We start from the raw sequence: 60,948 nt of genomic DNA, 5'->3' as shown, positions 1-60,948 counted from the left end.
GTCCCTTAGAAAAGGAAACTCAGGGTCCCGGCTCCATGGGGGGCCCATTAGCCCCACCCTGGTCTGCTGCACCTCCCTAGACCCGGCTCTCCGCCCTCCTCAGGCTGAGCTGCTCCACTTCCTTATTACACTTCACATCTTGCACAGTTTAGCGCTTGAGCGGTTAGGTTCTGCCCTATTCCCATAGTCTTCCCTCTCGACAATGGTGGAAAGTGTGCATTTTCCTATGTACCCGGATTGGGCACGCTCTCTCTCTCCCTACAGCTCCTCTGTACACATCCTCTCACGCCCCACGAGTACAGCCGTTTCCAGAGTTGCACGCGACCTCCTTGGCAAAAACCTCGCCCCCTCCCCTCTCCTCCCCTCCCTTCCTTTCCCCTAGTCTGGGTCTCCGGCTGCAGCCCCGCCCTCATCCCGCCCCCTCCCAGAGGCTGGGCCGGTGCCTCGAGCCCATTGGCCGCTGGGGCTGGCTGGTCCCGGGCCGGGCTGTGATTGCGGCTCGCTGGTGTCAGTCCCCGAGCGAGCGCCGGGGGCGGGGCGGGGAGGGGCGGCCGGCCGGCAGCCGCAGGTGGGGCTGCTCGCTGCCAGGGACCAAGCCGGGAGCCCCGCGCCCTGCGCCCCGCGCGCCCAGGATGCCCCGCGGGGACTCGGAGCAGGTGCGCTACTGCGCGCGCCTCTCCTACCTCTGGCTCAAGTTTTCGCTCGTCATTTACTCCACAGTGTTCTGGGTGAGTGACCCCAGTAGGGCCGGGGATGGAGGTGGGGGCACCCTCCCTCGACCGCCCCCACGCCGAGCCCGGGGTTGCGTCCAGACGTGGCTGCTCCTCGCCTCCCCTCTCCCTGGAAGCGGGGAGATTCTGGCTCAGCCTGCATTTCAGCCCCCTGGTCGGGATCCTTAGAGCCGGCTGGCTACGACGGAGGAGCACCTCCTAGCTCACCTGTGCGCAGTTGACCAGCCGTTTGGTCCTCCGCGTCCCTGCGGGTAGGCCTGGCTCCCGCGTGCGCCTCGACCACCCCCACCCGCCTGCCCCTGCCGGGCATTACTGAGTTTCCCTCCCCATCAGCCTGTGCAGGAGGCTTTGTGGCCCTGGACTCCCGGCCAGGTCCCCACTATTTACCTGCTGATGCCCCCGAGCAAGGTGCTTCCTGCTGCTCTTGGTTCCCTCCAAGTGGAGGGAGGATGTGCCAGGAGGATGTGCGTGCCTTGCCCGCCGCCGGTTGGGAGGGGTCCACCAGAGGACATCTGGGGAGGTCTCGGCCACTCTTAGGAGCTCAGTAACAATTTCCACGCCCACTGAGCTTCCCTCCCCTTCTACTGTCTTGATGGGGGCAGGATGGTAGTCCTCGGACATGAACCGGACTTCGAATCCTGCTGATACCACTTTCGAGCTGAGTGGTTTTGGGGAAGTTCCTTCAACTCATGACCGCACTTGTAAATGGAGACTAATTATATTCAACATCTAGGATGGCTGTGGAGCTTCAATGAAGTAGGCCGAGCCAGTGCTTACTTAGCACCGGGACCAGGGAAGAGCTCAAGGAGTGCAAGTCCTTTTTTTAATTGTGGGCAAGGAAACTGGGTCCTCCTAGTAAACTGTCCCCAAGAGACTGGGTTTCTTTATGGAGAGTTCAGATGAGGCTGGTCCCCACGTGGAAATGAAGACATCTGTCCACAGTCCGATTCCAGGCCTGCCAGTGTAGACGAGGCCCTTGCCTCCCGTGTGCCACAGGGCAGACTTTCCCAGAAAGGGGAGAGGAAGTCACTGACACCCATCGCCCCCAAACTCATGCGCACGCCTGTCTCCCCCTCGGCCTCTCCCTGGCTCTATTCTACCGGCAGGAACTGTCAGATCTGCCACCAGGCCTGGCTTTCCCTGTGGCCCCTCTGCAGATGTGACCTGGCCTGGTGGTCAAGAGATCCGGATTCCAGTCTTGTTCTGCCCCTGACTCACTGGGAGGTCTTAAGCCAGTCACGTTCTGTTGGGAGCCTCAGAGCTGTTAAGCGACTTGCCCATCTAGAAAACTAGGTGAGCCCAGCTCCCAATCCAAGTCTCGAACACTACGTAATGTGGGAGAGGGAGGAGCAGTATGTTTGGGGGCCAGAGGATGAGCACAGACATGTGGGTGGGAACCCCAGGGAGGCAGCAGGGTGAACGTGGGATTGAGACAGGGGTGATTTGGCTTCTCATTCAGTGTTGCATCAGAGTCAAGTAGAGAGTGTTAAAAACACTACCGATGCCCGGGCATGGGTATTTATTTTAACTTACCGCATTTAAGCTCTCCAGGTAATGTTAGTGTGGACTCAGGGTTGAAAACTGCTGGGCTAGATGGTCTCACGGGCCCCTCGATTCTGATTCTGGGATGCTTTGCCTGCCCCTTGCTTGTCTGGCCTCAGGAGCTCTTCTCTCAGAAGTTCCGAGTTGAGAGAGGGAAGGCTAAAATTGGTGGGTGTGGAGGTGGGGAAATAGGGAAGGCCAGGAGTCAGAAGGTGGGGGTTTCTGGCCTCACCCCTTCTCTCCATATGTAATCACCGACCAGCCTCTTAACCTCCTTCTGCCTCCATTTTCCCATCTGTAAACTGGATGACTGATACTGTGTTCCACACCTCCTTGGGCTGTTTTTAGGATCAGTGATGTGAGGAGAGACTGACATGTGGGCAAGCCAAGTGCTGTACAAAAGAAAGTTATACCATTAAACTAAGCTTGCCCTGGCTGGTGGAGTGTCATCTCATGGGTTGATTCCTGGTCAGGGCACATACCTAGGTTGCAGGTTCAAATCCTGGTCTGGGCGTATTTAGAAGGCAACCGATCAATGTATCTCTCTCACATTGATGTTTCTCTCTCTCCCCCTTTCTAAAATCAATAATAAAAACAAACTAATCTTGAATTGTCAAGGCCTTGTTCTGCCATTGTCCCCTGCAGCCCAGAGAGAAGACCACCTTATGGCCCTGGCTTTGCTTCTTCTCTTGGGTCAGGGTTGGTCTCAGAACTCGGAATCCTTCCCCTCCAGCCAGCTGAGCTCACCTTACCAAGTCCTTGACTTCCCATCCCTGGAATTATTTCTGCTTGAAAATCTCCCCACCCATGCCAAGAACTCAGCCACCTGCCAGCTCTGCCCGGGCAGCTCCAGGGGCCAGAGTTTGACTGCAGGGCGGGAGCCCGGTGTGAGTAAGTAATTTGTGCGAGACTGGGTTTGCTGTTAATTGCACATCATTACAGGAAAGCCCATTATGCCTGGTTCCATCCCTGGGGAGGAGGAGTGGTGGTGCCAAGGGTTATTTGCTTTATAAGCCCAAAGTGCTAACACTTTCGTCTCAGCCTTTAGGTCTGGAAGGAGCCATAATGTTTACCATAACCATGCACCTTCTGTAAGACTTTGCTTTAAAACTTATTCTCAAGTAAAGGCATTGTACAACATTTATAAGTACAAAAGAGTAGTTATCAGTGACAAATCTCCCTCCTACCCCTCTCCCCTGACCTGCACTGTCCAGGGGGGACATCTATTATCAGCCTCTGGTGATTCTTTTCTGAGCTAATATTCTGCCATAGGATGCCCTAGACCTAGACACATACATGCGCATATACTATATTCTTGTTTTTCCACAAGCGCCCAGTTCTGCCCCTTACCTCTTTATTTACATTTAAATCCATGTAAAATCTGAAGCTCGGCTAAGGGTTGCCTCATTCTGTTTGAGGGCCACATAGAATTCACTGTAGGCGATGCCAAAATTTATTCAATCGGTCTCCAGCTGGGGAACTCCGGTTGTTTCCGATGTCTAGTTTCTGTAAACTGAGCTGCAGTGAGCATCTTCAAATGTCTGTGGGTTAATTTCCAGACATTTGCTTTGCACATGTCTGTGGGTTAATTTCCAGAAGTGGAATTGCTGGGTTAAAGGTTATGTGAATGTGTAATATACATACAGGAAAGCACCAATCAGAAGTGTCTGCTGCCCTACCTGCTTTGGCTCAGTGGATAGAGCATCGGCCTGTGGACTGAAGAGTCCCAGGTTTGATTCCGGTCAAGGGCACCTGCCCGGGTTGCGGGCTCAATCCTCAGTGTGGGGTATGCAGGAGGCAGCTCATCAATGATTCTCTTTCAATTGATGTTTCTCTTTCTCTCTTCCTCTCTGAAATCAATAAAAATATATTGAAAAAAATAAGTGTATGCAGCTTGATGGATTTTTACAAAGTGAACGCACCTGTATAACGAGCTCCCAGGACAACCAGCAGAATGGACAGCAGAAGCCAGAGCACACCTTGTTCCCACTTCTGATCCCCACCCCTCCCTTCCAGTGGTAATCACCACTGGAATGTCCAATAGCATCGGACAGCTTGGCCTGGTTTTGTATGTGCTTACAAGGTTGACAAGTGTTAACTTGCTCCACATAGAGATTTTACCAACTGTAACGTTCTTTGCTGTAAACGGACTCACTTTTTAAACTTAAGTTTGTTTTTAAAAGAAGGGTTTATACACTACTACCAATGGGAAAATAATATTCCCTCATCAAATATAGTAGGTAACGGTTACAGTAAGTACACCAACATTGTTAAATCCTAGCTAGATATTATGGGTGCGGTAGGCTGTGAGCCTGAGGCCTGCCCTCTTTGTTCAAAAAGCAGTTTGGCAAGTGTTTCAGAGGCTTAAAGACCAGCTGGCACCAAAGCTGAGATTTGCTCCTTTATGCGATGGGGAGGATCGGAAGGGAAGTGAGCAATGAGAACTTTTCTGTCCAGGAGTCAATATGAGTCCAACCTTGAACCACTTACAGTGATCTCCTGCCACTCTTGGGGGGCCCTCTCGCTTTCACAGGGGGACCTTAGGGCCCAGAGGACATATTTCATAGTCGCTCAGCGAAGTTGGCATGAACCCCCGGGTGTCCACCCCCCGGTTCATTGCTCCTTCTGGTAGGTTGCTGCGGGTTCTCCATGAGCAATGACCTCACCCAGAGGCGCTTGGAACCAACTCTTCCCATCATGCAGGGTGAATCATTCTGACACATGTGCCCTCAGCCCATTGGGGACACACCTCTATTTTTAGCACTCGCCGCAGGGTAGTCCAGAGATCCGTTTACATGCCTGTTTCTCCTTGCTGGACTGTGGGCTCCTGGAGGTCAGGGTGTGGCTCATTCATATCTTCCTCCAAATGCTGGTCTCGGGGCTGGGCACCCAGTAGGTGCTCAGAGAAGGCCTGTTGCATGGAGGTGGTCGAGTCCAAATCTGTGTCTTTTTAAGTAAGGATTTGAGATGGCGGTGCCTGCATTAGAGGCCGAGCGGGGTGTGTAGCCAGCTGTGGTTAGATGTTGCTGGGGTCTTGAATTTGCGAAGTGGGCAGGGCTGATCATGGAGGAACTGTCACTCTGGGAGCATTAGTAGTAATATTAGTAGTAATATTAGGAAGAGAAGAACTTAGGGGGGTGAGTGGGAAGGAAGTGGATGTGGGTAAGTAGTGAAGGTAATGTGTCAGAGGCGATATTAACTTTGCTTTGCTTTGTCCAAGCATGGACCCTGTTATCATAGCTTGGCCTGTGTTTTCTTATATATTCCTATAGTCTAACAAATGGGGAGGAGTGCGGACTCTGGACCAGGCTGCCTGGGTTCAAATCCCAATTCTGGTCCTTATAGGTTGAGTGACTTAGGCAGTAGCTTCCATGTACCTCACTTGCCCTCTTTGTAAAACTGAGTGATATTAAAATCTACCTGAGAGTTGCTGCGATCATTACATGGATTAATAAGTAAGAAATGCTAAGAACCATGCCTGGCACATGAGAAACACTGTATCAGCTCCTTAGGGGCTAGCCTTTCTTCTACTTTCCTCTTCATTTGAGGGGCTCAGGAGCCATAGACTGAGGATGAGAAGGGCCCTTAAAGGCACCTCTAGTGTGACCTTTAAAATTTTTTAAAAAATATATTGATTTCAGAGAGAAAGGGAGAGGGAGAGATAGAAACATCAATGATGACAGAGCATCATTGACTGGCTGCTTCCTGCATGCCCCACATGGGGATCAAGCCCACAACCTGGGCATGTGCCCCAATGGGGAATCGAACTGTGACCTCCTAGTTCAGTGGTCGGCAAACGGTGGCTCGAGAGCCACATGCGGCTCTTGGGCCCCTTGAGTGTGGCCACGAAGTTTCAATCGCACTGTCTGTGCGCGCCCACACGTGGTATGTTGTGGACGAGCCACACTCAAGGGGCCGCAGTTTGACGATCACTGGCCTAGTTCATAGTTGACACTCAGCCACGCCGGCCAGGTGTGACCTTTTTCTTTTATTGAGGAAACAGAGGCTGGAAAGAGGAAGTGAGCCGCTTGAGACACCACAGCACGTTAGCGGCAGACCAGGACCAGGGCCAGGGGGTCTGACTCCAGTTTCTTCACTGGGTCCCCACGGCCTTTCCCAGCCACCGCTTCTGCTGAAAGAAGTGGTCCTCTCTGGGCTCAGGGCGCAGGGGGTAAGAGGACAGCACTCTGGGGGGAGCCAGGTACTTGGACGCCAATTAAGTACTAAATGAAGCCAAGCGGAAAAGCAAGTAGATTCAGTTTCCAGCAGGTATTTCTAACTTTTGAAAAGAGCTGTATTGTTTTTGTGAAAATACGGGCACATAGTTCTAAGAAATTTCAAGCAATTCACGTAAGTACATGGGGAGGGAACCGCTGCTACATGTTGGCAAACACCCATGGGGACATCTCCTTGTACGTATAGGTACGTATTTTATTTCCTTAAATTAAAAAAAGGAAGTGTGCTTGATTCGTTAGGCAGGTCTATTTTCCTCTTGTTCTAGGCAAGCATTTCAAAGAGAAACGAGTAAAACCCAAGCAGAAAGGAGGCAGCCTTTGTACTGGAGGAGTGGTCCCCACGCCTGATGGGCTGTCAGAGAAGATCTGGAAGCAAAGGGCCTGGGCTCACCCCGCCCTCAGCCCGGCTACGAGGCCTTTACCGTCCAGAGGGCCAGAAGCAGGCCTGGGAGAGTGTGGAGAATGTTCCAACGCACTCATCTTCCAGATGAGCAAAGCGAGCCCCAGAAAGTCTTTTTGCTCCCAGCCCAGGCTTCAGAGCGTGACCCCTCACAGAAGGAAGGGATTGTTAGGTTGTGGGGCTGGCTTGGGGCCTCGCTGCCTTTGGTTGTTTGTTCCTGAGAAGCTGGAGTTACGACCTGCCTCCCTCCTCCCCCTGCTGCCCTGTGCCTCTTCTCTCTGTGACTCACAGTGCCAACCTGGGGTGGGGCTCAGTAAACAGATAAGGAACTGATAATGAAATTTCTGTACCAGCTGGCTCCACGTGCAGGGAGCGGTGTCTTCTGGGTAAGCCCAGGACACCGGATTGAAAAGAGAAACCTTTCCCAGAATGAACCTTTGGATCTGAGTGGGTTTGAATCCACATCTTCGTGGAAGGGAGGAGAGTCCAGTCTTGACCTGCCGTTCTTTTCAGGGTGGGGACGATTTGTTTGCATATTCAGTTAAGTTCTTTCTTCCTTTCTTTCTCTTTAAAAAATTTTATTTTTATTTATTGATTGGGCGGGCATCAACTTGTTCCACTCATTCATGCACTCATTGGTTGATTCTTCTTCTTCTTTTTTTTTTTTTTTTTTCAGAGAGTAAGGGAGAGGGAGAGAGAGATAGAAACATCAATGATGAGGATCATTGATTGGCTGCCTCCTGCACACCCCCCACTGGGGAATCAAGCCCACAACCTGGGCATGTGCCCTGACCTGGAATCCAACTGTGACGTCCTGGTTCATAGGTCAATGCTCAACCACTGAGCCATACCGGCCGGGCGTTTGGTTGATTCTTGTATATGCCCTGACCAGGGATTAAACCCATAACCTTCTTCTTCTTCTTCTTTTTTTATTGTTGTTAATCCTCACCGAGGATATTTTTTGCATTGATTTTTAGAGAGAGAGGAACATCAGTGTGAGAGAGACACATCAATTGGTTGCCTCCTGCATGTGCCCCGACCAAGGCCAGGGATCCAGCCTGCAACCGAGGTATGTGCCCTTGACCAGAATTGAACCCGGGACCCTTCAGTCTGTAAACCCAAAACCTTGGTGTATCAGGATAACACTAACCAACTGAGCTATCCAGCCAGGGCCACAAATGCTTTCTTGACATCTACGTGTGTGCCAGGCACTGTGATAATTATTGGGAAACAAACAAGAAAGGCTTAGTTCAGACCTTGAAGGCACGCAAACCAGTAAAGAAACAAGCTCGGGATAGGTGCTAAAGAGGAAGTTAGGGAGAAGCGGGATGAGGTGGGAGCTCCTGCTTTAGGTGGGTGGTCAAGGGAAGCCTTCGGGAGGAGCTGAGGCTCCAGGAGTGAGCTCAAGGGGTGAGAAGGAGCCAGCCATAAAAAGGCCTGTGCAGAGCATCTCAGAGGGAGTGGTGGGGTGTGGACCAGGTCTGACTGGCTGCGGGACCATGGACAAGTCACAGACAACGCCCGGTGCCTCTGTTTCCTTGTCTGTGGGATGGCACTAACCGTTGTCCCTCCCACAGGGGCCAGGCTTGGATGGGGAGATGCCTCCAGGGCCCTCTTAGCAGAGTCTTGTGTGGTCAGCGTCAGCACAGGTGCTGGGAGGCTCTGCGTCCCTGAGCAGGAGCCAGGAGCTCACTGGCTGTGGTGAGGGGGTTGGGGTGGGGTGGGGGGCCGTGGCACGGGAAGAGCCACCATCTTGTACTAGTCCTGCCACTTTGCTTTACCTCATTGGATCCTCAGAACAGCCCTGTGAGCTGGGTAGACAGGGGCTGTGACTGGCACAACCAACCATTTGCATCCATCCCTGAGACAAGAGTTGTTCCCTGTGGAAACAGTGCCTGTTGTGTTTAATTTTTTGAAAGGGGGCTTTCCCACCAATGAGGGTGCTTGCATCTTGGCCTGCAGGGAAGTTAATATTTGCCCAGAGGGTGGAAGGAAAACAGCCTTGGCCTGGTCAGGGCTCAGAGCCCGCCCCCTTCCTGCAGGAGACCCCTCCCAGGATGCAGCGTGGCCTTGGACCAGTCACACAGCCTCCCAGGCTGTTTCCGGTCCTGGGGACGGGCTGTGCTGGGTGCAGTGCAGGGGGACTGCGGAGGTGCTTGGGGTCTGGCGGTTGGTCCTGTACACCCATTGTGTGCCGGGTGCTGTGGGCCCTGAGGGGGCTTGGCAGTGGGTGGAGGCTAGCCCCTGTCCCACCCTGTCACAGGTTGGGGTGAAGTCTCCTGGCCTGAGTGGAGTGGGTGGGGCTTCCAAGGCTGGCATCAAATTCTGAGACCTTAGGGAGTGACCCACTGCTAGCCCAGTGGGCCTTGCCTGAGCCTCCCTCCCTGGGGGATTTTATGAGTACAGATGTCGGGGCCCCATTCTCAGACTCTATGGGGCTAGAGCCGTGGTCGGCAAACTGCGGCTCGAGAGCCACATGCGGCTCTTTGGCCCCTTGAGTGTGGCTCTTCCACAAAATACCACGTGCGGGCGCGCACATACAGTGTGATTGAAACTTCGTGGCCCATGCGCAGAAGTTGGTATTTTGTGGAAGAGTCACACTTAAGGGGCCAAAGAGCCGCATGTGGCTCACGAGCCGTGGTTTGCCAAGCCACAGTTTGCCGACCACTGGGCTAGAGTGAGGCCTGGGCACCCATCATGTTTAAACTTCCCCTGGTGATTCTAATGTGCAGCTGGAGTGGAAACCACCGCTCACAGCTGTGTCTGTGAGGGAATTCTGAGGGGACTGGCCTGGTTCCCAAGAGGACGTTCTCTCCAGTTGAGTCCTGTGCCCAGCCTTGCCGACAGCGTGGACTGTCTCTCTGGGCTGGGAATGTGGTGTACATGTTGGGAGAGGCGCACTACTGAGGGAGTGGCCCAGCAAGCGAGAGAGCATGTTGGCCAGGCAGGAGGAGGTGTGTGGGGGGTGGGGGTGGGGGTGGAGGGGAGGAGTTGGCGGGGCCCAGTCTGGGCGAGGAAGGGCTGGCGGAGATGTGTGGAGACCACCAGCCTGGGGATGTGGGAGGCTGGGCTCCTTCAGGGGAGCAGGATGTATTTCGGGGGGTCCGTGGCTCTAGAATTGTGTTTTCCTTTTGGTTATGTTTACAACATCCTTTTACCTGGTCTGAGGTTAACTTTGAAACTTGGAGAAGTCTCCATAGAAGCAGGTTGGAGTTCCTTGAGCCAGGGAGTCACACACTGGGAGGTGAGCTGGATGAGTTTCCTCCCTTTGACGGTGTCTCCAGCTGGAGGATGGCTGAGACACAGGCACCGTGTTGGGAAGCTGGGTGTGATCTGGAGGAGCGGGGCCCGCAGTTCTGGCCTCCCTGGGAGAGGATGCAGGTGGTGGGAAGCAGTGCCAGGGAGGTGGCCTGAGCTGCTTGGGGTCATGTGGTGAGCTGGTGACCATCAGTGGAAGAATGGGGGCTTCTGACTCTGACCAGTGAGCTCTGTAGTGGGTTGAGTAGCCCCCTCCACCCCCAAAAAATAACACCCACATATGTTTATGTCCCTGAATCTGAATGTGACCTTATTTGGAAAAAGGGTCTTATAATTAGGTTCAGGATCCTGAGCTGAAACCATCCTGGATGGCCTGACTGTGCCTTAAATCCAATGACAAGTGTCCTTATAAGAGAAAGGCAGGGGGAGCTTTGAGACAGGTAGGAGGCACAGACACAGGGGACGGCTATGTGAGCTGGAGGCAGGTAAAGGACCGCCTTAGAGCCTCCAGCAGCTGGGAGAGGCACGGCTCTTCCCCCAGAGCCTCCGGAGGCAGAGCGGCCCTGTGACGACACCTGGGCCTCCAGAACTGTGAGAGAATACCTCTCTGTTGTCTTAAGGCACCCAGTTTGTGGTCATTGGTTACGACAGTCCCAGGAAACGAATGCAAGCCCTTTTCGCCTCACTTGGAAGGGGCCCAATTCAGGGCCCTGCAAATCCCTTTCCCTTCTGTGGGCTGCGCTGAAGACTCAGGTGAAGACCGGCTGTGGCTGGGGGAGCGGGGAGGTTGGCAGGAAGGGGGAGACTTATAGCCCTGCCCCACCAGAGGCCCCGCCCCCTCCTAGCTCTGCAGGCCCTGGCAGGTGGTCAAAGGCTGTGTGTGCTCTGCAACCTGTTTCTTATGGGCTCCCCCTCCGAAAGGAAAGCCCGAGAGAAAGAGGCTAACACTGGGGAAGGGGATGCAAGTTAGCTCTCAGGAAGGACTTCCTGGTCTGAAAGTAGTTAAATCAAAACGGCCTGCCCAGGGGGCTGTAAAGCACCCGGGGTTCCCTTGCACCCTTTCAGAGCAGGAGTGTCACCCATCACTCGGGCAGTTAGGATGCGGCTTGGGATTCCAGTTGGGTAGAACTTCGAAGGGCCTTGGAGGCCATCTGCTGCAGCCCCTTCCTTTCCGAGGGGAGGGAGCTGAGACCAGATCATGTGCAGCAAGTGCCTGTGGCCAGTGGGACAACCTGCATCGTTCAGAGGGGACTGTGGGCCCTGTGCAGTGATTGCACTCAGGATCCTTCTCTCCAGCTGGAGGCGGGTGCCCCCATTCTAACAGGCCTGCTGCTGGGCCTGGGGACAAGGGCCCGACGTGAGGTTTATCACAGACCGGCCTTCTCTGCAGGGCCAGAAAGATCCCAGGCAGCGGGAACCCGGTTCATGCCCCTGCTTTGCTTCTGCTCAGCCTCTGATCTGGGGCATCTGTTTTCCTGGCCCCTGTGAGTCAAGGGGACGGATGAGCCAGCCCGGTCGCTGTCCTTTGAGAAGCTGGCACCCCGAGTCTTAGCAGCATGCTCAGGACAGCTGCAGACATCCTGTGACCGGGGCGGGGCCAGCCTGCAGCTCCCAGGAGGCTCTGGCGGGGACTGAGACAGCACTGGACAGTTGGGCTCTGGGCTCCCATCCCCAGGCGCGGTGCTCACGATCGGAGCAGAAATGAGATGGGACGGGGAGTTGTTCAGGAGCCCAGCCTCAGGGAGAGGTGATGGCAGCCTCATCTCCTCTGGCGTTCAGCACCAGGGCTTCCTCACGATGCTGATCTGTGGTGTTTGTCTTCTCTTGTCCTAATTGTCTTAAAGGGGAGGAGGGGATTGAAGATGACCAGCACTCTCTCTCTCTCCTTCCTCCAAGCCTCCCCACATCAGGGAGGATCGAGTCCTAACGCCGTTGGGTCCTGGGTTCTGTAGGCTCAGCTGGATGTATAACAGCTAGGATCCTGCCTCGGGCTGTATTTAGCCCCAGCTAGCAGGGAAACATCTGGTTGGGGCATTAATTTCAGGCCTGAGGAGGCTTCCTGTCCTGGGCCACTGGTGAGCCTGCCCCTGCTGTGGCCACTGAGACGTCCCTGGCCAAAGGGAGATGCTGACCTGTGAACAGACCGCCTCGTGGGAGAGGTGGAACTTGGACCTTGTTTGTTTTCACAATGTTTCTACTGTAAAAAACATTACAACAGGAAAGGTGACAGAATGACACAGCGGACACCCATATGCCCAGCAGCCTGAACCGGTAATTTTGACATCTGGCCACGTCAGAGGAAGCTGCAGAGATTGTGACAGGTCACCCAAATATCCCAGCATGCACCTCCAAAAGAAGCGCTTGGATACAATCACAGCACCATTATCACGCCTAAGAAAATACCAAGGCCACATTAAAACTCCTCCAGTTGTCCCTACGATGTTTCCCATAATGCATTGAAAAAATCAGGATCCGGGGCCACGGCTCATGTATTGCATTGGATCTCATTTTAACAAAAAACGGGAGAGGTGATTCTGGAATCCTGGGGAAGACGGTGTGTTACTTGTCTGCATTTGCCTGACCCACCAAGACCTACTGGGGTCTTGCTCTCTCCTGACTTAGGGAAATTCAGAAAGTGAGCAGGGAAAGGCTTGCTGGGCCGGGAGGGCAGTGTGGAGTGGTGGGACCCCCCTGCCAGAGCCCTCCTCCTGTTGGAAGGAGAGCTGCTTGGTGGCTGGATGCCAGACCGGGGACTCCCTGAGTGCCCACCCTTAACCATCAGCTGCACACGGGGCCCTGTGCGGTGCTGGGAGTGAGGCTCTAAAGAGCTGGGAGACCCAGGGCCGGTACCCACCGCCTGCTTGGGAGACCACCAGGCCCTGGTGGAACCTCTTGGTCCCTTGGTTCCCATGCTTGGGATATAGTTGGGATGGGGCCTGGAGAGGCCTCTTCTCTTTTGCAAGATGGAGAGTACGAAGTCAGTGGTTCCTCTTCAAGCTGGGATAGTGGAAATGAAACTTCTTTTTAAAAAAGTTTTAAACCCACAGAGAAGTCGAAAGAAGAGTTCAGAGAACACCTGTGTGCCCTTGAGTTACCAACTGTTAACATCTTGTCTTAATCTTTCAATACATATCCTTCTTTTTTGCCAACCAGCTGAAAGGAAGCTGCAGCCACTGCGATCTCACCCTCAGATACCTCAGCATTCAGCTTTGCAGAAAGGGCTTTCTCCCACACGCCACCTTGCCCTGAAAAATAACCACCGCGAAATAAAGCATCATCTATGCCAGCGCTTCTCAACCTGGGGGTCGCGACCCCTTTGGGGGTCAAACGACCCTTTCACAGGGGTCGCCTAAGACCATCGGAAAACACATATATAATTGCATATTGTTTTTGTGATTAATCACTATGCTTTAATTATGTTCAATTTGTAACCGTAAAATTGGGGGTCACCACAACATGAGGAACTGTATTAAAGGGTCACGGCATCAGGAAGGTTGAGAACCACTGATCTATGCAGCTCATATCCGAAGTTCCTCAGTTGTTTTCCAAATGTCCTTTGTGGGCTATGTTACCCAATCCGGGGTGCACTCAAGGCTCGCACGTTGCCGTGGTTCTGCCGAGTCTCCTTAACCTCCCCCGTGTGGACGATCTTTGCTGTTTGGTTCCCTTGCAGCCTCCGGGGCTGTTGGTCTGCAGAACATTAGCATTGTGGGTTTGCTTCCCAGTTTCCTTTGATTGGGCTCAGGCCACCCATTTCCTGCAGGAGCACTAAACATGGGACGCGGCGGGAGGTGCAGAATGCCACCTTAGGAGACACGTGATGTCTGGCCACCCCCCTGCTGGCCATGCCAAGCTGGACTGCCAGCCCTCTGCATTGTAAATGTGCGTTTCCCCACGATAACAAACGAGTAAGCCGTGGGGTGACGTTGGGGCTGTGTGAATACTCAGTTGGGTGAAAGAACGTTTGAAAGCCAATCTGAGCATGTGACTCCCCTGCTTACATTATTTCAGTGATTTCCCTGTTTCAAGTTCAACATATATTGAGTTTGCCCGATTCTCACCACCTCCATGCACCTGCCCTCGTCCAGGCTCGCGTCACCTGGAATCTGGTTACTGCAGTAGATTCCTGATTGCTCTCCCTCTGGCCTTCATGGCCGCCCCGCCCCCCTCCCCCCCCCCCGGCCGCGCCCCCTCTGTTGGCAGCATAGCAGCCAGAGTAACTCATGTAAAAGTCAAAGTCAGACCAGATCAATGCTCCGCAAACTTGTAGTGCCTCCCACCCACTCAGAGCAAAAGTCAGAGTCCTCACAGTGGCTTCAAGGGCGCCACCTGACCTGGCGTGCCCCGCCCCCGCCCTCTCACCGTATCTGCACTCACCCCTTGTCATGCTGCAGCAGCTACTCCTTGAACTCACGGGCATGTTCCAAAGTCTTGGTAGTTGCTTGGACGTTCGTCCACATGTCCATGTAGATGACAGAGACCCCTCCCCTACTTCAGGTCTTTGCGATTTAAAATGGCAGCCCCCTCCCCCAGCCTCCCTGGCTTCCTTTCCTGTTCTGCTGTTTTGTTTTTCTTTAGAGCGCGTGTAACCAGGACATACTACGTCTTTTTCTTGTTTGTCTCTCCCCAACTAGAATGTGAGTTCCGCCAGAGCCGGGGCTCTGTGTTTGCTGCTCTATCGGTGCTCCGCCCCCCCTTCCTAAAGCAGCTCCTCTCAGAGTGTGCGCGGGTGGGTGGGTGATCCGGGAAGGCCAAACCATTTTCTTTCTTAATCATTTTCAATTACAGTCGACATACATCGCTATATTAGTTTCAGGTGCACACCCCAGTGGCCAGACATTACATAAATTAATACGTGATCACGCCAATAAATAAAACCATATTCGTAATAATAACATGTTTTCCCCCTCTCACTTGCTGTATAAACGGCTTGTTTTAGCCCGAGAGACCAGGCCTTGGGGGTCTGCCTTCTGTGAGCTTCCCCGGCCTCCGCCTACCTACCTGCCCTTGGCGCCAGCGATGCTGAGCTGCTGCCTCTGAAGCACCTCTTGGGCACCTGAAACTCTTGTCCACTTCAGAAATTCTTGCCTGTCAAATGCATGCATTACATGGGCTCAGTTCAAACACTGCCTCCTCCAGGAAGCCTCCGTGATCTCACTGGGTTGCCCAGGATTTAGCATTTCCTCTTCTCTGCACGTTCAGTCCCCTCTACCCCCGTGTTTCCCTATTTCTGCTGCATTTGTTGGCGAGTAGGTATTCTTAGTAGAATGAGCTCCTTGAGGGCAGGAACTTGGTATCTTTTTACTCCAAGTGACTGGGATTTAATAGATGTATGTTGGATCAGTGAGTGCTGCCTTGGAATTCAGAATAGGGACTCCCCCTCCCCTGAATTATCCTTGGACCAAAGTGCCTCTAAAGGGGAAATGGCTTGTGGTGTCTGATTTGAGTCTTGAAATGTTAGTGTTACATCCGTCCTACCTCTTTCCTGGGGAAGGGGAAGTCACGTTTACTGAGCAACTGCTTGGTGCCAGGAACTTCCGTGTGGCATCTTGCTTCAGGGCCATTGTGGTTCATTAGGCCACTGTGAACTGGCATAGGCCCTAACCACTTCCCATATGGCTTTGTCAGGAGAGTGTGGTCTGGGAGCAGAGCCATCAAAATTCCTATGAACTTCTGGGACTAGTGTATTTACACAATGTGAAGTCCTGTAGGCCAAAGATGGTATGTGTGTTGCTGGGTTCTGCCACCATGCCCTGCATGCAGGAGGTAATACACACCTGGAATTACCTGTCAGTAGGCACAGTTAATACTATAAATATCAGTACCAGTGAGGGCTTCCCATTGTTGATTTCATAGGCGATCAGGAGTGAAGAGAGATCCCTGTAGCTGGGGTGACCCAGGAAGGCTGCCAGGGGGAGGAGGGCTTAGAGCTGAGCTTTGGAGGATGGTCATTAGTCCCTTTGGGCTTTATTCCCAAAAAACCGTTGTTCTCCTTTCCACGGCTGCTGTGGCCGGCAGTGTTGAAGGCGTGTACCTCCTCTGAGGTTGGGCTGGGAAGGGCATCTCTGTCCCCTGTAGGGCCTTTCTCATGCAGAAGCGTGACCTTCCTGGACTTGGAGGGAAAGCTTGGAGAACTCAGGAGAGGAGAAGACACCAGGCCCAAGTCGAATGGGAGCTAGTGACGGAGCTGGGATTACAGTCCCAGGCTCCCATGCCCCAGGTCAGTGCTCCTTCCAATGTATGATGCTGCCGCCTTTCTTGTTTGCCCTTTGACCTCTGTGGAGTCATGAGCGTTTGTAGTGGGTCAGCTTACATTCTTTAAGGCTCTGCAATGCCAGGCACTGACATGTGTGATCTGATCACCTCCTCTGCCTTCCAATCCTAGTTTAGGGGCAGAGGAAGGGTTTAGTTCAGATGTGGGATTTTGGGCAAAGGGGAAAAAATGAATCAAGAGAATTTGATTCATTTTCCTTAGATATAAAAGTAGACCTAACGTTAAAAAGAAGCAGCATGAGACAGTAAGCTCTGTTATTGCCAACATTATATAGTTGCCGGCCTTAATTCATATGCGCCCAACTCAGGCAGGTGTGCCCTGACTGTGAGGCCTCACTGCCTTCTGCACTCATGGCCGGAATTTCCCTTATCTCTTCCTCCCCTTCCCCCATGCCTGGTCCTCCTCCGCCTGCTCCCTTCTGGTGGCTCCCTCCTTTGTTGTGGCTTCTCCTCTCAGCAGCCCAGATGGTGAGGGAGAAGTAAGATCATGGGGGATCCCCCCTTCATCCCCCTTCCCTGAAGTTGCTCTTGTCCTCACTTGGGGTCTCATTGGGCAACTCCTATGCTATCTCTGGGAAAGAGCCCAGGCCAGGGGAAGACTGGGGGGTGTGCCTGGCTCACTTCCTGGTGGACGGGTATGGGTACTAGCAGGCTGCTGGGACCTGAACCGAAAGCCGTTGTCTAGGACAAAGCTCCTTGTCACCTCTGTGAGCCTGTGTCTCTTTAAAGGGTCTGAAAAAGGGGTCATTTTACCCACTCTGGCCAATGGCTTGCAGCCCTGAGCAGTGGAGCCTCAGCCAACTGGGCCAGGAAGACAAAGAGGGGTGACCAGCAGTGGTTCGGCACAGGATGTACCCCTGAGTGAACCCCAGCAGGAAGCAGCTCCACCCCAACCCCGCATAGCTCTTCATCTCTAGTCTCCTGCCCATATCCCAGAACCCCAGTCTGCATTCATCATTCCTAGCCTCTCCGCTCCAACCCTAGGCCTCGGGTGCTGCTCTCAGTGGCCTGAGCAGGAAGTCCCCACTCCCAGAGCCTGGGTCCTGGCTGCATTCCGGGGAGCACTGGCTTCGGTTCTGATTGGCCTCTGGCTAATGAGTCAGCCTGGCCTGGGGCTGAGATCTGGGAAGATAATCACCGTGGTGCCAGGAGAGCACAGCCCTGGGAGGCAGGTCTGACTCAGCTCAGACACATGGAAGGTGGGGAGAGAGAAGGGTCCAGAGAGGGAGAGGAAAGGAAACCAGAGAGGAGTGTTGGGTCGAGGTGATTTGCTCTTGACTCCCCTTTTCCCATGGCTGCTTCCAGGGTTTCTAGATGGACCACGAGTCACTCTTATCCTTAAACCTTGGACGGCTCCACTGTGGAATGGGGTCACCAGAGTTTCTTCTTCAGGCTCATAGGCGTGCGGAGCAAATACTTGCTCAGATTCATTTCTCCAACAGATACCAGACCGGTCCCCACGCTGACGGCGGGTCCAGTGTAGAAAGTCTGACTCCGGGCACCCTTCAAGGCCCAGCTCCAATGGGCCTTCCCTGATTTCCCAGGAGAAAGGGACTGCTCTGTTTCAGAGAGTCCTTATGAGGCATTTGTTACACTACCTCCCATCTGCCTGCCCCAAACTCCCCAAGGCGTGTCTGGGGCTGGGCAGCTCTTGCCCTCCGCTTCTGTGTGTGTGGTGGTTCTCAGTCAGAGCCCACTTGGCCCTGGCCCTGGCCCGGGAGATTAGCTGGGCTCGCAAAGCTCCGGTTTACGGCTTACGGCTTACGGCAGGCCTTTCTCAGCCTGGAATGTGCTGTGTGTGGGGGGAGTCTTTTTTGTTTTTATTTTGCCAGAGGAATGTGAAACATCATAGGGTGAGAACTTGACAAGAGAGGCCTCTAAGAAACTTCACCATATAGAGAACAGACAACACGTGGGAGTCTTTTAAATCAAGTCGCTGTCACCGTTGGTGACAGGAAGGTAGCCACCAGACTGGTGTGCCCGCTCTGCTTCTGAGAGAGATTTGTTTTCAGAGGCTTGTTTTCCACGCTGGGCCTCTCTGGAGGGCCTGGCCTGGGAAATACTTCCCAAAGTCTCTCCCCAGCGCTGCCTGTCAGCCATGCAGAAGCCTGGGGGAAGGGGAGGGAGCACTTTCATTAGAGAAAGCATGACAGAGAAGACATAAGTGAAGAAGGAATACACTAGGCTCATGGGTAGGAAGCCCTGCCTCAGTTCTACCCAAAGGGATCTGTGGATTCGGGCGGCTCTACTCACACCTCAGCAGGTTTTGTTTTTTTTGTGTGTGTGTGTGTGTTTTTCATGGAACTTGATAAATTGATTCTAAAATGTATAAGAAAGAGTCAAGGTCCACGAATATCCGGTCACTTCTGAAGAAGACAGGAAGGAGGGACTTGACCTACTAGGTGCTAAGATGTGTTCTAAAGCTATAGTCACTACAATGGGGAGGTTTGTTGAGGGGTAGATTGACTGATGGAAGAGGCAGGGAGCTAGAAGCTGACCTAGGCATATGTGGAACCCTAGTGTATGACAGTGGGTCATGGCAGGTCTGTGGGGCTGGAGGACTGGTTAATAAGTGTACTCGTTACATAACAAACCAGAGCAGGCTGTGCGGGAGAACGCCGTGGATCAAGGATGGCAATGAACTGAGTCCTCTGCACTTGATCTCCAGTTTTTAAAAAGAGGTCCAGGGTCAAGGCAGAGCTGACAGCAAAGCCCAGTGACGAAGACCAGGGGCCGGCTTCTTTGTTGGCAGGAGGAGGCAGCTTCTGTTGCTTTCTCAAGGCCTGGCTTTATTTGGGGCTGAAAGAAGCCCTGTTCCTCAAGCACAGGCTGCCTGGAGGTAGGACGGGGCCCGGTCAGTGGCACCCGGGCTCAGGGGCCCCAAAGCTTAGAATACTGCCCTGCAGTCCTGGAGGTGGGTCTGGCCCTGTATCAGTTTGGGTTGGGGGCCCTGCCAGGGCCTCTGGATCTAGTCTGTCCTGCTTTCCTTAGGGGAAGGAGAGGTGGGCATCAGGAACTGCACCTTCTTGGGGAAAGTGGGAGGAGAGATGGTTTTCTCCTGAATGAAGCCAGTGAATACTATGGAACCTCCTCTAGCTAGTGGCAAGGTGATTAGGACACATGATTTTTTACTAAGAGTGGTCTCTCTCTACTTTCAGAAAGCAACAGTGTAAGAGTGGTAAGAGACAGCATCAATGAGAAACACTTTAGATCTGTGCTGTCCAGTACGCCAATACGATGGCATGTGGTCAAATTAAAATAAAATAGAATTAAAAATTTAGTTCCTTAGACACACAAGCCACATTTCAAGAGCTTGTTAGTCGTCACCTGTGGCTAGTGGCTACCGCATTGAATGTTACCAACATCATAGAATATTCCGTTGGCACCTTTGCAAAGACATTTCAGATCATTTCTCTCCCACATCTTTGCAAAAGGCTGATCTGGAAGTCCTAGTGGCAGGACAGACAGATAGGTTTTTGTCATGAATCCTGATGACTTGACTCCTCCTATGATCCACAGAGCCTGGTCTATAAAATGAGACTCATCGTTTCTAGGATGTGCAGGAGTGTGAAGGTTAAGGGAGATGATGCAGGTCTAGCAGTCTGGGGGATGCTGTACAGCACTTCATAAATGGCAGCAGGTCTTACTGTCCCTCAGGTGAAAAATGAGGTTCAAAGAGGGGGGGTGACATGGCCCAGGACACTGCACTAATAAACAGAGGCCCGGATTGCCAGCTCCCATCTTTGATCTCTTCCAGCCCTGATCTGGATGGAGGAGAAGCTGGTACAGAGTGTGCTGAGTAGGAGGTGGGCTTGGGACAGAAGGGCTGAAGGATGCAAAGTCTAGGGTTTGTCGGTTGGGTGCAGGGACCCTGCTAGCCCCACCTCATATAAAACCTCTCTCAGGCCTTGGAGTTTAGCTTTCCCCCACATCTTCAAGCTAGAAACTCAGAAAAGTACTTGGTTTGGGCCCAACACAGAACCCTGGAGGCTCGAGTGCCCCCTGAGATAGTTTTAGAATGAACCCGTGCTTGGGGCCTTCCAGGAAGCACTGGCTCCTCCAGGAAGCCCACCCTGATTTTCTGACAATTCCTTTCTTCCTCTCACTTTTGTTCAAATTCCCAGAGTCTTCTGTATCTCTCTATAGCAGGAACTGCAGCTTGCTTCCCACAGACCAAGAGGCCTTCACCTTCTTTGTGCCAGGAACAGTTCCCTTAGAGGTTAACAGAAGTAAAGGTGTGACCTTTTCTCCAACCCCAATCGAAAGACCTCCTGGGTCCCATCCACAGGACCATCGAGGTCATTTCTAGCATCTCCCAGTCTCCCCTCCTCCAGTCTTACCCCATGTCTAGTCTTGTGGCCCCTGGTGACCTCAGGGCCTGGAGCACAGTAGGTGCCTGGTTTGTGCCTTTTGGAGTGAAACTGGGCCTTTCACGTCCCCTCCAAGTGCAGACTTGCCCCAGCTGGAGGCAGGGGGGCGGGGGTGAGGGGGGCAGTCTGTGCAGGGGACAGTGACCAGATGCTTCCTGGAGGAGGAAACACAGGTGCTGGAGTGCCTCACGGGGGTTCCTGCTTCCCACAGCTGCATGGAGCTGGGCCTCTCCCTGCAGAGAGGAAGGTGGGTCCCAGGCTGTGGGGCTCAAGGGGGGCTTTCAGCCCCTTTCACGCTGGGCACCCCGGTTCCTGAGCAGCCTGTTGAAGGCACCATGTGGCTGTGGGCCTGGCCTGTAGGCTGCTGGCAGCACGTGCTTTCCTTCTTTGGCCCCACCTGGGCGTGGCTGGGTGCCCCCTGCCCCAGCCTGTTTAGCCGAAGCTGTCCTGCTTGACAAATAGGCCATTTGCTTCCTGCGCTGGAGCTGGAGTGGCCGGCCGCCTGGGGAAGGGCTATAATTAGCAGAGAAGAGTGGATGTGATCGCACACTGGCATTGACAGTTAATTTTATAGTCGAATGGAAACATAAACTGATGTCATCGGAGATGTAAATATCATTTGGAAATCTTGAAGTTTCTGGGAACCGAGGAGCCCGGATCAGCCTGTGCTGTGTGGGGAGCCGCCTTGGGGTTGCCTGCCAGGCCTCTGGGAGAGCTGGGGTGGCAGCACCTCGGGGTGGCCCAGGAGGAACGGGCCGTGGGTACCCAGCGGTGGGGGAGTCGGGAGGCTTGGGCTGGCATTTGCCATGATAGCCTTCCCCATGGCTTCAGTGGCCTGGAAATGTTGTGGTGCTTTGCAACAGGAGGGCGATGGGAGGAAGTTTTGTTTCCTGCCAACATGCTGTTCTGGAGTGGGCCCTGGGGCTCGGGGGAGCTTGTCAAAACAGAAGCTGAGTTCTGCCTCTATGGAGAGGGCTGGGGTCCGTTCTGCTCAGAACTGGGCAGCGACAGCGCTGGTGTTTTGGAGATGGTTTCCAAAGCAGGACACCTTACCTCGGAAGCACAGCCTCAGGGGGGAGTGAGGGAGGGGGGTCGCCATCCTGCCCGAGAAGAACTGTTTTCTTTGTTACAAAAGGAAACGTCGTAGGACTCTCAAAAGTATATGGGTTAGTTGTGAAAATATTAAGATGTTCTCCTGTTGGTTCAGTGACAGCATGAGGATTACACTTTCCATCAAGATGGAAAATGAGCCCCAGCTGGTTTGGCTCAGCGGATAGAGCGTCGGCCTGCGGACTGAGGGTCCCGGGTTTGATTCCGGTCAAGGGCACATGCCCGGGGTTGTGGGCTCCATCCCCAGTAAGGGGCGTGCAGGAGGCAGCCAATCAATGATCCTCTCTCATCGTTGATGTTTCTCTCTCTCTCTCCCTGTCCCTCCCTCTCTGAAATCAATTATATAAAAGATGGAACATGAGCCCTGACTCTGTAGCCCTCAAGTTCACCTCGTCCTCACAGTCACTCTCTGCCTGGGCTCTGAGGGCTGTGCTTCCCTGTGGGGTTCTTCCTTAACCATAATCCTCAGCCTTGGGGTGGAGGGGTGGCCGCCTCTGAGTCTGGCTCAGGGTCAGGGCTGAGTGAGTGATTCTTTGCAGGTGCAGTGATCGGAAGCGGGGACCTGGCTTTCTAAAGCTGCCCGCCCTTGTTCTCAAAGGCCCCACGGGGCTTAGGCTGATCTTGAACAATGATTTCACCGTGTTCTGGGTTTTGGAGCATGAAGTGACCAGAAAGTCTTTGTTTAACCTTTCTCTTACAAAGGTAGGGCTCATTTCCTGGGATCTCCATTTTCCTGGGTAGGGCCGCGTGTGCGTTTGTGCCCTGCCTTATAAATCTTAACGTTTACCCAAGTGGGTGAATTTGATGACATCATTTTACAGTTTTCCTGCTATGGCCATGTGAGTTTGTCGATGTCTTCCGCACCTCCTGGCCCGTGTGTATTGGAAAGACATTCCTGCTAGACTTGGGGAGAGTGGATCTCTGTAACCCAATTACCTTTTCAAACCAAAGAGTGGCACTTAGCTGTGAAATACAGCAGACTGCGGACCCGAGGGTGAGGATCCTGGCGCCCTGGTCATCCTGTTACCTGGTGTTTCTAAGTAAAGTTGGTCTGTGTGACATTTGGCATCCTTGCCCTTAGCCAGGACAGTCTTTAGAAAGAAGTCAAAGGGATCTATTCGGAGGGCACGCTTAGCCGATTGAAGGCTGGGTAGGCCAGTAGCTGCAGGGACAGCCTCCTCAGCGTTCCGGATGTTGGCTTATCTGTGCTCATGGCACATCTTGTCAACATGTGAATTATCCCTCACTTCCTTTCCTCGGGCCTTAGCCGGCAGCACCATGTCTTCTGGTTATGCTCCCACATTGCCTTCTGCTCAGTGGAGGAGTCCAGGGTCTCCAATGATCTGCCCCTGCCCTCGGGAGTGTGTGGCCTGGAAAGTCAGAGTCCTTGGACAGGCAAGAGATGTGGTAGGAAGCATTGACCTCACACCCATGGGGATCTGTTGGGAAGCCCAGCTGGCATCCATTCAGCAGCAGACACTGGTTGTAAACGCTGATGGTACTTCCTAAATGTCAGGGCAGTACTGGCTGTTGGGGATGCCCAAAATAGTCGAATAAACCCCTCCTGGCACGGAGCTTATATTCTTGTGGGGAAGACAAACGATTACAAAATCAAAGGGAAAAAGTCATATGCTGGCAAGTGCAAAGGAGAAAAGTCAAACAGGGAAATGGGATCAGGGTGTCAGGAGGCAGGATTCTTTCTTAAATAAGATGGCCCCCCGAAAGGCCTCACCATGCACAGGTGACAACTGAGCAAGGGCAGGAAGGAGGTGAGGGAGTGAGCCATGTGGATTTCAGGAGGAAGCGCGTTCCAGGCAATGGAACAGACTGTGCAAGGCCCAGGTTCTCTGACTCTCCACCGGGCATTCCCCCTGACTCACCAAGACTTTTCCTGAGATTTCCAAATAGGGTCTATATTAGTTTGCTAGGGCTGCTATAACAAAGTACCCCAGACTAGGGGGCTTACACAACAGAAAACTTTTATTTATTTTTAAAATTTTATTTATTTTTTAATTGATTAAGTTATTACATATGTGTCCTTATCCCCACGTTACTCCCCATTCGCCCTCTCATGCCCTCACCCCCTGTTGTCTGTGTCCATTGGTTAGGCCTATATGCTTGCATATAAGTCCTTTGGTTGATCTCTCCCCTTACCCCCACCCTCCCCTACCTTCCCTCTGAGGTCTGATGGTCTGATGGATGCTTCTCTGTCTCTGGATCTGTTTTTGTTCATCAGTTTATGTTGTTCATTATATTCCATAAATGAGTGAGATCATGTGATATTTACCTTTCTCTGACTGGCTTGTTTCACTTAGCATAATGCTCTCCAGTTCCATCCATGCTGTTTCAAATGGTAAGAACTCCTTCTTTTTTACCGCAGCATAGTATTCCATTGTGTAGATGCACCACTGTTTTTTAATCCAATCATCTGCTGATGGGCACTGAGGCTGTTTCCAAATCTTAGCTATGGTGAATTGTGCTGCTACGAACATAGGGGTGCATATATCCTTTAACAACAGAAATTTACTGTCACAGTTCTGGAGGCTGGAAGTCTAAGACTAAGGTGTTGGCAGAGTCAGTTTTTCTGAGGCCTCTGTCTTGGGTTTGTAGGTGGTTGTCCTCTCCCTGTGTCTCCCATTGGTCTTCCCTTTGTGTATGTCTGTGCCCTAATGCCCTCTTCTTATAAGGACAACAGTCATATTGGATTAAGGCCCACTGACCTGACCTTATTTTAATCTAATTACCTCTTTACAGGCTCTGTCTCCTAATACAGTCACACTGAGGTCCTGGGGGTTAGGACCTCAGCACAGGAATTTTGGGGGGAATACAATTCAGCCTCTAACAGGTTCCCTCCCTGGGCAGTCATTGGGTGAGCCCCCCTCAGTGGCCGGTACCACAGCCCTCACTAAGCTCTTCGGAGGAAAATCTAGTGCCTTCCAGTCCTTCTCACCTCTCCCTCCCGGCTTTCTCGCTGCAGCTGATCGGGACCCTGGTTCTGTCAGTGGGGATCTATGCAGAGGTCGAGCGGCAGAAATACAAAACCCTCGAAAGTGCCTTTCTGGCCCCGGCCATTATCCTCATCCTCCTGGGAGTCATCATGTTCATCGTCTCCTTCGTCGGCGTGCTGGCCTCCCTTCGAGACAACCTGTGCCTTCTTCAAGCTGTGAGTTGGCTCCGCGCACCCCTCAGCTGGTGGGTGGCAGGTCCTTGGAGTCCCCGGGAGAGGGAGGGGGACTGGCCCAGGCCTTCAGGCAGCTCTCCTGGAGCGTTTCCCGGACCAGCCTCTCTGCCCACAGTGGCCACCTCCACTTCTGCATATGAAGGCTGATTTGAATACTAGCCTTCTCACTCACTTACACCCTCTGTGGGTCCAGACTCCAGTTGGAAGGGATTGAAACCACACTCAAATGAGACCAAGTGAAACAACAACCAGTTGGTAGTGAGTTCTTAGCGCACATAACCAGCAAACCCGCCCTGGGTCCAGGGGTGCAGGCTGCGCCCAGGGTTCTCTCCCCGCACCTCCTAGCTGGACACCTGGCATTGCCCTTCTTTTCCCTGGGCGGTGGTCGCCAGCAGTCCAGGCCAACAAAGTCCTTGTGGCTCTTGACCCCAGGGAATCTTTCTTGGTAACTCTGGCCCCAATCCCAGGACTCAGAAGGCCTGCCCTGGGACCAGGGGGTGGGGCCCGCCCTCCTGCCCCCCTTACTATGGGGTGAAGGATGGGTTTTCAAAGCTGGGGGTACCAGATGGGCAGATGCATTTGCTCTGCACCCACATTGTCTTCCTCACATGGGAGGCCCCTGAAAGCCCTATAATCAGGGCCTCGGTGCTGCCTGGGGCTGGGATTTGCTGGCCTCAGTTTGGACAATGCTGGTACAGAGATGAAGCGCAGGGGTGGGGTGCATGTTCTCTGTCTCACTCTCCTCACCACCCTGGGAGTCTGGGAAGCCACTTGCGAGGGGCTCTGCCCGCACAGCTGGAAATGCTGCCCTGCCCGTTAAGCCAGGCCTGTCCCCTCTGGAGCAGCCTGAGCGAGGACCAGCTCTCCTGTGGGGTTGAGGGAGGCGGGGGGGGGGGGGGGGGGGGGCGGGGTGCTTTTCCATCTCGGTCCCTGGGACAAACCTCGGTAACAGTCGGGCTGACAGCTGAGTCACTTTTCCTGACCACGGGATCCAAAGACGGGCTTTCCCTCCGAACATCCACATCCTGTGTCCTCACAGGAGGAAGGGCGAGCGGCCCGGGAGGCGCTGTCATCCGACAGCGATGACTCCTGATGAGCCCCTCTAGGCGAATCTCTGAATTTTGTTTTTCAGTTTATGTACATCCTTGGGATCTGCCTCATAATCGAGCTCGTTGGTGGCGTGGTGGCCTTGCTCTTCCGGAACCAGGTGGGCCTGGGGCACCGTTATCAGCCACATGCATGCCGGGCCCTGCTGTGTGTGTGCCCTGGGCTGTAAAACTGGGCGTGCGCAGAGAAGAGAGCAGGGCATACAATGCCTCGTTTATTTTGCTGGGGAGACGGGCACTGAAAGGGGAAACCAGAGAGCAAGAAATCAACACAGGGTGATGCGAGAGTGCGTGGGGTGCAGAATGGGAGGACAGTGACGAAATAATGAGAGGGAGCCTCCCAGGTGAGGCTCAGGGGAGCAGATACCCAGGCAGAGGGAGCCACTGAGGCAGAAAGGAGCTTGTCCAGTGTGTGGACCAGTGTGGATGCACTTGGCTGAAGGGCATGAGAGATGGGGAGGGATGGAAGGCGGAGCTGCAGTGCCGGCCAGTGCAGGTCACGGGGGCTCCCAGGGGCCAAGGTGTAGGAGGTGGGAATTTTCTCCAAAGGCAGTAGGAAGCCTCTGCAGAGTTGTGTGGGGGAAGTGATGTGATCTGGCTTACATTTCCCTCACTGCGGGGAGACGGGTTTGGCGTACATTTTGGAGGCACTGTCTATAGGACTTCACTGTGCGGGGATATCAGAGTGGGGATGAGAAAGGCTGAGAAGACCATGTGGCAGCAAACCTGCTGGAAGGGTTTGCAGAATCAGGAGCCCTTTGAGTGGGTTCTCAGGACTCCTGGTCTCCCCTTCTTTCCATCACAGATGCCATGTAGCCTCATACGAGCTGTGTGACCTTGGGCAAGTGCTTCACCTCTTGGGAGCCCCCGGGCTCCTTAGGGGGTCATGGTTCCCAGCTCATGGAGTTCGGGCTGAGGATTTGATGAGAGAATGCGTGTGAAGAACTTGGCCCTTAGTGCACCCTCATTACATATGAGCTCCTTTGCCCTGAAGCCTGAAGAAGAGAAGGGACTTGCCCAAGGTCCCACAGGAAGCCAGTGGCTGCGCGGGGCTGAGGGCCAGCTCGGAGATCCGGAGATCCGTCATTTCTCCCATAATCTGGTTCCTTGGTCTTCCTCCGGGCTTGGCGTTGGAGGCAGGGCTTGAGGAGTAGGGCCTGTTCTCGGAAACTCAGTTTTCTCTGTCCGCTCCCCTGCCCCCACCCTCACCACCCAGACTGTTTTGTTCCTGGCACTCCTGGGCATCACTGTTGGACGGTGCACCAAGGATGCAGCCAAATTGTCCATCTTGTCAGAAGTGGAGCCCAAGGCAGCAGTCACTGTCCCAGACACAAAGTTCCCAGACACCAGGTTGCGCGGATCCCTCAAATGACCCAGAGTCTGACTCCTGCCAAAGTCTTCACTGGCTCAGGTGGGAGCAGGAAACAACTGTTCTGCCTGGGTCTCCTTTGGATGGACCCTAACCGCAGGCCTGTCTACACCCCTGGAACCCAGGGGTCTTCGTGTTTTATGAGCCCCGGGAGAGGGGAGGGGAGATTCCCATCATACTGATGAAGTCAGTGAGGCACAGAGAGGTTAGGAAGCCCTCCCAAGAGCACACAGCAGCTCAGTCCTTTTTTCAATTCTATTTTTTTCTATCCCCCTACCCCCCAGGTTTATTGAGATATAATTGACAAATAAAACTGTAATATATTTAAAATCTACAATGTGATGATTTGCTATACATAAACATTGTGAAATGATCACCACAATCAAGTTAAATAACACCTCCATCACCTCACACGGTTAACTTTTCTGAGTGTGAGAATGTTTCAGATCTATCCTCTTAGCAAACTTTAGGTATATAATACAATATTGTTAGCTCTAGTGACCATGATGTAAATTAGATCCTCAGAACTTATTCATCTTAACATGGCAAGTTTATACCCTCTGACCAACACCTCCCCATTTACACCCACCCCCAGTCCCTGGCAACAGCTTTTCTACTCTCTGGTTCTATGGATTCAACTTTCTTCTTCTTTTTAGATTCCACATATAACTGATGCCAAAGAGTCCATACAGTATTTGTCTTTCTCTGTCTGGCTTATTTCACTTAGCATAATGTCCTCCAGGTTCATCCATGTTGAAACATATGGCAGGATTGCCTTCCTTTTCATGGCTGAATAATATTCCATTGTATATGTGTGTGTGCTGTATATGCACAATACAATATACATTCTGTGTTTTTCTTTACCACATTCATCTGTTGACAGACATGTAGGTTTTTTCCATATATTGGCTGCAGTGAACGTGGGAGATCTCTTCATGGCAGGTAGCTCTTTTAGATAGTGATTTTATTTCCTTCAGATGTCCATCCAGAAGTGGAATTGCGGGATCATATGGTAGTTCTAGTTTTAATTTTGTGAGGAAACTTCATACTGCTTTCCATAATGCTTGCCCCAGTTGACATTCCCACTAACAGTGTACAAAGGTTCCCTTTTCTCCTCAGCAACATTTGTCATTTCTTGTCTTTTTCTTAATGGACATTCATGTGAGATGATAGCTCATTGTAGTTTTGCTTTGCGTTTCCCTGATGATCAGTGATGCTGAGCATCTTTTCGTTTACCTGTTGGCCATTTGTCTTTTTTGGAAAAATATCTGTTCAAATCTTCTGCCCTTTGTTTAATTAGATGATGATGATTATTATTGCTATGGGGTTGCAAGGGCTCCTTATATATTTTAGATATTAACCCCCTTATCAGATATATTATTTGCAAATATTTTCTCCCATTCTGTAGGTTGTTTTTTTCATTTTTCTAGTCATTTCCTTTGCTGTGCTTAAACCTTTTAGTTTGATGTAGTCCCACTTGTTTATTTTTGCTTTGGTTGCCTATGCTTTTGGTGTCAGATAAAAAAAATTATTACCAAGACCAATGTCAAGAAACTTACTCCCTATGTTTTCTTGTACAAATTTTATGATTTTAGGTCTTACTTTTAAGTCTTTTATCTATTTTGAGTTGATTTTTGTGTATGGTGTAAGATAAGCGTCCAGTTTCTTTCTTTCCTTTTTTTTTTTTTTTTTTTTTTTGCATGTGGATACACAGTTTTCTCAATTCCATTTACTGAAGAGACTGTCTTTTCCCCATTGTGTATTCTTGGCACCCATGTTGAAAATTAGTTGACTATATATGCGTGGATTTATTTCTAGGCTCTCCATTCTGTTCCATTGATCTATGTGTCTGTTTGTATGACAATACCATGCTGTTTTGATAACTATAGCTTTGTAATATAGTTTGAAATCAGGAAGTGTGATGCCTTTAGCTTCACTTTTCTTGCTCAACATTACTGTAGCTATTTGGGGTCTATTGTGGTTCTATACAAATTTTAGGATTTTTTTTCTATTTCTGTGGAAAATGCCATTAAATTTTATAGGTATTGCACTGAACCTGTAGATCGCTCTGGGTAGTATGGACATTTTAACAATGTTATTTCTTTCAATCCATGAACAAGGGATATCTTTCCAATTATTTGTGCTGTCTTCAATGTCTTCCAATGTTTTATAGTTTTCAGCGTACAAGTCTTACACATCCTTGTTTAAATTTATCCCTAAGTATTTTATTGTTTTTTTTATGCTATTGTTAAATGTTATTGTTTCTTTAATTTCTGTTTTTTGGATAGCACATAGTTAGTGCGTAGAAATGCAACTGATTTTTGTATGTTGTTTTTTGTATCCTGCAACTTTACTGAATTTATCAGTTCTCAGTTTTTTGCTAGAGTCTTGAGGATTTTCTATATATAACCTCATGTCACCTGCAAACAGACAATTTACTTCTTTTTCTCTAATTTGGATGGTTTTTATTTCTCTTTCTTGCCTAATTTTCTTGTTTTGGCTAGGACTTCCAGTACTATGTTAAACAGAAGGGGTGAGAGTGGGCATGGTGTCTCTTCCTGATCTTAGAGGAAACGTTTTTAGCTTTTCACTTTTGAGTATGATGTTAGCTGTGGACTTGTCATGTATGGCCTTTATTAGGTTAAGATACATTCTTACTATACCTAATTTGTTGAGAGTTTTATTCAGCAAGGATATTGAATTTAGTCAAATGCTTTTCTGCATCTATTGAGATGATCATATGATTTTTATCTTTCATTCTGTTAATGTGGTATATCACATGGATTGGTTGGCAGATGTTGAATCATCATTGCGTCTCAGGAATAAATCCCACTTGATCATGATTTTGTAATTCTATTGATCTTGGTTTGCTAATATTTTGTTGATGATTTTTGCAACTATGTTCATCAGGGATGTTAGCTGGTATTTTTTTTTGTGTGGTTTCCTTGTTGGCTTTGGTGTCAGTGCAATGCTGGCCTCGTAAATGAGTTTGGAAGTGTTCCCTTGTTTTCAATGCTTGGGAATAATTTGAGAAGGGTCGGTATTAATTCTTCTTTAAACACTTGGTAGAATTTACCAGTAAAGCCATCTTGTCCTGGACTTTTCTTTACTGGGAGACTTCTCATCACTGATTCAAGTTCTTTACTCATTATTGGTCTGTTCGGATTTCCTATTTCTTCAGGATTCAGTCTTGGTTGGTTGTATGTTTCTAGGAATTTATCTGTTTCTTCTAAGTTATCTAGTTTGTTGGTGTATAAGTGTTTATAACAGTCCCTTATGATCTTTTGTATTTCTGTGACATCAGTTGTAACGTCTCCTCTTTATTTTTGTAGCATCTCTTTCATTTCAGATTTTATTTATTTAAATATTATGGTTTTTCATAATCTAGCTTTGTCAATTTTGTTTATATTTTTCAAAAACCCAACTCTTAGCTTTATTGATCTCTCTAAATTGTCTTTTTTAGTCTCTATTTCATTTGTTTTCACTCTGATCTTTGCTATTTTCTTCATTCTAACTTCAAGCTTAGTTTGTTTTTCTAGTCCTTTGAGGTATAAAGTTAGATTGTTTATTTGAGATCTTTTCCCCCCTTAATGTAGAAAGAATCACTATAAACATTATCGCTATAAACTTCCCTCTTAGAACTACTTAAATGTTGGTATGTTGTGTTTAGATTTTAATTTGTGTTGTGATTTTTTAAAATTTCCCTTTTGATTTCGTATTTGCCTCCTTGGTTGGTTTCCCAACCTAGTCTTGCTACCTGCTCCTCCTTTCCCTCTTTTCTACTTTTCAGACGGTCTGTTCTGCGCCGGCAGAGCCAGGACATGGGCTATTTTGTCAGCAGTGCTGAGGGGAGAGTTGTTTATTCCATTTGCCCACACGGATGCTTTTCTGTGCAGCCAGCAGGGCTGCCGGCCGGCCTGCGGCTTTCCAGAGAGGATGGGTTAGTGCTTTGCTGGCCACGGCCCAGGTCCAGGTCATGGTCAGCAGCAGCAGTGGTTTTAATAAACAATCCCCTTTGTGAGCAGCAGTCTGGTTTCCAGCGTGCTTTCCCAAAGGCAGTCCAATTTGTCATCTTCCAGCGCCTCGCAGTCACAGGGCTCCGACACCACTCCTCTTTAGTGCGGGAGCCGAGCCCAGATGAAACCTCCAGGGGCCATTTAGCCCTCACAGGTTGGGATGCTGTGGGCCTGAGGTCGGGGTGGGCATTATCAGTATCCCCAGACCCTGAGGGAACCGTGGGGTGAGGTGTGTGCCTTCCCCTGGGATGGGGTGTCCCCTCACTGAGCCCTGCCAGAGGATGTCTCGGTATGTAGCCCAGGATGGACCCTCACCATCGGGGACGCAGTTGTTTGGGGTTCATGGTGGGCTGTGCTGTCCTATGCCTATAATACATATTTCAAAATAATTCAAAAATGAGATGCAAAACTATAAGCGCAGTAAGATTTCCACATGAAAAAAAAAAGGCCTGGAAACCTCTGGAAGGAAATAGAAATCTGAACACACAAACTCACATTTCCTCCAAGGGGTAGGGACAGGGGCGATTTTTATTTTCTTGTTTATATTTTTTCCCTAGCTTTCAAAGTTCCTTTTCCCTTTGTCATAATCCAGCGGAAAATACCATATAAAGAAAAATAATGTCCCTCCCAACTCCAGTGCAGTGTGACTTCGTCAAACAAGAGATGAGCCAATGGTGAGGCTAGGGAAGGAGCAGCCTGGCTTGCTGATGGTGCGGGGAGGGGCAGTGTACGGTGGAGAAAAAGGCGGGGAGCAATCACGGTCAGCTGCTGGGAGGAGGTGAGCTCCCAATTCCATGTTCTCCTCCCCAAGAGGAGAAGATAGCTTTCTCTGAGCCACACTGTCACAGGTCCAGCCCCCACAGGTCGCCTGCTCACTCTAAGAATCCACTTGTGGTGACAAATGGGAACAAATCATCCAGCAAATAACTTCACACTAAGTTCTCAGGAAGATGCATGGACCGTGGCCACAGCCAGGCTGCAGAGATACAGACTCCCTGGAGTGAGGCAGAGACTCTCTACCAGCGCCTGGCCCTGGACCGGGGTTCTGCTCTCAGGCCCCTCCTGACAGTCAGACGGAAGAGACCTCTCTGCCTGTAAAGCCCGGTGGCCATGCACTGGGAGCCGGGCACAGGGCAGGTGGCCCTGAGGCCTGGGCAGAAGGAGCAGGGGTGCAGCATCTTGACCCCCGCCAGTGGGAGGAAACCTGAATGACCTCCATGACTTGTCTGTCTCACCCCTCTTGACCTACCATCACCCCAGCCTGTTCCTGGGACTCTCTTGAGGGGGTCAGGAATGTTGGAGGTGGGCAACCCCTACCTGTGTGTTCCCAGGCAGGCAGAGCTGAGCAGGGTCACCCAGAGGGTGCCGGGCTCTACCTGCTGTATCTGTGTCCCCATCCCAGGCCTTCCCTCTGCCACCCGGGCCTTGACACCCAACTCCAGGCCTGGGGATGGTGGGCAGCACGCAGCCTGTTTATTTTATCGTGACACTGGCATTAGCTAGCTCTGGGCCTGACCTTGGGGTCAGGGAGAAAGGAGATGGCACCACGCGCGCGCGCGCGCGCGCGCACACACACACACACACACACACACACGCATAAACATGCATGCACGCATCATGGCCTGCTTGGCTGAGCACCTGAACATGTATATCCTTCTACCCAGAGCAAAGGAGAGAAAGTTCTGCACTGATCTGGCCAGACTCCACTGCTGGTGCACCCCACCGTGGATAGCCATCGGGGAGTGGGAGCTGGAGCCCCAAATACCTGGGAAATGGAAGCAGAGCCTCTCCCGCCACAGGGATTAAACCTGTGGCCTCGGCCAGGCCTGCGGGTGGGAATGGCAGGCATTCCCACAGCCTGGCAGCTCTCCTCTCCTTTTGTTCTTGCTTCTTGGGTTCTCCTTGGCCCTCAGTTGTCAGCTTGGGCCAGTCCAGGGCTGGAGCAGAGCCTGGGGCCTGGGGGCCAGAGGACGAGTCCCCACCTTTGGGACTGAGGGAAGCCCAGAGAGGCTGGCTCAGGGCTATGAGGTGCTGGTTTCATGTTCTGAGAACCAGGTGGCATTGGTTCCCCCGGGGCTGCCAGCAGCCGGCCTCCCCGGCCTTGAGTTTGAGAAGCTGATATGGAGCCCGGCAGCCTGCAGGAAGCCAGGAGACCAGGACAGCGCCTTCCTGCTGGGCAGCTCCAGCCCCTTCCCTCCCTCCCTCCTCTCCCTGCTCCTCCAGCCTCCCAGCCTGGGGGAGCTGCTGCCACTGCCCCCCACCCCTTCCAGTTCCTCATTGATTTACAAACACCCTAAGCACCTCTGCTGAGAGGGGCGATGTGGAGGCTTCGGATGCCTTTAAAACTAGATTTGAAAGAAAGAACTAGATAGCTTGAACCTGGTAGCGTACACAACGGCCCTTTGATGTTTGCTTACTGTTTGCTTAATTTAGCCTGGGCCACACGGCCTTGAGGCCATGCCAGCGGTTTGTGAAAGGTGGTTTTCTAGTCCTTGTTGGAACTGCCCTGCTGGTGTGTGTGTGTGTGTGTGTGTGTGTGTGTGTGTGTGTGTGTGACATGCGTGTGTTTGCCTCTGGGAGCAGCACAGGAAGCCAGAATTGTCTCTTCCCTGCCATGCTCCACAAGGCGTATCCTCTGGGTGGCACCCCCAATCTCTCCGAACACAGCAGAGCTCCCTACAGTCATAATGAACAGGGCAACTCACCTGCCTCACTGGAACTCCGCCCCCCCCCAAACCCATCACAGCATAGGGACCACCTGACTGTCCTACACATCTCCTTGTACACACACACACACACACACACACAGACATATACACAGACACAGACACACAAGTGCACATACACACACACAGACACACACACACAGAGACCACACAGATACAGACACAGACATACACACATGCACACACAGGCACACACAGTGCCAAAGGCAGTGCACACACATGCAGAGAGGTCCCTGCTGGGAACTGGGGCAGCTGCTGTCCACGGAGCCAGGGACCATCTGTTTCCCCTGCCCGTGTCTGGAGGCCTCCAGGGGGGCCTGTCTTCCCCACCGGGCCCCGCTCGGTTCCCCAGACGGAAAGCCTGGTTCCCACACAGGCCTCTTTTGGAGTCGGCAGCTTTGGAAGGTGAGCAGAGACTGAGATGGTTTGGGGAGCGAGGTCAGGGCTGCTCACCAAAGAGTGAGGGAGAGCTTTCCCCTTTGGGCCTCTGGGCATCCCCTCTGCAGACCTGCCCGGTCCTCCTGCCCTCCTCCCCTCCCCTCCATCTCTAGCACGTTGACCGGGTGGAGGGCTGGGAGGTGGCCAGTGGGCCGGGACAGGTGCAGAAGGATGTGGTAGACCAGGGCTGTGTCTGCAGTGCCTCGAGAGTGGAAGGAGGCCGGTTGACACGTCCTCATGCAGGTAGCCTTAGACATGTCCCTGACACTGACATTGCCCCTTGTGGCCCAGCTCAGCCAAGGGCCCTGCGGCATGCCACTCAATCCATGAGCTCATTCCCTGTCCTACCAGGGGTGGCAGACTGGCTCCGCCCTGGTGTCCTGTTTCTTAGACACTCCAACCATGGCCCAGGATCACCCAGGGGAGCAGGCACCTAAGGCTGGAAAAGCCAGGCGGTCCCTGCTCTGCCCAGGCTGTGTGGCCACCCAGCCCTGGCCCCAGGATCCAGCGCTAGACATGTATGTGCAGGGAATGGGCTGTTGAGTGCAGAGGTTTCAGGCGGGAGAGGCCTGGCCTGGCCTGGGCCGCGGAGTTTGCATCCAGTCTTCCCCAGCTCCCAGGTCTGCTGTCAGCAGCCGAGGGCTCTCCTGCTGCCACAGAGCTTCCCTGCGCCCGTCTCCTTCGTCTCCTTGGCTTTGAGCGGTGTGTCGGGAAGGACCTGGCAGATGTATCCTTTGTGTCTCTTCCTGACACTGGAGGTGGGCTGGGGAGATGGCCCCAAACTGAACCGTGGCTTCTTAACTTGGCTTCTTAAAGTGCATCAGGCGGAGAGTTTGACACCTTGAGTCAGCGTCAACCTGCCAGTGACAGCAGGGTGACCTTGGACAAGCCACATGGCTTCTCCAGGCTGCAGGGTGCTAGTGAGGGGTCCTCGGCCAGGACTGGCTCTTGCCCCAAGGCTGCCGCCATTGAAGTATGTCTTTTGGACAAGACGTGGGGCCTTGGTTCCCCCTGGGCTTAGCCATTTTCCACGGATGATGTGATAGGAGTGAAATGGTGCCATGAGTATGTGTCTTTGGAAGAAGAAAGATCTACTAATAAGACCAGGACCTGCTCTGTCCCTGGCATCTTCATAAGGACTTCTGTAGTTTTAGTTTATTTACATCTCAAAGCCCTATGAGGCAGAGGATGCCTCTCCATTTTGCAGGGGAAGAAATGGAGGCTCAAATGTTAAATGAAGTGCCTGAGGCCTGGGTGGCTGCAGGACTGTTCTTGATCCTAAGGCCTGACAGCCCTTCTCAGCCTTGTCTTTGATCTGGAAGATGTCATACACAGGCCTGGGAAACGGAGGCCCAGAGAGGGGAAGAGCTGTGACGGGGCCCGCAGTGGCAGGCCTGGGCCTGGACCCCAGGGCCCCGCTGCCCCAGTGTCCCCGCAGGCACCTCCCCCGGCCGTCGTCTGGCTCCAGGGCCGAGAATGCCCACTTTGTGCCGCACAATCTCTGATGATACGAGGGCCTCCCTCCTCTGAAGGCCCCGATTGTCCCTGTGAGCATGGAGCTGGGCTGCCCACATCCCCGTCCCCACCCCGCCCGCTATGGGGCCTTTTGTGCTCCGGGATCTCAGCACAACAGCCAGGCCGTTGATCCAGAAGGCCCGGGGTGACTGGGGGAGGGCGGCGTGCCAGCGCTCTTGCTCTTCCCGGCGGGGCTTGCCCCAGTTCCAGCCAGGAGCTGGGCCCTTGCCTCCGGGCCAGAGCCCTGCCGCGATGAGGAGGGGCCACGTGGAACTCGAGAGACCTCATGCCCTGTCCTGGCTGGGCCCCTAACCAGCCTGCTCTGCAAACTGGGGAGAGTCAGGCCCCCTCTCTGGCCTCAGCTGCCTTATCTGTAACACAAGAGGTTGCATAGTAGAGAAGAGTGGAGGGGTCTGGGGGGCAAAGGGAAGATTCAGCTCAGGCCTGTGTCTGGACAGTAGAAGGAACACCAGGTGGGGAACCGGGACAGCTGAGCGCCAGCCCCATGGCTGCTTTGGGGTTGTGCACCCCCAGCTGGGCCCCCTCTCAGGGCCTGGGTTGTTTGATCTGCCAAGGAAAAGGGGGTGAGTCCCTCCTGCTCAGACATGGCAGAGGGACCCAGGCATCCGATGGGCATTAGAGGTGCAGAGAGGGTGTGTGGGCAGGGAGGTCGAGAGTGTTCAGGGTGGGAGTGAGGGGGTGCTCCGTGCGGGCAGGGGTGGGGGTTTCCCGGGCACTTGGGCACCCTGTTCCAGTGGGAACTTCCGGGGAGTCTTGGGTTGGTCTCTGGGGTATGTGTGGCCCTCTTTTGTCATTTTTCTCTTTAAATAGACCATCGACTTTCTGAACGACAACATTCGAAGAGGAATCAAGAACTACTATGATGACCTGGACTTCAAAAACATCATGGACTTTGTTCAGAAGAAGGTGAGCCAGGCTTTTTGAGTCAGAGATGTGCCACCCATGCTCTTTGGCCCCCGCTTGGGACCCTGCTCAAGAGGGTGAGGGTGAGGGGTGATGTGGCTTATTTATTCCCAAGCAGGTGTCTGACCAGCCAGAACGGGGCTGGCCTTCTCAACCAGTCCTCTGCCCACGTGCCTTGCTCTACCTGTTCCATGGACCCTCCCCCTAAAAAAAAGGAGTAAGGCCGGAGTAGCTACAGGCCACCCTGAGGGTCCCAGGGTGCCCCTCTCCAATGGGCAAAGACCCTCCTTCCTTGAGAGGGGAGAGAGCTGAGCTCGAAGCCACCCAGTTCAGAAGTCCCTTCTGCCGGCTCCTTCGGTGGCGGGAGCGCACTCCCTGCCAAGTCCAGGTCAGCCCCGGTGGGAACAGAGCCCTTCCCTGAGTCCAGCCCCGGCACTGGGAACAGAACAGGGCTTCTCCTGTTCCGCCATGACCCTTCTTGGACGGCGATGATGTCATTCTGAGATGCTGTCCCTCTCCCCCAAGGGCGGCCCAAGCCTGTGAGCGCAATAGCAGCTGCAGGGCCGGCCCCTGTCCTGCTTGGCTTAGACACACCCATCTCACTTCGTCCTGACCCTCAGGCTCCTCATCTGCCTTGGGGGATCCTGATGGTCCCCTCCTCTTGGCGGGGTTGCCTGGACTTGATTCAGAAGTGCTTAGAGCAGTGCCAGGCATGGGGCAAGACCTCAGTCAGCAGGTGTCAGCGTCCTCATGTTCTCCCAGGTGAGGGCAGGCAGGGCTGGAGGACGGTGAGCCTGCTCAGCCCTGACAGCACTTCCTGGACATGGCCTGGGGGGCTTCTGCTGGCCTGACCCCCGTGACAGCCCTCCGTGGGGACGGACCAGCATCTCACTGCACCCAGGGCCCCCGCAGTGGCCACTCCCTTGGCTCAGGGCTTTCCTGTGGTCACAACAGGTGCGGCCTCTGGGAGGCCCTTCTCGGCCAGGGCTGTGCCTGCCAGTTCTGGCTGGTGGGTGGAACGCAATGCTTTTATTGGACCCAGCCTTGAGCTGGTTGGGGATTTTATTTCTCCCAGGGTGGGTGGGGGTGTGACTCATGCTCATTGGGCACCACTTGGTGTCAGGCCCTATGCTGGGTGCATCGTGCACGGCCTCTCTTTGTAATCCTCAGCTCAGCTGTGCACAGCTGGGATTTCTCATCCGGCTTTGCAGATGAGGATCTGAGACTCAGAGAGGCTGATCAGCTTGCCTGAAGTCACACAGCTGGGAGTGGTGGTGTGAAGATGTGAATTCGGGTCTGTCTGATTGCAAAGCAAATGTCCTTTGCACTGTACCACAGAGAGGCATGTTCAGGTCCTAAAACCTGAAAGGTTGTGGGCTGACCAGGCCCTCTAACCATATCACTCCTCTGGTTAAGACCTCCAGTGACTTCCCGTCACTCAGAAAGAATACGATCCCAGCTCCCACTGTTCTGCCTCACAAGGCTTTGTAAGTCTGGCCTGTGCTGCCCCTTCACCCTCACCCCTCCCGCTCTCCTCGCTGTGCCCTGCACGCTGGCCTCCGCCTGCTGCTGAAATACAGCCGGCTCATTGCTGTGCAGGGTCTGTGCACGTGTTGACTTTTTCCTGTTGTTCATGGTTCAGATTAAATGTCATCTCAGAGGCCTTTCCTGACCTCCTAACCTGCCGCTGCCCCGCCCCCTCCTCCCTGGGTGCTCACATTCCTGGTGCACAGCGCTGTGGCACTGACCTTTCCATGCTGTGCTTGCACTCCGACTCCCTCCACTGGAACGTGTCCCACGTGGTGGGCAGGGCGTGTGCTTTGCTCACCCTGTCCCTGCGGTGCCCAGAGCAGTGCCTGGACACACTGCACCCCGGAAGAGTAACTACTCTCCCAGGCATTGGCACCGCTCCAGGGGGAGATGCAGGGAGGAGCTCCTCTCAGGGGAGAATGGCACCAGCCTTCTCATGGCTCCGTGCTGAGCCCAGGGCAGGATGGAGGCGGGTGCCTCTCTGCTAAGGGCAGGCAGGCAGCGCTGGGGCCACTGGGTTGTGGTGGCTTCCATAGAATCCTAGTCCCTGGGACCCTAAAGGCCAACTTCTCTGGTCTGACACCTGCACTGGGACATGAAGATGGAATCCACTTGTCAAGGAAGGACTTGGCCTTCCGGTGCTTAGTCACCACCCTGGTATCCCACCAAGAGGCTTCTCAGCCTCGGCTCGCCTACCTCTCCAGTGACGGGGTGCTCTCCACCTCCGGGGCGGCCATGCTGCCTGGGGAGGGCTTCGCCCTGACAGCACCCGGCTCAGGTGCTCCCTGTCACTCCTGGGACCAGGGGGAGCCACCTCATAAATTGCACCGTCCCCTGCCAGGACCCCCTCCTGCTGTCTGCCCACGGCCTCACTGGTCACAGCAGCTCCCTTCCCTGCTTGCTTCCTCCCTCAGTTCAAGTGCTGTGGCGGCGAAGACTACCGAGATTGGAGCAAAAACCAGTACCACGACTGCAACGCCCCCGGACCCCTGGCCTGCGGGGTGCCCTATACCTGCTGCTTCAGAAACACGGTACTCCCTGCTCCCCGGCCACCCCGCTGGTCGGGCACCTTCATCGTCTTTAGGACAGGGGTGGGTGGGTGGGATAGGCCACAGGTGGTGGTCATTGTTTGGGCTTCCTGGGCCTCAAGGGCTTCTGCAGGGGTGAAGCTGGCGGTGGGGTGGGGCTTCCCTTCGCTAGGAGTGGTGAGTCCGCATCATTGCGCCTCACCTGGCAGGCCTGTTCTAGGTGCTTTAGTTGTATTAACCCACTTAGTCCTGTCAGCTACCCTGTGGGGTCGGCGCTATTGTTTTACCCACTGAACAGGAGGGGAAACTGAGGCAGCAGAGGTTGGTGGGGCTGGAATGGCAGGCGGGCAGCCATCATCAGGGCTGTGCTCCGGGCTCCTGGACAAGCCAGGTGGGAGCAGGAGAGGACTCCGGCCAGGGCAGCTTAGCGGGGGTGGCCGGTTCTGCCTCCGCAGCTGGAGGGCCAGAGCAGGGCCGGCCTTGGGCGTCTCCAGGGCTGGAGGGCTTGGTGATCATCAGTAACAAGGCACTTGGAAGGGGGGCTGGTGATGTAAATGCCAGCAGGGGCCTGCCAACCCTCTCACCCACTTAGCTACTTGGGAGGCGGTCCTGTGTAGTCACCGCTTACGAAGGACGGAGGCTTCGTCAATCTTCTGTGTTTGACTGATGTGTCCAAAAACTGCCTGGTTTCTGGGCTGGAACGAGGCAGAGAGCTTCGCGATTACTCATGCTCCGATAGTCATGGAAAGTTTCTCTTCGGACATCGCCATCATTCCGTGCCCACTGGCGGGTTCTGTAAACTGAGCGGCTGGTGGTGTGGGTGCGGCCTCGCCCAGGAGTCGGGGAGCCAGTGACAAGTGCACGAGCCCTGAGAAAGGCTGGGCCAGGAGGGAGGTGTGTTGGAAATGTAGCTGCTATTTTAGGGGAGCTCTCTGGGCAGCGGGTGCTGGGAAGGAGCCCAGTGTTTTGGGGGGGCCTATGGGAAATGATCCTGAACTTCGCCACCCAGGGCAGTGGCACCTGAATGTCCAAGTTGGAATGAGGAAGCCCAGTTTTAGTTCATTCATTCAACAAGTATTTATTGAGGACCAACTATTTGCCAGACGTGGTTCTGGGTTCTGGGGGTTAGTGCTCCGTGTGTTCTTAGGCAAACACACGGAGACTCCCTGCCTGCATGTGGCCGGTGTCCTCGTGGGGAAACTGACAGAACAAATGGTAAAGGAGGATGTTAGAAGGTGATAAATGCTAAGGATAAAAAGTAAAGCAGGGGCATGGAGGGCTGCCATTTTAGATACTGAGAAGGTGGGTTCTCCGTAAAACCCTGAAGGAAGTGAGGGAGTAAGCCATGCATCTCTGGGGGACGGGCATTCCTGGCAGAGAGACCAGCAAGTGCAAAGGCCCTGGGGTGGGAATGACCCGAGGGTGTTTGAGAAACAGCACAGAGATGGTTTGGCTGCAGCAGAGTGAGGGCTGGGGGCGGTGAGGATAGTAGCAGGTGAAGCCAGAGAAGTTATGGGTGCCCCGAAGGCTACCGTCAGAACTTTGATGTTCCCCGGAGTGACAGGAAGTGACAGGCTTCAGTGGCTGAGTGGCAGCTCTGACGTGGGCTTTCCCAGGATCACCCTGGCTGCTGTGGGGACAGAGGTGGATGCAGGGAGCCGGGTGAGAGGCTAGTGCAGCGGTCTAGGCGTCACAGGTCAGGCTGTCTGGGCAGCAGGCTCTGAGATTCGGGTTAGTGAACAGGAGGCTCAGTAGAAGGTGCTCTCAGGGTCAATACCTATAAGGGAGCTGACGGGAGCAGAGCTGGGCAGAGGGGGAAGCTGAGCGACGATGCAGACCCAGTAGGAGCCTCAGCTGAAGCCATAGGGATCCCCCGAGTTGTCTGCACTGGGGCACGGAGGCCGAGGCTTCATACCCACCGTGACCAGGCATTGCAGTGGTCCCGTGTCCCACCTGGGAGGGACTGCTGGCTCTGCTCAGCAGAGAAATAGAACTAACAGGACGTGTGCCTGTATGTGTGTGTGTGTGTGTGTGTGTGTGTGTGTGTGTGTAATTGGCTCACGGAATCATGGAGGCAAGGGAGTCCTGAGAACTGCAGGGTGAGTCAACAAGCTGGAGACTCAGGAGAACCAATGCTTCATTCCAGTCTGAGTCCCAAGGCCTGAAAGCCAGGAGGGCTGCTGGCGTGGGCCCTCGCTGAAGGCTGGCAGGTGGAGACCCAGGGCGAGCTGGTGTTTCAGTTCAGATCTGAAGACAGTCTGGCTGGAAGCATTCTCTACAAATGGGGGGGGGGGCGGGACGGGGGAGGGGAAGGGCAGCCTTTTTTTTTAAATGATTTTAAAATTGATTTTTAGAGAGAGAGGAAGGGAGAGGGAGAGAGTGAGCGAAACATCGATTGGCTGCCTCCTGCACTTCCCCCAGCGGTTCTCAACCTGTGGGTCGCGACCATCAGAAAACACATATAGCATATCAGATATTTACATTACGATTCATAACAGTAGCAAAATTACAGTTATGAAGTAGCAACGAAAATAATTTTATGGTTGGGGGTCACCACAACATGAGGAACTGTATTAAAAGGGTCATGGCATCAGGAAGGTTGAGAACCACTGCATCAGGAACGGAGCCTGAACCCCGGGCATGTGCCCTGACCGAGAATTGAACTGGCAACCTTTTGGTTCACTGGACAATGCTCAACCAGCTGAGTCATGGCCGCCAGGGCAAGGCCGCCTTTTTGTTCTAATCAGGCCTTTAACTGATTGGACGAGGCCTGCCCATATAGGGAGGGCGATCCACTGTCCTTGGTCTACTGATTTAACTGTTGTTCTCATTGGAAAGATACCCTTACAGAAACAGCCAGAACAATGTTTGGCTAAATATCTGGGCTCCGCCAAGCCCGGTCAAGTCAACACATAAAATTAACCACACGTGACAGTCACCGTGGGGGGGCTGACAGCTAAGGGCTGCTGCCAGCAGCGCTCCCCTCCCAGCAGCAGCTGCGGGGTGCTGGGCAGCTCCTCACAGCATCCACCACACCAGGCAGGAGGAGGCAAAGGCTTAGGGCAGGTGGCCATCGTGGAGGAGGCAAACCGTGTTTTGCAAGTAAGCCAGCAGGGTTTGCTGGCAGATGGGGTGTGGGGGGTTGGTGAGAGGAAACTGAGGAGAACTCCCAGAGTTTGGTCTGAGCTACAAGAAAGGTGGGGCTACCACTGCTTGAGGGGGAGGACTATAGGGACAAATTTGGGGACGTCAGGAGCTCAGCATGGACAGGTGGGGTTTGAGAGCCAGTGTGATGTGCCAGCAGGACTGTCAAAGTGGTAGTTAGAGACGAGCCTGGAGACGGGGGAAGAGGTCAGGCTGGGAGTATAGACACAGAGGCTGGCCTCCGAATGGGGCCACCGCGTGGGGAGGTGCCCGCCACCTGGCTGCGTGATCTCCAGTCCCACCGTGTGCTCCCCGTGTTCCCCGCACTGGGATGATTTCCTCTAAATGTGAAAGAGGTTATTTCCTTCCTCGATGGAATCGGTGCCATTTGTGTGTGAAGCCGCTTGTCTTATACGATCGCATTCAGCCAAGGTTCTGAAACACATAGAACAAAAAACTAAACTTAAAACAATGGAATCGTGGGAAATATATTCTGAAGTAGGAGGGCTGTATGCCGGAGATGGGAAATACTGACCTATCCGCTGCAGTGGTTCTCAACCTTCTGGCCCTTTAGATACAGGTCCTCATGTGGTGACCCAACCATAAAGTTATTTTCGTGGCTACTTCATACCCGTCATGTTGCTACTGTGATGAATCGCAATGTAAGTATCTGCTATGCAGGATGGTCTTGGGCGACCCCTGTGAAAGGGTCGTTTGACCGCCAGAGGGGTCGCGACCCACAGGTTGAGAACTGCTGAGCGAAGGGCTGTGGAGTCCCTGGAAAGGAGGCTTGTGTTTGGTGGCTTGGCGCTCCCTGGCAGCCAAAGGGAAGGTGGTGTGGCCTGCTGGCCCTGGCAATACTTAGCAGAAGCAAGCAGGCCCGTCCTCCAGGGAAAGCCACGGTTCCCCTCGCTCTCAGCTCGAAAAGAAACGTCCTGACGGGGCTTCCTAGAGGATCTGGGCAGGACTGGTCCCGCCCCCGGGGAGAGAATTCTTCCTGCCTGAGCCTTCTCTGCCTGGGCCTCAGCGGCTAACCTGGGGCGGGAGCAACAGAGCTTCACATCGGCTTGTAAATACCGATTCTGTGGTCCAACCCAGGCAGACTCGACCCTGGGAGAGCCCCTGGATGCCTCTTACCCCCCTCCTTGGAGGGGAACTTACCTGGAAGGGAAGGCGAGGCCCCCTCACCCCAGGGCGGAGGGAGGGCTCTGGGCTCCTGTGTGAGGGACGCTTCTGCCCGCTGTCTGTCTGCTCCCCACGACAGGGGCTGCGGGCCCACCTCCAGGGTTGGAACCACAGCGAAGCGTGAAGTCACTCTTGTCACCTTGATACACACCAGAGAGTTTGCCTAATTATTATGTTCACGGCTCCCTCTTTAGAATAGAAGTTCCATGAAGGGAGGACTTGGTTTAGTTCTTCTTTATTCCAAACACCTAGGACAGTTATGGGCACATCGTGGGTGCTCAGTCCGTATTTGCCTGAATGAACGGGCAAATGGTGGGAAGCACCCACTCTCATTGTGCCCTCAGGTCCCTGCTCCCGGCCTGACCCTCTCCATGGGGGTCATGTTCAAGGCCTGGAGGGGCCAGAACGTTCCGTGGATGCTGGCGATGCGGGGTCCCAGGGCGCCGGGCGGACGGTTGAGGCTGAGGCTATGTTGCTCACACACCAGGCCCTGGCACTTAGGCTGATCCGGGTGATGTCTGAGTTCCACCCGCTCTATAGGAAGGAGAGTCACGCCCTTCCTGGCCTCTCCGGAAGCTGGGGTCATAAACAAAGTCCCTCCAGCTGGCACTCCTGGGCTCTCCTGTGTGCCCGGCCCTGGGACACGCACTTCAAGTGTGTATCTCACTGTGTGTTCAAAACGGCCTCAAGAGGTGGGTTCACTGATCACCATTGCTTATGGAAAGGACCGAGGAGCCTATCATTCATTCATTCATTCATTCATTCAGCAAACACGTATCGAGTGCCTCCATGTGCCAGCCCCTCCGCAGTACCCGGAGGCCGGCCACAGAGCTCATAGTGACAGCGGGATCTGGACCAGGCATCGCGATGCCAGAGGCCAGGCTGCTGCTCTCCTGCATCCTGCTGCACCCTGACCCACAGCAGCTGTCACTCAGATGTGGAGGGGCGGGACCAGGGCATCTCGCTTTCTCTCACCTCATAGAAGGAGATGGCACAGGCCCACAGGCATGATGGGAAGGGCCGCACCAGCCCTGTGACTTGCCTGCTGGGAAGGGCTTTGATGGGGTCCAGGGCCGAACACAGCTTTCCCAGCACCTAGATGGTCAGCATCTGGGACTTATTGAGAAGGACTCTCTTCCCAATAAGGAACATGGGGGCACTTCCACTGTGGGGGTAGCAGTTTGCAGGGGTGGGGCAGTGGGTCAGAGGTCCCAGCCTTGCCCTCAGATAACCCAGCACTCGCCAGGGTCTTGGCTGTGGTCTGGGGTTTTCCTTGAGGAGCCGACCAATGAGATAGGGCATCTGCGTGCCAGCAGAGCTGTGCCCCAGCAAGGCCGCAGTGGGGCAGCCGGGGTGGCACGCTTTTCTCTGGGTTCCTGGGCTGCCGCTGATGGAGAAGTGGTTCCCACCCAAGTGCCGCGGAACAAGCCTTCCCACCTTCCCTCCATGGGCATTTCTTAGAGGTGGGATGTGGAGATGCAGACTCCAGCCAGACTGCCTGGGTGGGATCTCAGACCAGGCAGTGCAACTCCGCCTCGGCTCTTTCCTCCGTAGCACGGGAGGATAAGAGTGTCTTTGACAGCGCGCACCACGTCAGTGTTAGCTGACACACCTTTCTGTTTCAGACGGCAGTCGTCAACACCATGTGTGGCTACAGAACGATCGACAAGGAGGTAATGTCTTCCAAACCTCCAGGAAGGTGGCTCTTCCTGTCCTCTCCCCAGGGTGGCTGCAGGGGCCCCTAGGGTTGGGCTCCTGGCTGCTGAGATTTTCCAGCGTCTCTGGCTGTGACCAGGAGCCAGGGACTGGCACAGAGGGGCTCAGGGCGCCACGAGCCCCCTAGGCTGGGAGAGGCCGCCTGCCAGGGTTGGCCTGGGCCTGCTGTGGACTTGTGGGCGAGGCACGCTCATGTGCCCGGCGTGCCCAGCGCCAGCCTGCCTCTGCCCTCGGAGCACCCGTTTGCCGATGGCTCCCGCTGGTTCTCTCAGCCCGGGACCCAGGAGGCCCTGGAGGACTGAGCCCTCAGGATCGCTCCTGGGCCAGCTTCCTGAGCAGCTCCCTGGCTGGGAGAGAGGCCGGGGCAGTGCTGAGAGGGAGCTGAACCGGATGCCCGAGACGCCCTGAGCAGCAGTCCTCGCAGTGCGGCCCAGGCCAGCAGCACGGCCCTGGGAGCTCATTGGAAACACACATGCTTGGGGTGGGCCCGGAAGGTGATTGGATCCACACGTAAGCGGTAGAGCCATCGACCGGCAGTGGCCCTCAAGCCATCAGACCCAATGGCCGGTGTGTATACTAACCTCTTGGTAATGCCCTAGATATTATCCTGAAATGAAATCCACAGATAATATGACCTGTCACCTACCTACACACCTGATTTCAAAACAAGTAACACTGATCTAACTGAGATGGAAGGAGAAATGAAATAAAACAACTTATAACCATATAACGCATTTCAACAAAGGGCTCAGGCCCCAGGACGATGCCCAGAAGACACAACGCACTCAGGTGTCTGCACACAGGGAAAGCGGCGGCTGTCATGTTGGCAACTTGCATTATTTTTAAAAAACATGGTTTTTTAAAATGGTAAACAATTCTCGATAAAGTTCCACACAAAAGAAATTATAATCGTCCCTTAATTTGCACAGTCGCACTTCTGCAGAATTCAGTGTATGTAGCAAGACCACACTTTGGTTTTCATGTGTGCCTGGAGTTAGGCTTTTGGCTCAGATAACTCTGAGTGGGTTTGCACCCACGTGAGTGCCTGTGGGACATAGAGAGCAGGCAGGCAGGGAAGTAGGATGGCTCTGAGCTCTGAGTCCCTCGGCCCCCAACCCCATTCGCCGTGGCCGCCAGCAGCGCCACCACAGCGCTCCCGTGCTCTCCAGGGAACACAGCTGCCCCCCGAGACTCAGTGATCTGGAGCCACCTTCTGGCCTGCATATGTGCAACAGAATGGGTGGTCGTTGGGACCGGGGTGCCGCCCGGGGAGGCGCTCAGCCGGGCTCTTTCCCTGCAGCGCCTCAGCGTGCAGGACGTCATCTACGTGCGGGGCTGCACTAACGCCGTGCTCATCTGGTTCATGGACAACTACACCATCATGGCGGGCCTCCTGCTGGGCATCCTGCTCCCCCAGGTGGGCTGGGCCCCGCTCCACGCAGGGTGGGGAGCGGGAGGCAGGGTGGTGGGCGGGCTGTGGGCTCAATGAAGGGTGGCAGGTGGTTGCAGGGTGCAGAGGAGGTACAAAAGGGGCGGGTGAAGAAGGCTCTTGTACCGGCAAGCTGGGCTCACCTGCGAGGGCTGAGGGCTGGGAGGAGAAGGCGCATGGCAGTAGCATTGCTCATAAAGCTCTTCCGAGTGCTTCCCCGGCACTGCCTCCTCCTGTCCTGTGAGGTAGGTCCTGTTATACCCATTTTACAGAGGAGGGAACTGAGGCTCGGCAGCGTTAAGTGACTTGCCCAAGGCCCTCCAGATTGTGAGTGGCATAGCTGGGGTGGGGACAGGAGTCCCAGGATGGAGGAACCTCTGCTGATGGGCACAGGGGAGGTCTCTGGGGTTTCCTGGGAGGGCCGAGGAGGGCCCAGGGTGGGGCTGCTGACAGTGGGGGTGCTGGGGAGAAGGCCGTGCCCTGGGGTTTCCAGGCCACCGGTGCCATGAGTGCTCCTGACTGGCTGCCTGGGTTTCTGGGAACGGGGCTGCCAGAGAGGGCTGGGCTGCCCGATCCCCAGGAGCCTCACCCGCCTGCCCTTCTCCTCAGTTCCTGGGGGTGCTGCTGACGTTCCTGTACATCACGCGGGTGGAAGACATCATCACGGAGTACTCGGTCACCGACGGGCTGCTGGGGCCTGGCGCCAAGCCCCGCATGGACGCGGCGGGCGCGGGATGCTGCATGTGCTACCCCAGTTAGGGCCGGCCTGGGCCAGGCGTCAGCAGGACGGTGCCAGCACAGCCCCGCCTCGTGGGCGCTGCACAGGACAGCGGTCCTCTCCCCGGTCGGCACTGAACAAAGCCTGGCTGTTTGCTCTGGTGGACGGCTCGGGCCCCCCGTGGCCACTGCCTCCCTGGAGGACGGAACCTGAGGCCTCCCCAGCTCCCGTGTGTCTGCTCGCCGCGGGGCACGGGGAACAGGGTGGCCTGGGCCGCGGGGAGGGGAAGCTCCGTGCTCAGCTCAGGGCCCAGGCATTTCTGGCAGTGCCTTGGCCTCGGATGTTTATGCCCCTCTGGGGGCGGTTTTCCGTGGTTTGTAAATGGGAGAGAGGAGAGCAGGTGTGCCCCGCGGTGCAGGCGGGGAGGTGCACCCCCCAGGCCCCGACCCTCGGCCATGCCCCAGGGCAGGTGGGCCTGTTCCTCAGCCTCCAGGTGCCTTGAGCCCTCCCCAGGGCTGCTGCTTTGCTTGGTCCTGTTTTTTACGTGATTTCGTCACGCTCATTTTGTACACAGTTAACAGGAGTTTCTGACTAATCAAAGCTGGGTGTGTCCCACACACGCCACTCTTTTCCCTCTAAGCCCGTTTATTAATCAAACAATAAAGACTTGATTTTTTTTGTGTGTCTTTCATTTGTGCTGCTGGGTGGGTGGGGAGGGGTGAGGACGGCCTGAACGTGGACTCGCAGCCCCTTGTTGGTGCAGGACTGAAGGGGTCCACCCCAGGGCCCAGGTTTGGGACAGCTGGGACGCCGAGGCCGGGAGACCTGGCAGCTGGCCCGAGGCTGCCCGCGCCGGGTCGGGAAGGGCCCTTCCCGTTCTTCGTTCTTCTTCGGTGTTGCCACTTAAGGAAATGGCTTTCCCCAGCTGGGCCTGTGGGCTGGGCCTGCAGCCTGCCTTTCCTGCTAGGAATTCGCTGGCGGGAACCCTCCGGGGAGGAGGCGGAGATGACTGCCTCCTTTACAGACCGGGAAGCTGAGGCCAAGCCACCCATGGCATGAGGCTCCTCCTCTGGGAAGGGCCGGAAGGGGGCTAGGAAAGCCTTGGGTCTGGAAAGGAGCAGTGCCCACAGCCCACGGTGGCTTCAGCACCGGAGTGATGTCCCTCCTTCAGGAAGCAGTGCACTTGTTCCCAGGGACGGGGCTGGGGCGAAGGCCGGGGGATGCCAAGCACAGCCTGGTGCTGACTGCCCCCTGCTGGAGACAGCAGGCCCTACATGGACCCGTCCACCCCTGCCTTCCTGCAGCCCCAGGACTTGGATTCTAGATTCTCCATGGCAGCGGTTCTCAACCTGTGGGTCGTGACCCCTTTGGGGGTCGAACGACCCTTTCACAGGGGTCGCCGAAGATCATCGGAAAACACATATATAATTACATGTTGTTTTTGTGATTAATCACTATGCTTTAATTATGTTCAAGTTGTAACAATGAAATGGGGGGTCACCACAACATGAGGAACTGTATTAAAGGGTCACGGCATTAGGAAGGTTGAGAACCGCTGCTCTCTGGGGTTCTTAGGAGCCAGGGTAATAGAATAACACAGCAAGAGCCCCAAACCTGATGTACTTAATCTAGGGGTGTTAAGGGGCATGTCCATCACACGCAGGATTAAGTGGTGGGATGCTTGGTCGGCTATGTGTACAAGCCTAACTTGCCATGTGCAGGTTCAAAAGGACAGAATGCACCCATAGCAAACGTCAGCGAGCGCACTTGTGTCTAGACTTGTACGTGTCTGAAAATCTTACAGATATTAATTCCTTTAATGTTCACAGCTGTCTGTGGTCATTCTTGTCATCTTCATTTTACTGAAGGAGAGCTGAGGCACAGAGTAGCTGAGTAACGGGCCCAAGGTGCACGGCTGGTGATGGACAAAGCCATGACATGGCCCGGGCAGAATCTCCCAGGGCACTCAGCCGCTCTGCTGTGCTGCCTGCTGCCTCGTGTGGACACACGGTAGGCGGTGTGCAAACCAGGCACAGCGCTGCCACCGCCGCAGCCTCTGCTGGTCCCCATCTTGACCGCTGGACACGAGGCCAGCCCCAACTGTGCCTGGCTGGGGGCCTCCTGGCTCCGGGCGCTGGCTGTTCTCTGAGGACGCGCGCCATGCTCAGAGCGGCCTTTGGGGCAGCAAGGGGCGGAGACACTGAGGTTGGGACGCACTGAGTGTACTTGTCCACAGCCACTTTACCCCGGAACCTGGGAGACTGGTCGCCTGGTCCTCCTCTTTCCAGCGCTGCCTGCAGGCGCCACTCTCCTCTCGCTGCTGCTCACGGGGACCAGGGACCATGGCTGGTGCCCGCAGAGGACTGCGCTCAGTAGGCACTTTTATTTCTGTCCCGTGCTCAGCCACTCCCCTCTCCAGAAAGCAACGCGGAGCACATGGCGAGGACGTCTTAGTCCTGTGGTTGGGATGCCTCTCCTTTTGTGCGTAAAAGCCAGTGACATCACCTGGGCCCGTTGCCTCGCAGGCATGGAGGAATGGCCCTCAGAATGAGTCCTTTTCCCACACCAGGGCACACAGAAAGTGACGGTACGCGTGCAGGCCTCGATGTTTGTGAAACAGGACCCGTGGGCTCTGATTTTGGACATGCTTGCTATATATAATTACAAGAAACACAGAACCATAAAATGCATTAAGGAAGACTGGCTTTGTATAAAAATCCCAAATACAATATTCCCCAAACTTGGTTTTTAACAGCTTATTCAGGTACATTCAACATAAACTGCACATATTTAAAGTGACAAATATATTTAAAAAATAAAGTGACAAATATACCATCAATGAAACCACCACCACAATTAAGATAATGAACATATCCATCACCCTGAATGTTTTCCTCTTATCCTTTAGTAATCACTTCTTTATAGCCCCCCCCCCCACAATCCCATTCTAAGGAAACCACAGGCCTGCTTCCCGTCCCTTTAAATTACTTTGTATTTTCTATAATTGTACATAAGTGGACGTATGCAGCAGGTACTCTCCACTTGTCTGTTCTTTCATTTAACAGAAGCATTCTGAGATTCATTTATTTTGTAGCATATATCAGTAGTCCATTCCTTTTTATTTCTTGGTTGTATTCTTTTTTAAAAAAAATATATTTCTTTATTGATTTCAGAGAGGAAGGGAGGAGAAAGAGATAGAAACATCGATGATGAGAGAGAAACATTGGTCGGCTGCCTCCTACACGCCCCCTACCGGGGATCCAGCCCGCAACGCAGGTATGTGCCCTTGGCTGGAATCGAACCTGGGACCCTTCAGTCCGCAGGCCAACGCTCTATCCACTGAGCCAAGCTGGCCAGGGCTCTCAGTTGTATTCTATTTATGGATGTGCCATAGTTTATTTATCTATGCACCTACTGATGGGCATTTGTCTTGTTTTTATTTGTTACTGCTATTTCAAATAAAACTGCTGTGAACATTCGTGTACATGTCTTTATGTAGAAATATACTGTTAACCCTGAAACAACCCCCAGGGCACTCAAAATCTGGGAATATCTTTTTTTGCCCCCAAAACTTAACTATTGTCGGCCCTTCACATCTGTGGATTCAACCAACTGAGGATCCAAAGCAGTATTTTTGACCCACCATTGGGAATCCACGGTTGGGAATCTGCGGTTGGGAATGTGAAAATACTGTTTCTTCGATCCGCCGTTGGTTGAATCTGCAGTGCGAAACCCACGGATACGTAGGGCCGAGTGTAGTTTCCGCATGTAAGTGGTCCCACACGGTTCAAAACTGTTATTCAAAGGCCAACTGCACTTCCATTTCTCCTCGGTAACTATCTGAGTGGACAGCTGGATCGCATGGTAAGTGCATGTCTAACTTTTTTTTCTCTCTCTCTCGTTTGTTTTTAATCCTCACCTGAGGATACTTTTCCATTGGTTTTCAGAGAGAGTGGAAGAGAGAGGGAAAGAGAGAGAAATATCAATGTGAGAGAAACACATCGACTGGTTGCCTCCAAGCAGGGCCCTGGCCAGGGAAGAGCCTGCAACCAAAGTGTGTGCCCTTGGCTGGAATCAAACCCGGGACCCTTCATTCTGCAGGCTGACGCTCTATCCACTGAGCCATGCCAGCGAGGGCTGTATCTAACTTTTAAAGAAACTGCCAAAGCATATTCCAAAGTGGATGCATGATTTTCTCTCCTCTAGATCCTTGCCAGTATTTGGTATGGTCGGTCTTCTTAACTTTGTGGTGATGTTTCGTTGCAGTTTTATTTTGCATTTCCTACATAATTAACCAATGTTAAGCATTTTTTTCATGGGCCTATTCACTGTCCACATAATTTCTTTGTTGAAGCGTCTTTTCAAGTATTTAAAACAATTTCTTGTTCGTTTCCTTATGATCAAGTTTTGAAAATTCTTTATGTAATCTACATCCAAGTCCTTTATCAGATACACAATTTGCAAATATCCTCTCCTAGTCTGTGGCTTGTCTTTTCATTCTCTTAACAATGGTTTTCAATAGCAGAAGTTTTCACTTGATGAAGTCCAGTGTCTTTCTTTCGTGCATCGTGACTCTGGTATCACATCTAAGAAACCTTTGCCACAACGGTATTTTCTTTTAGAAGTTTTATAGTTAAGTAAAGCAACTACATTTAGGAGGGACAGTCACTCTGGTTCTAAAGCCACTGTGGGCTTGTGAGTTAATTTTGAGTTAATTTTTGTATGTGGCACAAGATACGAATTGAAATTCATTTATTTTGCCTATGAATATCCAGTGGCTCCAGTACCGTTTGTTGAAAGATGTTCCTTTCTTCACTGAATGGCCTTTGCAGATTTGTTGAAAATCATTTTCCATAGACGTGTGGCTTTATTTCTGGGTTCTCTTATATGCGGAATGATTTCACTTACACGTGGAATCTAGGAACAAAATAAACTAACGAACAAAATAGAAACAGACTCACGGAGACAGAGAGCAGACCGACAGCTCTCAGAGGGGCGGGGTGTGAGGCAGGGTCTGGGTGGAAGAGATGAAGGGATTAAGAAAACAACAACTCACAGACAGGCAGCAGTATGGCGATCACCAGAGGAGCAGGGCCGTGGGGGAGGCAGGAGAGGGAAAAGGGGAGAGAAATGGTGATGGAAGGAGACTTGACTTTGGGTAGGGAACACACAATACAATTACAGATGAGTTGTACACTTGAAACCTATATAATTTTATTCACCAATGTCACCCCAATACATTCAATAAAAATTAAAATGTATTCTGTTTTATTCAATGCTGAATAGAAAGTGTGAGAGTAGGCATCCTTACTTATTCCTAATTTTAGGGGGAAAGCATTCAGTCTTTAATTATTAAGTATGTTAGATGTAGGTTTTTCACTGATGTCCTTTATCAGGTTGAGGAAGGTCTCTTATATTTCTAGTTTACTGAGAATTTTTTTATCAAGAATGGATGCTGGCTTTTGTCAAATGCTTTTCCGGCATCTTTTAAAGTGTGTTAATATGGTGAATTACATTGATTTTCAAATGTTAAACCAACCTTCCTGGAATAAAGCCTCCTCAATCATGATGCATTACCTTTTGAATATATTGTTGGGCCTGGTTTGCTAAAATTTTGTTTAGAAGTTTTGCACCCATGTTCGGGACAGACACTGGACTGTAGTTTCTTGTAATGTTTTAGTCTGGTCTTGGTAGCAGAGGAATGCTGGCTTCATAGAATTAGTTGGGAAATATTCCTTACTTTTCAATTTTCTGGAAGAGTTTCTGTGGAGTTGGTATTATTTCTTCTTTAAAAGTTTGATAGGATTCGCCAGTGAAGCTACCTGGGCCCGGAGGGAGGTTTCTTGTGGGAAGGTTTTTAACTACAAGTCTGATTTCTTTAATGGGTATAAAGCTATTTCGGTTATTCATTTCTTCTTGAGAGCTTCGGTAGTTGAGTCCTTCAAGAAATTTGTCCATTTCTCCTAAGATGTCAAACTTATTGGCACAAAGTCGTTCATAACATTCCCTTCTTATCCTTTTAATATCTGTAGGACCTGAGTGATTACATCTTTTTATTCCTGATATTGGTCATTTGACTTTTCTCTTTTCTGTGATTAGCTTGGCCAGGGTTTATCCGTTTTACGGATCTCCTCCAGGAACCAGCTGGATCAGTCTCAGGAGCATATAAACAAGTCATTCCTCTTCCTATCTGCAAACACGCAAGCAGGCAAAGCTTTCTTGATCTTCCTACCCCTCTAGCCTCCGCCATATTTCTCTCCTTCCCTCCCGTCACAACTACCACTTTCAAAGTGTCTCTGATTTCTCTCCACGTTCACTCTCAAACCTCCCGAATAGGGCCCTTGTCCCCCTGCTGCCGCCCAAATTGCTCTGAACAAGATCACCAACGACCTCCTCACGCCTGAGTCCAGTGTTCTCTCCTTATCTCCCCGACGGGTCAGCAGCCCCTGGCCAGCTGGTCACCCTCCTCCTCGCAGTGCTTTCTGCCTGTCTTCCAGGACAGCACCTTGCCTGCTTTCTCTGCCTTCTGTGGCCACCCCGTCTCAGGTGTTGGTTCCTCTTCCCCGATCTCAGCGTCTGAGGGCCTCGTCTGTCTTGTCTGTTTGCACTCACTCCAGCCTCGTGGTTGTAAAAACTCCCAAGAAGACCTTCCTCCCTTTGACGCAGACATCCACTGACTACTCAACACCCCCGCTTGGATGTCTAATAGCAAAAGGCACCCCGAGCCTAACATTTCCTGTGCTGACTCCTGATATTCCCCCCACGCCTGCCCCTGAAGCTCCTTCCATATCTCAGGAACGGCCACTCCAGCCGGCCAGCTGCTTAGGCCAAAGGCCTCGGAGTCAGACGTGGCTGTTCTTTGGACGCCCCCGGCCTCTGCGTGTGCTGCCTCCTCTGCCTGAAGTGCTCTGCTCTCAGATGTCCGCATGGCTGGCTCTCACTTTCGTCTGGTCAAATGTCCCCTCCTTGGTGAGATCGGCCTTGGCCACCCTTGATAAACCTGCAGTCTTTCTCCTTAGAAAATTATTTTTCATTGCTTCCAGAGAGGAAGGGAGAGGGAGGGAGAGAGAAACATCAATGACGAGAGAGAATCATGGATCAGCTGCCTGTTGTGCATGGCTCTGTGCTCATCTGTCTTCACCCAGCATGGCCCACAGTCACTAGGAGGCTCTAGAAAAGGGAACTGGGATTGAAGGGTCAAGGAATGTGCTTGGGGCCCATCTAGGAAGTGACACAGTCAGGATTTGAACACATGTCCGACTCCGAAGTCCTCGCTCCCCATGTTGTGCTGGCCTGGCATGTGAGGTCCTACCCTGGACTCTTGCTCCAGTCAGCAGGTCCCGGGACTTCCCCAGTTCATTCTTAGCTCACATGGGTCTACTTCTCGTCTCACCGGAAAGATCCAGCTCTTTACTCTTCCCCCTGCCCCTCCCCGTCTCCTCGGTGTCTCATGGCAGTTCTCTGTGATTTTACAATCGCCCGTTTTGTAGATGAGGGAAACCGAGGCCAGACTACTTTAATAAGTTGTATGCCAAGAGGCTCTGTTAGCAACCCCAGAGCCTGACTCCTTTAAAGCCCCTGCCCTGCCTACCACCCTCCTGGGGCCTGGGAAGTGCCCAGAAATAGTATGGGACCTCTCTGTCCGGCACAGGGTCCTGGTTCCCCAAGGTCTGTGAGCCCTGGAAGGGAGCCTGATTTTCAGTCCTGAGAACCCAGGGAAGTACAAGTCTTCTGGCTTGACTGCATGTTGCCACTAGGTGGCGCTGCTGGCCTGCTGCTTGGAGCCCTGCACTCAACTCCACCCTCCCCATCCCCCAGTGCTTGAGAGTGCCTCCCCACCCCCTACTCTAAAAGAGTGGGCCACAGTGTGAACGAGCCTAAAATGCTACATGTACTGGGATATAGTAGGTGTTCAATAAATAATCGTTAAATGAATGACTATTCTAAGAAGTTGGCATAGATGAGATTTTTCCATCCCTATTTTATAGCCTAGGAAACTGAGGGCAGATACTAACAACAGTTAATAAGTTACTATTATTGACTATTGGTAGGTGGGCACTGAGCTCATTTTATTCTTCATCCTATTTAGTCCCAGCAACGAGGCAGGTGCTTTCATATTCCCATTTTGCAGGTGAGAACAGTGGGGTTTAGAGAGGCCAGTCAGTGGGATAGAAGGACAAGGGCTGAAAGCCCTTTGCCTGCATCTGATCAGGATCACCTATTGGTTTAATGCCTTCTCCTTTGCACACCCCCCAAAGAACCCCAGGTAAAGCACCCCAACCCTGCTCAGCCAGCACAGCCTCAGGCCTGGGCATCATGTGACCACCAGAGGGAGGCCTAGGTCTTTAGTCAGCCAAGGAAGGGGCTGGAATGAGGCTGGGAGGCTGGCAGGGACTGAGATGCCAGGAGGAGCAGTGCGGGCACCTGGCCTCGAGAGGGCAGCCTCTTCCTTTGTGAAAGGTGGATAACCGCTACACCTGGCCTGCTGGGTTCCTGTGGGCGACCTGAAACCACACCTGTCAGGCTGCTGGCCTGCAAGGCTCAGCTCCCAAGCCCTGGCCCTACTCAATGAGTAGCAGTGGTGACGCGGGGTCATGGAATACATGATCTCTCTTGGTTTGCTTTGCATACTATCCATCTCCCCACTGACAAGCAGGATTTTGCTTTGCTTCATGCACTGTCTCCCCCAGGGTTCAGAGCTCCCTGTCTGTGCCGGGGTCCAGCCCCAGCGGCCCAGGGGTTCCCAAAGGTGTGGACGGAGTCGGCGAAGAATGTTTTACACGGAGACAGCGTTCAGAACTCTCTAGCTCTCTTTAGTCTCCATGGATCTTCCTGTGCCTGGCTGAGGCCACAGAGAAAGATCCAAAGGCAAGCTGAGCCTTTATTTTATAGTCAGAGGTAAACAAGGTAGTGGTTACCATAGTTACACTGTTCTTGTGAGTTTCACTCGCTTACACTGTTCTTGTTGCACTTCCCTCAGCCCATTAGCTTCCCAGGTAAGATCTAGGGAGCGTCATAGGTGAAGCCTAATTATGCTTAAGCGGACTGTGCCCTCTAAGCTGGAACTTGTTTGTGACTTTGCCAACAGGTCAGTCCGAGGTTGAACCCTATAGCGGCTCCCCACATGTCTGGTGCACAATGGGTGCTCAGTAAGCAGGTGCCGAGGGAGTGGAAGTGGTGGGGAGAAGGTGGCGCCTGCGCTGGGCGGGCCCCCGGGAATTCAGGGGGACCCTTGTATCTCACAGGCGAACCCCAGGAGGCCAGGCTGGGGGTGCTGCGCTGCCTTCCGGCTGTCAGCCTGGTCAAGTCTTTGTTCCTCTCTGGACCTCTCTTCCCTCTCCAAGGGGAGCATCTCAGGGTTCCTAGGTGTGATGGCTTTGGGGGGGGGTCATGTCAGGTGTAAGGGTATCCTTTACTGCCACCTGTCACCCTGGCCCATGGCTGTGTTTCCCCTCCCTCTTCCTGCTCTGGTGTCCTTTCCTCCATCTGCCACAGTGAACAAGGGGTGGCTGCTCCTCCCCCTTCCAGCATCCAATGGAAAAGCCAGTGACATCGCTGCGCATAGGAAAGTATCCGCACCAACTTAAGAAACAGCCTGTGTTGGAGGCAGATCGTGTAGCAGCTTCTAGGAAGGACCCCATCAGCCAGGGGCAGGTGGGGCTCAGCCTCCTGGCGGGGTTTTCATGACTGGCCTATCTGTCCTCCTGATGCTGACTTGGGGGGTGCAGGGGAGCCTCTGGAGCAAGGCAGTGGAGTTCCTCTCAGAATCACCTGGGCCCTGTTGGCAGCAAAGAGGGCCTTAGAAACGAACTGCAGTGAGAAGAGCCACCCAAAGGCTCCTGGCCCGTGTCGCCTGGACTAGAACAGGGTCTCCCACAGGGAAGGGGAACCAGCACGCAGAGAATATCAGCCGAGGCTTGGCTGGGTACCACATACCCCATATCTCCCACCTGCGATCTCTGAGGAAGATTCCACCAGGGTCTCAGGATCCTATGGAGCCAGGGTACTCCTCACATCCAACAAAGGCCCATACAAACAACTCTTGCTGAGAGGAGGCTCACCAGGAGGAAAAAATGGGCCTGTGGAATCAGGGGCAGCACAGGGAAGGGAGGCCAAGAGGGCAATGGCTACCTCGTAGGTCTCCATAGCTCTAGCTCCTCACAAGACACATAATAGGGGCTCAGTGAATATTTGTTGAATGAGTATATGACTCAGAGTACAACCTTCTTCAGCAATAGGTTTTACTGGCGAAACTACAATATTCGCTCTTCGGGCTCTAAGACACGAGAGAATACTTATATTACGTAAGGGCAAGAGACAGTGGCAAACAAACGCTACAGTAACTGAATTACAATTTGCATTGGAAGCAATAAACAGTAAGGCAGAGGGGTTGCCCTCAGAATCATTGGACCTCTCGGGACAGGAACAATAGAGATGAAGTAAAGAGCTGATCCAGATAAAAATAGAGTGAGAAAAACAACCAGGAAACATGAGAAAGCAAGCCACCATATTTTTAACACTATATAAACACAATAGAAGAATTATATAATTAAAAATATCTTGAACCATGCCTCCTTCTAAAAGTTCAGGAAAAATAATTTCACATAAAAATAAACAATAAAGAAATATTGAGGCCAAATCTGACTCAAATTTATAAGAAAAACAGAGAATAAGGAACAGGATAATATTAGTACAGACAATAAAAGCATATCAGAAAGACAAACCTATACCAAAAAGTGCAAAACTATAACCTATTATCTCAATACATTAAGAAATTAATATAAAACATAAAAGAGTAACTTAAATTAGAATTTAAAAAATCTGAAATGTGGTGACAAAACTACACAATAGAATTAGAAAATAATAGGGAAAACTTCACTTTATAAAATAAGACTAAAACAGAAGGAACAAAGCAGTGAATAGAGACAACAGATAATGCATTAAGGAAAAAGAAGGTGACAAATATTAAAGATGGACCAAGAAGATCCAACATATCTCTGAAGGAGAAAACAAAAATACAGGTAACAAACAAGCACTTAAAACTATTATTCAAGAAAACTTTCCTGAAATAAAGAAGGATTAGAAGCTATGTTTTGAAAGAGCACTCCATATATCTGAAAATATCAGCCTAGAAGGAACAATACCAAAAACGCCCTTGGGAATTTCTCTGGTCATCTAGGGGATGTGTCCTGAGTTCAGCACTGGAAGGTGGGAGTCTACACCGATGAGGGCAACTCTGGAGTTTACAATGACAGGGTGATGCCAACCTCCAGACCTTGGGCGGCCAAAGTGAATTGAAGATAACTGTCCTGGGGCTGAGGAACAGAGGTGCCAGGTGAATTTCCCAAGGGGTGCCGAGGTTCCCCCAAACAATGGCAGCCCTTGATGGGGACGAGGCAGTGTGATCCAGGCGCGATGTCCTCCTGACTATTGGGGCATCAGAATGTTCCATGACGACCATAGCTGATGACTGTATGCCTCAGAAAAAGATAAGATTTCCTAACAAAGGTGGACGAGTGAGGATGGTGGGGAAGCTCCTGAGGTGTCAGAGGAGCCAATACCCCCCCGCCTTTTTGCCCCCAGCAGACTCCTCATTGGGGGCAATTCATGATGGAGAGGATATCCAGGAAGGCTTTGGGGGTAGGAGGGTAGATGGTGGGGGCGAGACCAAGGGAGAGGCCAAGTGGATGGAAAAGCTTGCTGTTTGTTGCCAGCTGGCGGCAAGAGGACCAGGAGGCGGGATTAGTTACAGATGCACCTTGGAGTAGAGTGGTTTGGAATCCCAGCCGGTAATAGGCTAGCCTCCACTCACAGCCCCTGCTCCCCACTACAACCCACTCCGCCTTTTCTCGGAAAGTTCTTCCTGTACTGAGTCCACAGCCATCTCTTAGGAACTTCCTGCTCTGTTCCTTGAGGCCCTGGGGGAATGGACTCCAGCTGCCCAGTGTGGCTCCTCACTGTCCCCAGATGGAGAGGGAGCGCCCTGAGCCCTCAGTTCTGCAGGCACATGGATCTCCGTCCTTGCTGTCCAGCGGGGCTGTGGCACCAGGAGTGGAGCTATCCCGGCTCTGGCTTGAATGTGATGCATCTAAAACTGCCTTTGCTTTGAAGCAGTAAGCCTAGCAATTAGGATACAAGGGCCTTGGGAGGAGAAAGACCAGGGTTGGAAACCCTTCTTGGCCACTTGTCAGCTGTGCAATTTTGAGCAAGAACTCACACAGCCTAGACTTCACTTTCCACATTTGAACAGTGAGGGTGAAGATGGGGGATTTCTCTCTCTTCTTTTGGGGGAAGACTTTCAAGGGTACAGATTCATGGGGCTGCCTTTCCCCCATTTTTTTCACTTTGCCCACAAGGTCCTGGGGAGGGACTCTGGCAGACGTGAGCCATTCTGTCCTGTCTTTCCAACTAGGAACGCTGGGGACGAGGGGCATGGGCTTGTCCGGCTGAGGCTGGGCAGCTGCAGGACGGCTTCTGGTTTGGTGGCTTCACCACATACAGCAATCTCCTAAGAGAGGCCAAGGTGTCCATCCTTCTGTCCAGCGTCTCTCATGCTGCTTTACAAGTGCCCTAAAGTCTTAGAGTTTGTGGAACTTCTCCCCTTGGGGGAAGCCTACTCCCTACATGCCCACAGGCAGGGGCGGGGGGAAAGCTCTTAAAATGAAATTACTCTAGCGCCTACTGGTTGGGGCTGGGTGGTGGTGACCTGGGAGCTTCAGAATCCAGCCCCCCAGTCCCAGCCCAGTCGTGGCTACTCGGGCTGGGCATGCTGGTAGCGGCGGAGGCGAAGGGGGCATTGTCAGGGAAGCCTCCCAGCTGCCTGGCTGGAGGCTGGGAGGCCTGAATAGCTTCACAGCTCCAGGCCGACTTGCTGAATGGGTGCCTGACCCCTCCCTGGCGGTGGCCCGGAATGGATGACATTTTCATTGCAAACTAACAAGGGGAGAAATCCAATTACCTTACAAAGGGGCTGCCAAAGGGGCCTCAGAGTCTAGGGAGAGAAG

The 60,948-nt window shown here is 52.9% G+C and overlaps 1 protein-coding gene across 2 annotated transcripts; it reads left to right on the top strand.

Moving 5' to 3' along the window:
* Positions 1 to 534: 534 nt before the first annotated feature.
* On the top strand, positions 535 to 48,629 carry TSPAN15 (tetraspanin 15). 2 transcript variants are annotated; one of them, XM_081104400.1, is made up of 8 exons: positions 535 to 728; positions 24,897 to 25,082; positions 26,233 to 26,307; positions 37,102 to 37,197; positions 39,639 to 39,755; positions 45,707 to 45,754; positions 47,098 to 47,214; positions 47,836 to 48,629. In XM_081104400.1, exons 1-8 carry the CDS (start codon positions 633 to 635, stop codon positions 47,983 to 47,985), a joined length of 885 nt encoding a protein of 294 aa, XP_080960526.1. In that variant the 5' UTR covers positions 535 to 632; the 3' UTR covers positions 47,986 to 48,629. The 2 variants fall into 2 exon arrangements, with proteins under 2 accessions (XP_080960526.1, XP_080960527.1); XM_081104401.1 differs by lacking the exon at positions 26,233 to 26,307 and having other exon boundaries at positions 555 to 728.
* The last annotated feature ends 12,319 nt before the right edge of the window (positions 48,630 to 60,948 follow it).

The sequence above is a fragment of the Myotis nattereri genome (genome assembly GCF_964212035.1).
Source record: "Myotis nattereri genome assembly, chromosome: 13".
Taxonomy (NCBI): Eukaryota; Metazoa; Chordata; class Mammalia; order Chiroptera; family Vespertilionidae; genus Myotis; species Myotis nattereri.
The sequence above is the reverse complement of the archived record's forward strand: the minus strand, read 5'-3'. Positions and strand labels throughout refer to the sequence as shown.

Coding starts and splice junctions, on each gene's coding strand:
- TSPAN15 (XM_081104400.1), top strand. CDS start 633: ATGCCCCGCGGGGACTCGGAGCAGGTGCGCTACTGCGCGCGCCTCTCC. Junction 25,083..26,232: donor ACCTGTGCCTTCTTCAAGCT/GTGAGTTGGCTC, acceptor TTTGTTTTTCAG/TTTATGTACATCCTTGGGAT. Junction 37,198..39,638: donor TGGACTTTGTTCAGAAGAAG/GTGAGCCAGGCT, acceptor TTCCTCCCTCAG/TTCAAGTGCTGTGGCGGCGA.